The following is a 72,089-nucleotide window of genomic DNA, read 5'->3' on the forward strand; positions in this document are numbered from 1 at the left end:
AATGGTGTGAAGGCAGGGGAGGGGTAGCCTCCCCCAGCCTCTGGAAATGCTTTCTTGGGCACAGATGTGCCCAATTCTGCATAAGCCAGTCTACACCGGTTCAGGGACCCCTTAGCCCTGCTCTGGCGCGAAACTGGACAAAGGAAAGGGGAGTGACCACTCCCCTGTCCTGCACCTCCCCTGGGAGGTGTCCAGAGCTCCTCCACTGTGCTCCAGACCTCTGCCATCTTGGAAACAGAGGTGCTGCTGGCACACTGGACTGCTCTGAGTGGCCAGTGCCACCAGGTGACGTCAGAGACTCCTTGTGATAGGCTCCTTCAGGTGTTGCTAGCCTATCCTCTCTCCTAGGTAGCCAAACCCTCTTTTCTGGCTATTTAGGGTCTCTGTCTCTGGGGAAACTTTAGATAACGAATGCAAGAGCTCATCCGAGTTCCTCTGCATCTCTCTCTTCACCTTCTGCCAAGGAATCGACTGCTGACCGCGCTGGAAGCCTGCAAACCTGCAACATAGTAGCAAAGACGACTACTGCAACTCTGTAACGCTGATCCTGCCGCCTTCTCGACTGTTTTCCTGCTTGTGCATGCTGTGGGGGTAGTCTGCCTCCTCTCTGCACCAGAAGCTCCGAAGAAATCTCCTGTGGGTCGACGGAATCTTCCCCCTGCAACCGCAGGCACCAAAAAGCTGCATTACCGGTCCCTTGGGTCTCCTCTCAGCACGACGAGCGAGGTCCCTCGAATCCAGCGACTCTGTCCAAGTGACCCCCACAGTCCAGTGACTCTTCAGTCCAAGTTTGGTGGAGGTAAGTCCTTGCCTCACCTCGCTGGGCTGCATTGCTGGGAACCGCAACTTTTGCAGCTACTCCGGCCCCTGTGCACTTCCGGCGGAAATCCTTTGTGCACAGCCAAGCCTGGGTCCACGGCACTCTAACCTGCATTGCACGACTTTCTAAGTTGGTCTCCGGCGACGTGGGACTCCTTTGTGCGACTTCGGGTGAGCACCATTTCACGCATCCTTGTAGTGCCTGTTTCTGGCACTTCTTTGGGTGCGACCTGCTGCTGAGAGGGCTTTTTGTCTTGCTCGACGTCCCCTCTCTCTCCTGGTCCAATTTGCGACCTCCTGGTCCCTCCAGGGCCACAGCAGCGTCCAAAAACGCTAACCGCACAATTTGCAACTAGCAAGGCTTGTTGGCGTTCTTTCGGTGGGAAAACACTTCTGCACGACTCTACAAGGCAAGCAGGATCCGTCCTCCAAAGGGGAAGTCTCTAGCCCTTTGCGTTCCTGCAGAAACCGCAGCTTCTTCTGTCCAGTGGAAGCTTATTTGCACCCGCAGCTGGCATTTCCTGGGCATCTGCCCATCTCCGACTTGCTTGTGACTTTTGGACTTGGTCCCCTTGTTCCACAGGTACCCCAGATTGGAAATCCAGCGTTGTTGCATTGTTGGTTTGTGTCTTTCCTGCATTATTCCTCTAACACGACTTCTTTGTCTTTAGGGGAACTTTAGTGCACTTTGCACTCACTTTTCAGGGTCTTGGGGAGGGTTATTTTTCTAACTCTCACTATTTTCTAATAGTCCCAGCGACCCTCTACAAGGTCACATAGGTTTGGGGTCCATTCGTGGTTCGCATTCCACTTTTGGAGTATATGGTTTTTGTTGCCCCTATCCCTATGTTTCCCCATTGCATCCTATTGTAACTATACATTGTTTGCACAGTTTTCTAAGACTATACTGCATATTTTTGCTATTGTGTATATATATCTTGTGTATATTTCATATCCTCTCACTGAGGGTACACTCTAAGATACTTTGGCATATTGTCATAAAAATAAAGTACCTTTATTTTTAGTATAACTGTGTATTGTGTTTTCTTATGATATTGTGCATATGACACTAAGTGGTACTGTAGTAGCTTCACCCGTCTCCTAGTTCAGCCTAAGCTGCTCTGCTAAGCTACCATTATCTATCAGCCTAAGCTACTAGACACCCTATACACTAATAAGGGATAACTGGGCTTGGTGCAAGGTGCAAGTACCCCTTGGTACTCACTACAAGCCAGTCCAGCCTCCTACATTGGTTGTGCAGTGGTGGGATAAGTGCTTTGAGAATGCTTACCACTCTTGTCATTGTACTTTTCATAAGAGAAAAATATACAAAACAAGGTCAGTGTATATACACATAGCCAAAAAGTTTTGCATTTCCTCTTTTCACTCTTTTCTAAGTGCTGAAAAGTACTTCTAAACTTTCAAAAAGTTTAAAAAGTTTTTTTTCTGTCTTTCTAAAAAGTTCTGAAAACTTTTTTCTCTTTTTCTATCACTTTAACTCTCTCTAAAAATGTCTGGCACAGGCCAAAATGTTGATCTGTCCAAACTTGCATATGACCACCTTAGCTGGAAAGGAGCAAGGAGTCTCTGTGTAGAGAGAGGTTTGAGTGTAGGGAAGAATCCTTCCTTGGAATTGTTACTTAACATGCTTAGAGAACAAGATAAGGCTATAAGTGCCCCATCTGTTGAAAAAGTACCTAATAGTTCCCAATCTGATTCAGGGACTCCCCCAGGAAAAGATTCAGGAAAGAAACTTCCTAGCCTGCCCATTACTAGACAGTCTAGCATAGTTGGTAATGATGATGAGCCACACCATACAAATAGTGTTGTCTCACATCATAGCAAAAGCATTTATTCTCACCATACTGGTAGTAATGTTTCTGTTAGCCAAGCTGTTAGGGTGGCTTCTGTAAGGGACAGGTCTCCTTCTGTTCATTCCCATCACACCTCTGTATCTAGGAATGTCCCTCCCACCAACCCTGATGACAGAATGTTAGAGAGGGAACTCAATAAGTTGAGGGTGGAACAAACCAGACTGAAGCTTAAAAAGCAACAGCTGGATTTGGATAGACAGTCTTTTGAACTAGAGAAGGAAAGACAGAAGTTGGGTTTAGATACCCATGGTGGCAGCAGCAGTATTCCCCATAGTCATCCTGCAAAAGAGCATGATTCCAGGAATCTGCACAAGATAGTTCCCCCTTACAAGGAGGGGGATGACATTAACAAGTGGTTTGCTGCACTTGAGAGGGCCTGTGTTGTACAGGATGTCCCTCAAAGGCAGTGGGCTGCTATCCTATGGCTATCATTTAGTGGAAAAGGTAGGGATAGGCTCCTTACTTTGAAAGAAAATGATGCTAATAATTTCCTAGTTCTTAAGAATGCACTCCTGGATGGTTATGGCTTAACCACTGAACAATACAGGATAAAGTTCAGAGAGACCAAAAAGGAGTCTTCACAAGACTGGGTTGATTTCATTGACCATTCAGTGAAGGCCTTGGAGGGGTGGTTACATGGCAGTAAAGTTACTGATTATGACAGCCTGTATAACTTAATCCTGAGAGAGCATATTCTTAATAATTGTGTGTCTGATTTGTTGCACCAGTACTTGGTGGACTCTGATCTGACCTCTCCCCAAGAATTGGGAAAGAAGGCAGACAAATGGGTCAGAACAAGGGTGAACAGAAAAGTTCATACAGGTGGTGACAAAGAGAACAAGAAGAAAGATGGTGAAAAATCTCAAGATAAGCATGGGAATAAGGGTAAAACCAAAGATCCCACTTCAAATCTTAAACACTCTTCAGGGGGTGGGGATAAAACAAATTCTTCCTCTTCTTCTCAACCTACACAAGTTAAAAAGCCTTGGTGCTTTGTGTGTAAAAATAGAGGCCATAAGCCAGGGGATAAGTCCTGTCCAGGTAAACCCCCTGAGCCTACCACCACTAATACATCAAGCTCTAGTGCCCCTAGCAGTAGTGGTACTAGTGGTGGGACTGCTGGCAACAGTCAAGTTAAGGGTGTAGTTGGGTTCACTTATGGGTCCATAGTAGAAACTGGGATAGTCAGTCCCAAGACAGTTTCTGTCACACCTAGTGGCATTGGCCATGCCACACTGGCTGCTTGTCCCCTTACAATGGATAAGTACAGGCAGACAGTTTCAATAAATGGTGTTGAGGCCTTGGCCTACAGGGACACAGGTGCCAGTATCACTTTCGTGACTGAAAACCTAGTGGCTCCTGAACAACACATCATTGGACAACAGTATAAAATTATTGATGTCCATAACTCCACTAAGTTTCTTCCCTTAGCTATAATTCAGTTTAGTTGGGGTGGAATTACTGGCCCTAAGCAGGTGGTGGTATCACCTAGCTTACCTGTAGACTGTCTCTTAGGTAATGACCTAGAGGCCTCAGGTTGGGCTGATGTAGAGTTTTATGCCCATGCAGCCATGCTGGGCATCCCTGAGGAAGTGTTCCCTCTCATTTCTACTGAAATGAAAGAGCAAAGGAGAGAAGGCCTGAAACCTCAGGATCCCTCTCCATCAACAGGTAAAAAGGGTATCACAGTATCCCCTAACCACCCTACCATTCGGGATACCATTCCTGTGGTGGGAGAAACCTCTCCTGGGGTGGCACCTGTTCCAAGGGAATCATCAGCTGGCAAAGCTGGACTCCCTGAGGTAGAAGTACCTCTCTGTGGGATAACTAACATTGGTGAGAAAAAGAGCACCATTTTAGTTAACATGGAGCATCCCTCCAACCCTCCCAGAGAAACTTTAGTGCAGAAACTCTGCACTGCCTCACAACACTTAGGACAGCATCCCTGCCCTAGTGTGGAGCTCATAGGACAGTATCCCTGCCCTGCTCCAACTCAAGAGAAACAGCATCCCTGTTCTCTCTTCCAGCCATATGGACAAAGTTTTTGCCCAGCTATGGCTTTATTGAGACAGCATCCCTGTCTGGCATTTCCATCACTGCAAATAGGTTCAGTGGACAATTCCCACTGCTCTAAACTAAAACTTACTGTTAGAAACTCTGAAAATACATCTTCACATTGTTGCTTAGCTAAAAAACTTCAAACAGGGTGGTTTACATCCCCAAAGGGAAGGAACCATATAGTGGATGATAAAGGGAGTAACCAGTCTATTGCAGAGCTACTCTCTACTTATCACCACTTAGACAATAAAGTCTCAACTGGCCAAGGTTAGCCTTATTGTCCTTCGTTTGGGGGGGGGGGGGTTGTGTGAGAAAGTAACCTCTTTCTAGCCTTGTTACCCCCACATTTGGCCTGTTTGTGAGTGTATGTCAGGGTGTTTTCACTGTCTCACTGGGATCCTGCTAGCCAGGGCCCAGTGCTCATAGTGAAAAACCTATGTTTTCAGTATGTTTGTTATGTGTCACTGGGACCCTGCTAGTCAGGACCCCAGTGCTCATAAGTTTGTGGCCTATATGTATGTGTTCCCTGTGTAGTGCCTAACTGTCTCACTGAGGCTCTGCTAATCAGAACCTCAGTGGTTATGCTCTCTCATTTCTTTCAAATTGTCACTAACAGGCTAGTGACCAATTTTACCAATTTACATTGGCTTACTGGAACACCCTTATAATTCCCTAGTATATGGTACTGAGGTACCCAGGGTATTGGGTTCCAGGAGATCCCTATGGGCTGCAGCATTTCTTTTGCCACCCATAGGGAGCTCTGACAATTCTTACACAGGCCTGCCACTGCAGCCTGAGTGAAATAACGTCCACGTTATTTCACAGCCATTTTACACTGCACTTAAGTAACTTATAAGTCACTTATATGTCTAACCTTTACCTGGTAAAGGTTAGGTGCAAAGTTACTAAGTGTGAGGGCACCCTGGCACTAGCCAAGGTGCCCCCACATTGTTCAGAGCCAATTCCCTGAACTTTGTGAGTGCGGGGACACCATTACACGCGTGCACTACATATAGGTCACTACCTACATGTAGCTTCACAATGGTAACTCCGAATATGGCCATGTAACATGTCTAAGATCATGGAATTGCCCCCTCTATGCCATCCTGGCATTGTTGGCACAATTCCATGATCCCAGTGGTCTGTAGCACAGACCATGGTACTGCCAAACTGCCTTCCCTGGGGTTTCACTGCAGCTGCTGCTGCTGCCAACCCCTCAGACAGGTTTCTGCCCCCCTGGGGTCAAGCCAGGCTTGTCCCAGGATGGCAGAACAAAGGACTTCCTCTGAGAGAGGGTGTTACACCCTCTCCCTTTGGAAAATGGTGTGAAGGCAGGGGAGGGGTAGCCTCCCCCAGCCTCTGGAAATGCTTTCTTGGGCACAGATGTGCCCAGTTCTGCATAAGCCAGTCTACACCGGTTCAGGGACCCCTTAGCCCTGCTCTGGCGCGAAACTGGACAAAGGAAAGGGGAGTGACCACTCCCCTGACCTGCACCTCCCCTGGGAGGTGTCCAGACCTCCTCCAGTGTGCTCCAGACCTTTGCCATCTTGGAAACAGAGGTGCTGCTGGCACACTGGACTGCTCTGAGTGGCCAGTGCCACCAGGTGACGTCAGAGACTCCTTGTGATAGGCTCCTTCAGGTGTTGCTAGCCTATCCTCTCTCCTAGGTAGCCAAACCCTCTTTTCTGGCTATTTAGGGTCTCTGTCTCTGGGGAAACTTTAGATAACGAATGCAAGAGCTCATCCGAGTTCCTCTGCATCTCTCTCTTCACCTTCTGCCAAGGAATCGACTGCTGACCGCGCTGGAAGCCTGCAAACCTGCAACATAGTAGCAAAGACGACTACTGCAACTCTGTAACGCTGATCCTGCCGCCTTCTCGACTGTTTTCCTGCTTGTGCATGCTGTGGGGGTAGTCTGCCTCCTCTCTGCACCAGAAGCTCTGAAGAAATCTCCCGTGGGTCGACGGAATCTTCCCCCTGCAACCGCAGGCACCAAAAAGCTGCATTACCGGTCCCTTGGGTCTCCTCTCAGCACGACGAGCGAGGTCCCTCGAATCCAGCAACTCTGTCCAAGTGACCCCCACAGTCCAGTGACTCTTCAGTCCAAGTTTGGTGGAGGTAAGTCCTTGCCTCACCTCGCTGGGCTGCATTGCTGGGAACCACAACTTTTGCAGCTACTCCGGCCCCTGTGCACTTCCGGCGGAAATCCTTTGTGCACAGCCAAGCCTGGGTCCACGGCCCTCTAACCTGCATTGCACGACTTTCTAAGTTGGTCTCCGGCGACGTGGGACTCCTTTGTGCGACTTCGGGTGAGCACCGTTTCACGCATCCTCGTAGTGCCTGTTTCTGGCACTTCTTTGGGTGCTACCTGCTGCTGAGCGGGCTTCTTGTCTTGCTCGACGTCCCCTCTCTCTCCTGGTCCAATTTGCGACCTCCTGGTCCCTCCAGGGCCACAGCAGCCTCCAAAAACGCTAACCGCACGATTTGCAGCTAGCAAGGCTTGTTGGCATTCTTTCGGCGGGAAAACACTTCTGCAAGACTCTACAAGGCGAGTGGAATCCGTCCTCCAAAGGGAAAGTCTCTAGCCCTTTTCGTTCCTGCAGAAACCGCAGCTTCTTCTGTCCAGTGGAAGCTTCTTTGCACCCGCAGCTGGCATTTCCTGGGCATCTGCCCATCTCCGACTTGCTTGTGACTTTTGGACTTGGTCCCCTTGTTCCACAGGTACCCCAGATTGGAAATCCAGCATTGTTGCATTGTTGGTTTGTGTCTTTCCTGCATTATTCCTCTAACACGACTTCTTTGTCTTTAGGGGAACTTTAGTGCACTCACTTTTCAGGGTCTTGGGGAGGGTTATTTTTCTAACTCTTACTATTTTCTAATAGTCCCAGCGACCCTCTACAAGGTCACATAGGTTTGGGGTCCATTCGTGGTTCGCATTTCACTTTTGGAGTATATGGTTTGTGTTGCCCCTATCCCTATGTTTCCCCATTGCATCCAATTGTAACTATACATTGTTTGCACTGTTTTCTAAGACTATACTGCATATTTTTGCTATTTTGTATATATATCTTGTGTATATTTCCTATCCTCTCACTGAGGGTACACTCTAAGATACTTTGGCATATTGTCATAAAAAAAAAGTACCTTTATTTTTAGTATAACTGTGTATTGTGTTTTCTTATGATATTGTGCATATGACACTAAGTGGTACTGTAGTAGCTTCACCCGTCTCCTAGTTCAGCCTAAGCTGCTCTGCTAAGTTACCATTATCTATCAGCCTAAGCTGCTAGACACCCTATACACTAATAAGGGATAACTGGGCCTGGTGCAAGGTGCAAGTACCCCTTGGTACTCACTACAAGCCAGTCCAGCCTCCTACACCGCTCCGCTGGGCCCTTCCTGTCATGCACCGCTGGCCCATTGACAGTGCCGGTTCTGTGTCGAGCTAGTGTTCACGCTGCACTCGGGGCACCCTGCCTCCTCCATTACCTGTGGAGTCTGTAATCCACCTGATGGCCTGTGTCTCTGCACTCCCCAGGATGGCACAGTGGGCAGACCACCCACTGTAGAGACTTGTGAGACTGTGGCTTTGCACTCCCCAGGATGGCACAGTGGGCATTGTGGACCCTTCGTGGATCTGGCGTCGTGGACTCATGTGGCTGAGGTGCCCCCCCTTCCCTTCCCCCTGAGGTGCCTGTAGTTTTGTCATCTGATGCCCCAGCAGTGTTCTCTCCAACGGACTCAGGTCTCCTGTGTGGGCTTTGCCCATGTGTTGATACACTTTGGCCCACGGACAGTGGAAATTTAAGTGACTGTGCAGGACTTATTGCCTATGTTTATCGGTTTCGCAATGTTCTTACTTGATTTTTTACAATTCATATTGCTATTTTACCATGACTTCAAAGAACCTCTTTTATACATAAATTTTGTTTCTCACTTTAATTATGTCTTTGCATTATTCTGGGGGGTTTGGGTGGTGTCACTGTGACTTGGTGCTCTGCATTGGTGTGTAGATAGTTGGGGGGGGGAGTCGCATATGTGTGTGCCCGTAAGCTTTCCTCCTCCCCCCTCCCCTGTGTCGTAGGTGCAGTACTCACCGTTGTCGTCTGCGCCGGGGTTCGTACTCGTGGTAGATGAGCAGGTAAAAAATAGCTGGTAGGATGTTTAATTCGGGTTCCATGCTGTTCTCCGTCCTCGTGGAGTGTGTATAGGTGAGCGTTTTCCCGTTCGTAGTCTGTTTCCGCTGTGTTTTTATCGGCGGGGCTCCCGCCCCGGAAAAGGTGGCGGATTCGTGAGTTGTGATAGAGTGGGCGGTACATTGTCTGCCGCCTGCCTGTTGGCGGTGACCGCTGCGCTGTTTGTGTGTCCCGCCGTGGCGGTCGGAGTGTTAAGGTGGTGGGCTGGGTTGGCGGTTCCCGCCAGGGTCAGAATTCCCTTTTTTTGACCGCCAGCCTGTTGGCGGGTTGGCCGCCGCTTTAACACTGACCGCCAGGGTCAGAATGACCCCCTATGTCTGTGACTGCTTTAAAATAAAGCAGTTTTTTATTTTTTAAATGCAGCCCATTTTCCTTAAAGGAAAACTAAATGCATTTCAAAAATATAAATTGAAACGTTTTCGTTTCATTTTTTCAGCGCCATTCACAAATGGGAAAGGGTCCCATAGGGACCCCTTCCTGTTTGTAAATGGGTTTAACTGAGATTGTTTTGCAACCGCATTCGTGATCACAAAACAATCATACATGGGACTGTGACTCGCAGTTAGGAAGGGAACACCCCTTCCTAATTGTGACTTGCAAACCTTTTTTGCGATTCAGTAAATAGTGTACCGAATCGCAAAAATGGTTCTGTACATCCCAAATTGCATTTTGCATGTCACAAACGGCCTGATTTGCCATTTGCGACATGCAAAATGCTTCGTGCATGTGGCACCCAAGTCTCATAAAAAGAGAAATGTCAGAAAGATGGTTAGGAGTGAAATGTATTACTTATTTATGTATCTTTAGTGATTGAAAAAAGGAAAGCAAATTATTTATCCATTTTTAAATTCAAAATCAAGGGTCAAATGCCAATTTGCGGTATCTAAAAATAAAACTACTTTTTGTGAAGCAAATGACTGAGGACGATTTATATAATGGCAGAGGGCCCTTTGTTCTGCCAGGAAGATGGAGTAAACTACTCCTTCAACCTGGTGGAGGGACTCTCCACCTAATTTATAAATGATTGCCAAGCTGGCAGCATTTTGTGAAGCATTGTCTGGAACTGCTGTTACAGTGGTTCCCAACAATGCATTTTGCTGTTTGGTGCAGGGTTGCGTTGGCATGATACAACCCTGCACCAAAGTGTATTTTTTTATTTTGAAAAAGGAAATCCCAAAGCGGGATTTTCTTCTTCAAAATAATTAAATGATGCTTCACTCACCATGGGAGTTATTTCCCATGGCAGGGAAGCATAGTTTGCATTTTACCTAGTGGTGACCAACAGTAATAAAATGCGTAGATATACTCCTATCAATGACTGGGCAGTTGGACTTATAGCCATTTCTCTGAAGGCCCTTAATCTCACAGGCATAGGAGAGGATTGGCTATGGCACTGACGGAGTAGGCACCCCCATAGACACACCTAGGGTCCACCCACCATTAAATCGGGCAGGCAGGTCATTGTGCTGGCAGTTTGTATACTTAGTCACCGTTGCGATGGAGTATATTGGCCGCATGTAAATTGGCCCCTTATTGCCTTGCGATTTAACACTGAAACACCACAACCACATTCTTCTATGAAACATTTGAAAATACCTTAATACCTTTAGTAATTCTTTATATTTAATCAATTTCTGAGGTATTTTATACCTCCCGAGGGTAGGTCCTACAACTCCTTTCAATAGTCAAACTTTTATTACACACAGGGCCATATTTATACTCCGTTTGCGCCGAAATTGCGTCGTTTTTTTTGACGCAATTTCGACGCAAAACTAACGCCAACTAACGCCATATTTATACTATGGCGTTAGAGGCGAATAGCGCCAAAGTTCCCGGAATGTGCGTCATTTTTTAGCGTGAACCCCTTCCTTGCGTTAATGATATGCAAGGGAGGCGTTCCCGTCTAAAAAATGACTCCCAGGCCTTTACGTGGTATTTATACTCCCGGGCAAAAGAGACGCCCGGGAGTTGGCGTGGCTAAAAACGGCGCATTTGCGCCACTTTTTAACGCCTGCTCAGGGCAGGCGTTAAGGGGCCTGTGGGCTCAAAATGAGTCCACAGGTGCCCTCCCATGCCCCCAGGGACCCCCCCTGCCACCCTTGCCCACCCCAGGAGGACCCCCAAGGATGGAGGGACCCACCCCAGGGACATTCAGGTAAGTTCAGGTAAGTATAATTTTTTATTTTTTATATTTTTTTTGGGTGGCATAGGGGGGCCTTATTTGTGCCCCCCTACATGCCACTATGCCCAATGACCATGCCCAGGGGACAGAAGTCCCCTGGGCATGGCCATTGGGCAAGGGGGCATGACTCCTATCTTTACAATGATAGGAGTCATGTTGATGGGGGATGGGCGTCGTTAAAAAATGGCGCAAGTCGGGTTAAGACGATTTTTTCGACGTAACCTGACTTGCCCCATTTTAAGACGCCCATGCGCCATTTTCCCCCTACGCCGGCGCTGTCTGGTCTACGTGGTTTTTTCCCACGCAAACCAGGCAGCGCCGGTCTGATTGCGCCGTCTAACGCCATTCCATAAATACGGCGCCCGCTTGGCGCTTCAGAATGGCGTTAGACGGCGCAAAACTTTTTGACGCTAAACTGCGTTAGCGCAGTTTAGCGTCAAAAAGTATAAATATGGGCCACAGTATGTTATCCCCAATATATTTACAAATAACGCAAGGTAGTAAAACATTTTTTTCATTGAACTGTTTGTTTAAGAATTGTTTTATTTTCCTTGGTCAGTCATGCAGAGGTATTTGTGATGCTTCAAACTAATATTCAGGGTATCAGTTTATTCTCTGATATACATAATAGAGTTCCAATTGAATGTATTGATATGTATCTCTGTTGAATGATGCCAATTCAGTTTGGTAATTCTAGGATGTAGTGTTTTTGTAAAGATGTTGTTTATTTAATCCTGATAAAGCAACACCTGTTTTCCCCCATACTTTGGCATGCAAGCCTGGGGCTTTATCTAGGCTTTAACTGTTTCCTTTTTTTTGAAAATATGATTTCAGTTTAATTTTACTTTTAATTATAGGTCTTGGTATGCTCTTTATCAGTGATCCTACTGGTTCCTGATTTTATACTCTCTATTTGTGCTCTAGTATGGGCAATACTGTTTGCTTTGTTTCGGTCTCTGCAGTCCTGCAGTGTGCACACATATCACACATCACCAAGTAACATTATTGAATGTTGACGATAAAACATACTAAGGATCTTCTCTTTGAGGTTTTCCAAGCATTAAACATAATCCAGTTGGCCATCCAAAAACGATTTATTGTGAATCCTCCACTGGCCTTAAACACTAAGGTCCATATTTATCAGTCCCTAGCACCACTGGTGCAGCACTTTTTGTGACTTGGCGCACAAACCACTAGTTCATATTTATTATGTCATGCAAAGCCATTTTGCGTGGCTGCAAATGGCCTCATAAATATGAACTAGGGCAAGGAAGCACAAACATTTGCATTGCTTTACTCTGTGATAGGGGGGAGTTCCATGTGTGTTGCGGCGGGTGTTCCCACATAACAACCATGGAATTTGATGCATCCCTTGATTTACAAGAGCTTGTGAACCTGGTGATATGCCAAAACCTTACGCATCCCCAGAGGAGGCACAACAAGGAGAACTATCACTATTTCTCCTCTTTTTTTTTCCTCTTTCTATATGTGCTGCATTCTGCTGCACACTTAAAAAGATGAAAAAGCCTCCCCTTCCTGCACAAAAACGACCCTGCATTCAATGCAGGCACAATTGCACCATAATGAAAGGGTGCCTGGGTTGTCAGTAAGCTGCCAAAATAGTGCCACCTCACGGAGAAAGGGCAGGAATTCTCAAGATGCTATAGATACAGCACAATCCCCCCCTTTCCCTGTGATGCAGGGCAGCGCAACGAGGTGATTTGCTGTGCTGCTCTGTGCCATAAATCCGTAAGTATGCCCCTGATTATCCTCATTTTGGTATTAGAGCAAATGATCCCATTTCCTCACTCCAGCCCTTCCAGATTCAGCAGGTTGATACAATTTCTATTCTGATGCTCAAGTGCAGGACGTACTGTGATTAGCCAGTTAAGTGGTAATATCCCAACAGAGTAGGACACCTGACAAGTTTGCCTGTTATCCTCATTGTTTGTTCTCTTTAATGAATCGTTGTTGCGATGTGCTAGCATTGCATAATCAATCTAAGTGTCCACGGTGTGCCAGGAGCTTCAAAACGAATTCTCTGTACTGTGGATATGCTCTTATTTCAGTATCAGAAAGTAGAAAGTATTAGTTTAGTATTTGATGTTTTTAATAAGCTCTCAAGCATGTTGGGATAGAAGGTTAATTCTACAAATACTAACGCTCTGTTGATTTTTAAACACTCATTTCATCTTTCCACTCGGCTTCAAATATGGCAAATTCATGAGCACCCAAGTATGTAGTAATACAAGAATCAGCAGCAGTGAGTTGAGGGATATTGGTAGACCTGACAGCTTTAGCGTGGTCTTTCTTTAACTTCTTGCCTGCCTCCCTTCATTTTTCTGACTTAGTTTTTGCTGTTTTCAGTGCTAAAGTGCTTGTGCTCTCTCCGCTAAACATTGAAGCATTTGTCTTAACCCCATTTGTCATATTTAATTTACTTATAAGTCCCTAGTAAAGTGCACTACAAGTGCCAAGATCCTGTCAATTTAATGCTTGTAGTGGACCTGCAGCACCCATTTTGACACCCACTTAAGTATCCTCTAGCCATGACTTAGGCCTGCCATTGCGAAGCCTGCATGTGCAGTTTACCCTGCCACCTCGACCTGACAATATAAGTATCTTGCCAGACCTAAACCTTTATTTTTTATACACATATCACCTGATAGGTAGGCCCTCAACAATGCAGGTGGCAGTGTGCAATGTATGTAAAAGGTAGGGCATGTACTTTTATGTTTTACATGTTCTGTTTTCTGTTTGTGTTCCTTCCTGCAAGCCATCATTGGGATTGCCTTATCATAATTTATAAGTGTAATTCACAATCTGGAAGAGATGAAATTGTTGCGTTTGGTGTTACAGGGCTCACAATTTAAAATCACAAGTTGGACTTTAATTACAGTTTAGCAAATGACACTCTCAGAAAGTTGGCATTTATTGCTTTAGTCATCTTATGTCTTCTCCCTGTCTCTGGTCAGTGTGGGCAGGGCGACAGCTGCACTTTTTGTATTCCCTCTAGACAGCCACACACAAAGGGAACCAGGGTGTGACAGAATGCATCTCCTGGGAGGATTGAAGGAAGGGATGGGCCTGGTTCACACTTACACCTGAATAGGCTGTGCCTGCACACACACAAAAGGCTAATTGACCCCTGTAGTGAGTGTGAAGCAAGAGCAGTAAGTATGGGCATCTGAGCTTTTCAAAGCTTTCTTTGAAATCTCTCCCAAATCAAATGTACAACCGGGTATAAGTACTGGACCCATGACACCAGAACCTCAGCACACTTCTGAACCTGTGAAGACTTTACTTGGAAGAAGGACCACTGTGCTGCTTAAAGGACTACTACTCTGCTGGATGCCTGCCTTGCTGGACTCTTGCCTTGCTGAGCTGCCCTGCTGCCTGCCTGCGTCACTTGAACCCAGAGTGACTCTAAGGGCTAGCTGGCTTGCCTCCTGGTTTTTGAAGTCTCAGGGACACAAAAGACTTCCAATAACCCTGCCACAGCCTATGGATTTTGCCAACTGTGAGTCCTGCCCTACCCAGTGGTGCCGAACCAGTTTTGGGCTGTTAGAAATGTTTTTTTCTGGCTGCTCCTGCAACAAAACCGACATTGACCTTGTTGCGCTGATCGGAACTGATGACCCCTTTGTTGTCAAACATTTACTGCTGCATCGCTGCTGCTGCAAGATTCAAGGACACCACATTGTCATCAAAGACATTGCGCCATTGCTGCGAGAATCAGAACACTGTATTGCCGACTGCATGTGCGTCACCTCCTCTGTGTGGCCTGGAGTAGACGCATCATTTTCATCCTTCAGATCGATGAGGGTGCATATTTTCACTGCTTTCTTCAGTGTAGACCCAGAACCGACGCATCAATATCATTGTGACTATCAACCATCTCAAGGAGGAAGGTACTCTATCTCAACAGGCCCTGTGTGAGTCTTGTAGCCGGCATGCGCTTAATCGAGGCCAGCCTAAACGTTTGACTTTGGCTCGGTCCAGCGTAACAAGATAGCCCCGATCAGCAGTTTCTGCTTCTAAGGACTACCGTTTAATTTAGTCTTTAAAAATTCATGTCATGACTTCTTCTAATTGGATTTTTGTTGTTTTGGTCTTAAATTGTTCAAAAATATATTCTTTATTTTTCCTAGTGTGGAGTGCTTTTGTGGTGTCTTCACTGTTTGAGTGTTTTACAGGTACTTTATACATTGCCTCTTAAACTAGGCTTGATTACTCTGTGCCAAGCTACCAGAGGGCACGCACAGAATCATCTAGGGTGCATTGAGACTTACCCTGAATTGGTTTGTGGTTCCTACTTGGACAGGGTGCATACCTCTGCCAACTAGAGACTCCATTTCTAACAGAAATCCATAGTATTGCATTAGAGCAGGCTATTAGTTAAGATTTTGAGCCATGGTGACACTTGTTGGACATTGGATATCATTTGAAAAGTAACCCTGCTTCACTTGTTATTGTGACTCATTCATTTTAAGAACATAAATGATGTGATACTATTTATCATTTTGAGATAGAAATCATATCTAGTTGCAGTGAAGGATAGACACTTTCTGAATTTGTGCATTATTATCTAGCAACCCTGCCCCAAATAGTGCAACAAATGGATAGACGAGGGATTAAAATACGATACAATAAATAGAAGGTGATACTGGGGAATATAATCCTCATTATTTTAAGGGATCTGTGGAGGAGTTACTTTCTTTGGTTGAAGAAGTCTACAACATCCAGTCAGGAGTACTTTCCTTCACTTTGGAAATGACCTGCACTTCTCGCAGATCTGTCAACAACTATTCCAGAGTGTGAGAGAATGGGTGTGTGAATTAGTTCAGATGTGAGGAGAGGAAGGGCTCTTAACATTTTGGAAAGTACAACAAAAAATTCATGTGTCAATTGCTAGGTGTATGTCAGAATCTCCTTGGCAAACATATAGTCTGATGTAAACTTTGCTACAATCTATAAAAATGTTATATTATTAACTTCAGAGGGGAATATTTCTCTAAATGTTATTCTTCTAAACAAAATATTTTTTGCCAGGCACTATTTAGTCCACCATATTCTTGTGAGGCATACTATCGCCTATTGGAAACTAAAAGAACTCTGCCAACACGATTTATGATACCACCTCTCAGAAAAGAATGTGAACATTAAAACAGGGAAACTAATCTCTGATTTAGTTCTAATGTTTGCCAAATGCAACCATATTTTGTGTGCAGGATGCATCTAATCATTGATAGAATAAAACATTCTCCCATTTAATTTCACTATTTTACGTGAGATGGGTTTTGATTAAAGATGGATAGAAGCACATTGTATACATCTGTTCTGGAATCAGGCCATTAGTGGATTCAATGTGGAGCTGGTTAAGGGATAAGATTGAAGGAGTAATAGACTTGAACTCTGGCAGAGCTATGCTTAGGAGATGATAAGAACTTCAGAGTAGAGTTAACTTGGAGATGGGTCTTTATTTCGCTCTTTAGTGGATAGATTGCTCAAAGCATAGAAATGGGGTGTGATAAAAATATAGTTTACTAGAACATAGTGCTGGTGTACTTATAATTAAATAACAAAAACATGAAAAAAAAGTGTGAATAGTAACATCATCTAAAACATAGCCTTTCTAATATATATGTAGCTTAAATCAGTAAATGTAAATTTAATATTATAATACATATATAATTAGTATAATATAATTAAATAAAATCCACGAATTACTTAATACTACATATATATATATATAAAAATCTTCTTAATCTACTTAGCAAGGAAGAATAACACAGCATTCAAAATACGTGTGTAATAAATATATACAACTATAAAGCATATTAAAAGAAATAAAACTGTTCAACAATAAAACATAAATTAATAAATCAAGTAATATACATATTTGAGAGTCAAATAATATTTACTCAAAATAAAATTAGCATTAAATTAAAATACGTTTCTCTTCCCACGGTATTCTCCTCCAAACCCAGGAACCCACAACTAAAATCGGACTCAAACAAATCATCATAAAACTAATTACATAATTAACAATGAATGAAACAATTATTTAACAATTGAAAACTGATTACTCATTTTTATTTTTTTTATTTTCTAATTAACTTCTCACACTATACCCCTACAAACCCAACAGCCCACTTCTAAAATATAACTTACTATTACTGATAGTAAGACTGAAAGAAAAATTACTATGTAATATTCACACTCAAAATATAGCACCTAAAATACATAATCGATTAATAAATCAATTAACATTTGAAAACATAATAACATTAAGTTAAAAATAATTATGCCAACCACGTGAACACCCAAAATCAATATATTAACTAAATCATTAACAAATCAATATTTTTACAGTTATATTACTGAAAAAAAAGATATTTCAAACAACAATATTCTTGAAAAGAATATTATTTACCAGAAAAGTTACAACGATATTCTATACCACCATATTTTGAGTAACAATATTTTTTTCCAATATTTATGTTCTGTGATATTTTAAACTCCATATTTTGGCCAAACACCTAAAAATGGAGATCTATAGAGAACCTCACATGCTTGGAATGGATCGAAAAAGTAAAAAAACAATGATCCGGACACAACTATGTCACATCAGGAATTGCATGCAGAAGAGAATATATTTTAAAAAAGAGACAGTTGATTGAATAGGTACTTTTTTGAACTTATTGAACTTCCTGATTTCCTGTATTCACTTATTGTTCCTGTCCTTGATCACTTATGATAATATTTTTGTAATGCTTGAAGATTCTCTTTCCAAATAGGAAAAAGTGTCAAAAGAAAGAGTTGCACAGTATCCTAATAGAATACAAGACCGGTACATGTTGAGGAATTATGAAATATACTGAGGAGAAAGATATTGGATTGACTTCTTGGTATGTCCTGACATGTACAAATCTCATTTGTGATTACAGAAGAGAAAACAACTTGATATTTCTTTCATTCCATTAGCAATAATATAGCATGCTGACACCCATCCTGAACCTAACTAATGCGGGACTGCAGTGCTCCAAAACAGAAAACCATTTGACAGTTATTAGAGGAAAGAGAATTGGCTATTTAACATAGTAAATCAGATGGTTTCATAAAACAATTGGTGGCCAACTACATTATCCTGTACCTTTTTATAAGATTATTTGCAACATGCAAATGGCTGCAAAACATAGATGTGTTGTGTAATGTTGTCTTCATGACACATGGAAGATTCTGATGAAAATAGTAACCTCATTGCAGCTCATCACCATGAAGAGTGCAATATGGGAAACATCCGGATCAACGACTCCAGAACAACAATTACATTATTAACGCAAGCAGCACCACGCTTGCGTTAACAACAACTTCCTTTTTCTCTGCCCTTACCACGCATGTGCTGAACAACGGATAGGGGGATCGGATTAGTTTGAGTTTTTAGTGGTGGGGGATCGGGCAGTTCTGTTTTTAGGGTTGGGTTGGGGGGATCAGGATAGCTTTTTTTGGGGGGTGGGGGTTAGGGTACTTTTGTTTTCGGGTGGGGATTGGCATGGTTTGTTTTTTGGGGGTGGAGGTGGGAGGATGGGGATAGTTAGGTTTCAGGGGGTAGAGGGATCGTGTAGTTTGGTTTTTGGGGGTGGGGTGATCAGGGTAGTTAGGTTTTTGGGGTGGAGGGGTCGGGTACTTTTGTTTTTGGAGTGGGGGTTGGGTAGTTTGGTTTTTGGGGGTGGGGTGATCAGGGTAGTATGGTTTTTGGGGGTGGGAGATCGGGGTACTTTTGTTTTGGGGGTGGGGGTTGGGGTAGTTTGGTTTTTGGTGGTAGGGGATCGGGTAGTTTTGTTTTTCGGGTTGGGGTCGAGGTAGTTTTGCTTTTAGGGGCAGGGTGGAGGGGTCAGTTGTTTTTAGGGCAGGTGGGGGAGGTCAGGGAAGGGTTTAGGGCTCACGGTGGGTGGGAGGTATCCGGGTTAATTTTGTTTTAGGGGTGGGGGGTTGGGGTAGTTTTAATATTAGGGGTGGGGTACTTCTGGGCCTTCACACACATGCCTTTACTAGGCATGCTTTTGCAACGAAAAATCATTGTAAAGGCATGCGTGCTAACAACGCAGTCATTGTTCCGACCGCGTTGTTCAGGCATGTGTTGTTCCAGCATTCGATGTTCCAGCATACATTCGTGCTCAACTAATGATGTTAGTACCAGAAGGGATAAAGTGGATCAGGGTTATTTGTGTGGTAAGTGGTGGTGCAATCCGTAGTATAGAGCAGTGATAATTAGTTCTTGCTTCAAACAAGTTTGATTAAGATTGTTGGGAGGTTGCACAGATCTACATACCATACCTGACTGACAAACTCCTTGAGAATGCACTTAAACCTTGTATACTCAAGGGGCCAAATGTATTAAGGAGTTACTTTGTCTTTGCATCTTGTAAGATGACACAGGGAACCCAATTGCCTAATTCATATTTATAAAGCCATGCAAGGGGTGATTTGCATCAGGGCTGTAGCTATCGGGGCCCAGTGGGGCCAGGCCAGCCTATATTTCTGTGCCCCCCCCTAAAAAGTATAAGCTTTGTCTTTGTTTTTTGCCACATTATTATTGTAATTTGGGGCTGCTCTTGCATAGCAGGTTGCACTCTCATGCTTGACTAAAGAAGAGTGAGGGTCAGTGAAGTCACATACGTGATATTTCCCTCTGGGACCAAATCGAAAGTAAACCAACAAGAAAAGCAGAGGGCCCAGGGCTATGGGGCGTGCTCTTCCTGCCCTTGCTTGATTCTTCTGGCAGTTCCTGGGTGTCTGTGCATTGTGCTGCACAGGTCATAGCTTTTGTTGCTTTCACACGCAGTGCAGGACCCAGTTGTGTTGCTGTTTGTAATGCACCTCATTCCCCGGCCAACATTTTTCAGCGTGCACCAGCCTGCTAGTGCTAAAGCTGCCTATCTATGTAGTACGTGCCATAACAGGGCTGCCTTCTGCTGGCACAGACAGAGCTTCAGAGCTGCCCATTTCAGGGCCTGAGGCCCCTTGTTTCTACAGCAGGTGGCATCGTATATTGGCAGCAAGCTGCTATTCACCTGCATGGTACTGTTTTCAACACCAGTGACCAGGATCGTTATGGGTACTCTAATCGGACAAGGAATAAGCGGAGAAATAACATGTTTCCTAGGACCACACAATTCGTCAACCAGGGAAGTTGTGATTAGTCTCATAATTTATAGTTTCTTATTGTGCAATTTAAATTAGCGACAAGGTGGGAACCTCTTGCTCTCAAGTTTCACATTAAATATAAATGGTTGGACTTAAATTCTTACAAATTCCAGAAAGTTGAAGTGTTTCCCTTGTACCTTAAAATGTCATATTTAAATCAGTGCATTGAGAAGCACTTTTCAAAACTGATGTTTTTTTCAACGTTAAATTAAAGAAATTCCCGACTCATTCAAGACAACAATTCAATTAATCAATAGTAAGTGACAAGTCAGTTATCATGCATGCCCTATAATATTATACGAAGAGCGACTTTATAGCTTCTTACATTAAACGCAAGATCTTTTTGTACTGTGCACATCCTCACCTCAGATATTTGAAGGTTTTCTGATATATAATAACGAAGAAAAATGAATCAAGTGGAAATCAAACATTTGCCTAGAACCAAAAAAATTGCACAAACGGGGAAAGCATGGATTGATCCCATGTTTTATAGTTTCACAATGTGCAATTCCCCTGCTGCGTAGGAATTTCTTTCTCTTATATTTCTGTTTTACACCAATGGTTAATGCTTTGGGGTTAATTCCTAATTCTGGAAACCAGAAGAGCATCCCCTTTAAATATCACATTAAATACCTACATTGAGGGGCATTTATTAATAGTGATCATTTTTAAGCGTCAGTTTATAAACTTTCCTGTCCCTTTCAAAGACGACAGTGCCATTAGTTAACAATAAGAGGCAAGCCAGTCAGGATGCGTGCCTTGTGTTCTTATTGTAGTTAGAGCAACATTATAGCCCATTACTCAGGCTTTTGCACTGCGCTCACTTATTTTAAGGTGTTCTAATATGTGATGATACAAATGAAGGTGGCACGCTGAAACAAATTTTTGCCTAGGATCACACAATTTGGTCAAGAAAGGGAGCTGGGATTTACCCGTATTATGTAGTTTCACATTCTGCAATTTAGGCCCGTATTTATACTTTTTTAGCGCTGCATTTGCATCATTTTTTGACGCAAAAGCGGCGCAAACTTACAAAATACAATTGTATTTTGTAAGTTTGTGCCGCTTTTGCGTCAAAAAGCGGTGCAAACGTGGCGCTAAAAAAGTATAAATATGGGCCTTAGTCTCTAGATATGGATTTCTTTATCTCCTGTTTTACAGCAAAGGTTAATACTTTGACTTTAATTATTTGTACCTGGGCTTAGAACGTGGGAGTCGGGCAGAAGCCACATTAAAAGTTGTCTTGCTTTGAGCCCAAGGGTCCGAACTCGAACTGAGCTACTGCACACATCTGGCTTGAACTTTCAGTGGCTCGCCCACACTTACATTCTCACCACTACATCCTGCACTGGCAGGTATCATTACTAAGCGGGTTAGACAAGTTCAGTCCTACCATGGCCTACTCTGCTTTTTGTTAAATTAGCACCATCTTCAAAGTTCTTAGAAGCTATTATGTAGAGCTATACATGTGTAGCAACTCAAATATGAGATATCTGCTGGATTCAGTGCTGAATTTGGAAAAGAATAAGTGCCAGAAATTTTCCCCTGAAGCCCACAAGTATGAGGAGTTCACCTGGCGTAATCTTGCTTTAGACTACCTCAGTGGGACTTAGACCACATTTTATTTCTGGTAATTGTAAGGTGGCCAGGTTTTCAAAACTAAAAACTAAGACAATCAGTAAGTGCTAGCATAGAAATACAAAGAAGAGTCACTGCTGGAGCACTATGGGATCACATATCTCCAGAGATATTCCTATTGCTGTTGTTTTTGTGGTGATCAAACACTAAAATGAATTGGAAATGTTGGGGTCCACTTCAAACATGCTCATTTCTTTACAGACATATACGCCCTCATTATGACATTGGCAGTCTTTTCCGAAGACCACCGTGGTGACGTCTACCAACAGACAATCTGCTTGCCACAGTATGGCACACAAGCACAAAACCGACAAAAAGCAGCCACAACAACAAGTCCACCAGACCCAATGGAGGCAAAAAACTGTTGGGTCCCCACCCTCCCTACTACGCCTTCAACACACCTCCCTCCAAATTATGAATGACAAATCACCGCAGCGGACACACAACGGTGGTCAGCCATTGGCGGCGCGGACCACCGCGGTCAAATTGGTCACTCTACAGCAACAGAAGGCAACATTGGCCAGATTGAAAAAGCTACACCTGACACATATACACACACCGTACATACCCACCAGAAGCACTATAAAACACTCCCCACACAAACCATAATTATTTGCAAACTCGAAAAGACTGCTAGACGTTGCCAGCCCACAGATCTCTAGAACTGCACACACAAACCACAGCCACCTATACACCCGTCACGCATCACACACCACACACCATACATCAACACATAATATCCATGCACACTACACAATAGGCACATTCCCACATAAGAACCTCTGTTTCACTGATGAGGAGTTGAGGGAGATGGTGGAAGAAATCATCAGGGTAGAGCCGCAGCTGTTCGGTGAACAGGTCCAACAGATATCCATTGCCAGGAAGATGGAGCTATGGCGAAGGATCGTGGACAAGGTAAACTCCATGGGAACCTATCCACGCACAAGGGAGGACATTCGCAAGAGGTGGAACAACCTACGGGAAAGATGCGTGCAGTGGCCCCCAGGCCCCACATTTACATCATAAAGGCTGGCGGTGGACCCCCACCTCCATCCCCATAGTCGACAGCATGGAAGGAGAAAGTCTTGGCTATCCTGCATCCAGAGGGCCTCACTGGAATCACTGGAGGGCTGAACACTGGTAAGTCACCATTACTACCCCACCACAACTGATAGCTGCATGGCATGTCACACCCTCACCCTGACTCCCTTCACTCCACTCTATCCCATACAGAGAACCACTCCATTACCACCCTCAACTGTGTACCACTGCATGCCCTACCCACTGCAAACACACCCCTCCAAGCTCAGCACACACACACAACAGTAATGAAAGGGCAGCATGTAGCACTACCAATCCCACAATCCATCACCATACACTAACCAAAGGTAGAAGGACAACACACATCTCATAGTGAAAGTCAGAGATGCTGAATATGTAACTGAGAATGACTGCAGAAATTGTTTACATGCCCACAGTGTACCCCAGCCAATGTCAGCAGCAACTGTGTGCCACGGCAACCCAGTCCTCCACCAGAAGAAGCCCTCAGTGATGACAGCAAATCTGGAAGTCTTGATCCGGACGATCTCCCTGGCCCATCTGTGACCACTGGTCAGTTGGGTATCACAGCCAACACCCAATCAACCACTGTCCCCCCATACAACTCCAATACCACATCAGCCACCCAAGGTCCCTAGACCTCTGTCCCCAGGACATGTCGATCAATAGTGTGCCCACCTGTACATGGAACCTAGTCGACACCACACAGGCAAGACGATGAAGGTCTTGGTGTAAATGGGAGTGGGCACACAGCTCAGGGGACACAGGCACAGGGGGCCATGGCCAGTGGGAGGATAGCTGTTCACAAAGAGGAGGACCAACCCATGGAACCAACTGCCCAGGAGACACTCACACATGTCCTGGGAGCCTACCAGAAATCCCAGGACAGGATGGGCCGGGTACTTACCATCTTGCAGGAGAACCAGCGGCTGCAGGGAGAACACCAACAGGACGTCATGCAAAGGGTGCAGGGCTTAAATACCACCCTGGCCTCCATTGCAGGGGTGCTGGGTGACATGGCGAACATCATGCGTAAGTACACAACACACCAGCGGGCCCCTTCCACTAGTCAGTGTATTCACCAGCCTTCCACATCTGCTGCAGCTAGTGGACAGGAGGACCTGCCACAAGACTCACAGGCCAACAGCACCCCTCCCTCTGCAGCAGAAGAATCACCCCGCAATTTTTCCCTGTGACCCAGGCAGAAACCAGAGACTGTAGCCAAGACCCAAACTACCACCAGGAAATGGCCCCAATGTCTCTCTTATGTGCCACTTAGACACCTTGTTCACTTTGGACTGCCATTGCTCCTTTTCCTATGGCCCCATGGATACTGGACCTGTGCTACTACCAGGCCACTACACTGAATATTTCTACCACCATCACCCCACTGTATTGCACTATCCCTTCCTATTTGTCCCTTCAATAAACCCCTTTGATCACAACTGAATTCTATGTGCTTTATGTACAACAAAATGCAATGTCTTGACCTGTCAAATCCTGTCCAAATGTCAGGTAAAGTGTGAATTAATCCACTAAATGTGTAAAAGCAGTCTGTGATCATCATATTAGTTCTCAGTTGTGACCACACCAACATCTGCAAAAAGGGAAAGCATTAGTGACAGTCAATTGAGAAGTAAAGGAATTAGAGCAACATGAGGCCCTGTAACAAAACAGCCTACATTCAGCTGGTCACTTCTACACAGTAATTTGCACAGCAATTGACTCCAAACACCATCAGTGAGGAGAAACAACCCATTTCAGGGCCTCACACAAGATGCCACAGTATTAGCTATGCCATGTTGTCAGCTTGCCAATCCCTCCTCTGGACCACATAGTCTGGGCAACACTATCAGGAAAATAGAAGTCATAGATCGGTTGTTTAAGCACATTGTAAGTCACATGACATTCCTAGTAACATATGCTAATTACTGGATGTGATGAGGACACAGTTTGCAGTGGCTATGTCTTTGAAAATGCTAAACTACTTACACATTGCATGGGCAGAATAGGCTTGTACAACATCACCATCGCACTGGCACGACTGACCACAGATGGAACAGTGTCAGCTCACATAATGCACACATTTGTCCTTGACACAATAGAGGAGCCACATAGCACATAACTGTAGTGGAGGTATGTACAGAAGCTCTGTCTTACCTGAGTGTTTTTGGAAGTACTGCTGTATCAGATGTGTCCTGTTGTCCACATCCTCCTCCTCCTTATCCTCATCACTGTCTTCATTGTCCTCTGCTGCCACAGGTGCATTGTCTTCTCCCACCTCCTGCAGGAATGGCACATGGCACCTGAGGGCCAAATTGTGCAGCATGCAGCACGCCACTACTATCTGGCAGACCTTCCCAGGGGGTGTAGAAAAGGGATCCACCAGTTAAATGAAGGAACAGGAGCCTGGCTTTTGGTAGCCCAAAAGTCTATTTAATGATCCTTCTGGTACAACCATGTGCTTCATTGTACCTATTTTCTGCCCCTGTCCTCGGATTCCTCACTGGTGTCAACAGCCAGGATAGGTTTGGGTAGCTGGAGCCAGCTGGAAGTAGTGAGAGACATATTACCCATGTACAGTGGCACAGAGGACAACTTCAGGTGGCATACAGTGGCATACATTGTGTGAAAACTCAAGCTCACCTATGAGCCACACTCTGTCCCTCTGTAGTTGTGCGATCACCTGTGGAACACTGCTATTCCTCAATACATAGGCATCATGCACAGATCTAGGAAACTTGGAAGCAACGTGAGAGATGTATTGATCTGCAAGGCACCATCTGGACATTTATTGAGTGTTAACTATTCCTATTCCTGTAGACCTGCTCATTTGTCCTGTGAGGGACCAAGACAATATGTGGTATGTGTCCCATGGTTCACAGTGGACAGATCTTCACTCTGGGAGAAAGCGATATAGCTGTTCATGTGTTTCATCAAGGCAGCCAAAACTCTTTTAAGCAAAATTTTAAACATTGGATGTGAGATTCCTACAGCCAAACCCACAGTCACCTGGAAAGAAACACTTGCCAGGATATGGAACATTGTCAGGACCTGTACTGCAGGGGGTATTGCTGTAGTGCTACGAACTGCAGGAATCAGATCTGGCTCCAATTGTTGACACAATTCAGTGATTGTGTCCCTATCCAGACGATAGATCATTATAATGTGCCGTTCCTCAAGTGTAGCCAATTAGACTAGGGGTCTATTGGGTGTTTGCCTCCTCCTCTGCAGTGGTTGATATCTAAATAAACCAAACATCAGAAGTGTGTGACTACAGGAAGGTTGGACACACAATATCACAGTACACAGAGTAGTCACATCCAACATACTCCAACAATGATTGTAATTTGCACTGGGGTCCTCTACATGCAAACGGACTTCCTCAAAAATACCAGTACTGTTTATTAGCCATCATGTCACACAGATGTAGTCGGAGTCGTGTGTCATGATTAGGATCATCCCATTTGATATGTACTGTCAACTACTCATCTCCAAGCAGTGCACTGGTATGAGATCCAATTTGAGTGCCAGAGTCTACAAGCAAATCAAAGTAAGTAGCAGACTGGAATTGCCTTGGGGTCTACCATTAGTACCTATGAAGCACATTAAATTGACAGCCATAAGTACCATCATTAGAAATTGGCAACCGCCTGTCCTGTATGCAGGGACAGGTGGAAGCGACCTCACTCCGCCGGCATTGGCGTCATGTTGGAAGGCGGTCTGCAACCGCCGTGCGACTCCTCATTGGTTAACATAGAAGCCTGTGGAGCACAGGAACCAATGATGATTACAGCCAGCTGTGAGGGCGTTAACCGGCGCGGACGTGACCGCCATTTTCTCTATCTCACTTAACTTGATTCCTGACTCTCAACACATGAACACCTCCACTGCCTGTGCTGCTGTGTTCTGTGCCTGGAAGTCGCAATGGCCTGTGCTACCAGGGATGGGCCCCAGCCTTCAAATCGGAGGAACTTGAGAAGCTTGTGGATGGGGTCCTACCCTTGTGTGGACAGTTGTATGGGCCTCCAGATCAACAGGCGAGACCCTTTTGGGTACTTTGGATGTGACATGGCTGTCTGTAGAAGAATATGTGTGCTGGCAGTGTGTCATTTGGGGAGTGTATTTTTCTTGGATGCAATGTGTAGGCAGAGGTACGAATAATGTGTGAGGTCAATGTGGGATCTATGCAGTATGTAAGCCATTGCTGTAACAGAATGTAGTGTGGAGTTAATGGTGTCCTTTCATCTGTGTTCCCTATGCAGGTCAGCGCCCATCAGAAAAAAAGTTATGGCATGCCATCTCCAAGGATGTGCAGACCCTGGGGGTCCATATCCGGAGGAGCACCCACTGCAAAAAGAGGTAGAAGGACTTGTGACGCTGGGCCCGGAAGACCGTGTAGGCCCAGATAAGGACATCTTCCCAACATGGGAGGGGTGCCTGTCAGACCTTGACCCCCCCTTAATGGCCTGCAAACTGGTGGTGGCCAATCTGGAGTTGGATGGGTGCTTGAGGGCATCACAGCAGCCACAAGGGGTTCAGTACACACTGTGTGGAATTCTTTCTTAATGCCTGCCATGTTGTAGTGGTGCAAGGTTCAAGTCAGTGAATGGTCCAATATGCCTGTTTGGCTAATCTTGTATAGTCCTGCTTAGCCATGGGGAGTGGTATGCACATTTGGTATTGACAAGTAGCTGGCATACCATGGCAGACAAGGCTTGGTGAGTCCCAGTAGGTTTGCAGATGTTAGTGTCTGTGTTCATTTCTGCTGTACTTCCCAGGCAGTGGTTTGGTAGTGTGGTTCACACTGCACAGTGTTAGTACCAGTGAGTTCTGTGATGTGTATGCCATGTGTACTGTTGTTGCTGAAATTGACCTTGTGCTCCCTTTCTTTCTCCTGCACCCTCTCTCCTTTTGTCATCCTGTCCTCGTGTGCATCAGCATCATCTGGTGAAGGAGCAGGGGCACTGGCAAGTGGGGGAGCTGCAGCGCACGGGACCCAGGAGGTGGAGAGCACAGATGCTGAGGGGACCTGCTGGTTGGAGGGCGAGGGGAGCACCACGGGGGAAACAGGAGCTGATACTACTGACTCTGATTCCTCCTCCGATAGAAGCTCCCTGGTGGAGGCAGGCCCCTCTGGGACCACTCTGGCTTCCGCCACCCCCCATACCAGCACCACCCTCACAGTAGCCACCCACCCAGTTGCTGATGCCCACTCACCCAGGAGGGTGGGCGTCTCCTTCACCCCAGGCACCTCAGGCCCTGCCCTAGTCAGCCCTGCTGCCCTCACTGAGGAGGCTATTGACCTCCTGAGATCCATCTCTGTAGGGCAGTCAACCATAGTGGATTCCATCCAGGGGCTGGCATCCCAGATGCAGCAATGCAATGCTTACTTGGAGCGCATGCACAGTGGCTTGGCTGCCCTACAGAGATAATTTCAGGCTCTGGCCTCCTCTTTGACGGCAGCCAGTGTCCCTGGTTCTTCCGTCCCCCCTCCACCTACCTGTTCCCAGTCCCAAAACCCTCTTCCCCCACTGATTCCAAGCACACAATCAGAACAGCGTGCACCCAAGTCAACAGACAGGACTCCCACAAACAAGATCACACCAAAAGCATACGCACAGCCAACACACAGAAGCACACACAACAACAGCCACTACCTCTACTGTTTCGCACTCCTCCTACTACCCCTCCCTCACAGTCACATCAGCACTCACACCTGCAAGCACTGCATCATCAGTCCCAGAACCTACCACCTGTACAGCCTTGCCCACAGTCACCACAACAGCAGACACGCAGACTAGCACCCCATTCACCACAGGTGTAGTCACCACCATCACAACCACACGCAACACACCCACCTCACTTGCAGACACCACCACAACATACATGCACACTACCTGTTTATCCTCTCCCACCCTGTCTGCCCATCCCCCACCCAAAACACATAACACTCCCACTCAGACACTCAACAGCATTCCACCTCACAAATGCACACTGTACTTGCACCTGCAACCTAGTCCAACACACTTACTCCTCCTACAACCACTCCCTCTACCTCCTATCCCAAACCTGATCCCACAGCCCACCCCATTGTACCCAAAAAACTGTTCCTTGTCCACCTTGAATTCTTCCCTCCTCCTCCCCCACCCCATCCTGTGTGGAAAAAATTGTCCGGCTCCCCCAGCCCAGTGCCTCCAGCTCCCACTCCTCTCATGTCCCTACCCTTGCAGCAAAAGCTCCCACTAAGGGGCGCAAGACTGGCACTCCGACCCCCCACTCCAAGCCCACTCCTTGATCCCCTAAACAAAAGAGCAAGGGCCTGTTCCCTCCCAAACCCAAGGACCCCTCTCCCAAGAACCGCCCACTCCCCACCCTGCCTTCCATCATGATGTCCCTGCCCAGTAGAGTGACTTGGGCTGTCAGGAGTCAAGTTGGGCCTTGTAATTTGCCCTGTTGGTTCTTCTGAACATTGGACTGGCCAATGGCTCTTTGTATATGGTTGCCTCAATTGTTGTGGGCGCATGTCCACCAGAATACAGTGGTTGGACCAAAGGTATGTTTCCTGGCTTTCTTTACTTCTGGCATGTGTTTTTGTTGGATTTCTCCACAGAATGTACTCGGTTGTGGTAAGTGTGTATGGTGTGTGTTGTGCGTGTGGGTGTGTTATTCCCCCGTTGCTCCCTTGTGTGCGAGGCGGCTGTACTCACCGTCGTTGCCGGCATTGCTGCTCCTGGGCTGCTATTGCGTGGTACAGCATCAGCAGGACTTCTAGTTCGGGTTCCATGGCAGCCACGGACTCCTCTGTGTCCCTGGAGGTGAGTTTCCCTTTTTATATAATTCATTTCCATCAGGATTTTCATGGCGTTGGTCCCACCCTGGAAATCCTGGCAGTCTGCTACGTCATTATATGGTGGGCGGGAAATAGTGTTCCTCCAGCCTGAAGGTGTCAACCGCCACGGTCGGTTTGCGGACTCCACAGGCAGCTCAGGTGGTACTTTGCCTGTCTATGGCAGGTACCACCGCCATGGTCATAATTTGGCAGTCTTCACCTCCGGCCTGGTAACGGAACAACCACCATTGCTGGTGTGGCGGTCAGCTGACTGCCAATTTCATAATGAGGGCCATAGCATTGTAAGTGAATCAGAACTGTGGCGATCTGCTGAGCCTGGAATAGTATGTGCCTGATCTGGCTTGGTATGTACTCACATAACACCATTTTCACCATTAGTCTCTCACTTGGTAAGCATGGCATGAAACAAAAAGCATTGTTGCAATTGGATTGCCTAAAAAGACAAATGCTCAGTTTTTACCTCTTCTTTTGCAGCAATGGTAAGAAAAGACAGCAGCTTTGCTTGTAGCAAAGCTGCTGTATTTACCTGGTCCTCCCATGACTACAGTAGGTGGTCCACATAGGTGGTTTTCTTTTCACTGTGGGACTTGTTCTCCTTGTTTTAACTTTGGGATAAGCAAGAATAGAAGCCACAGAATGCAAAGAAAAAACTGAGATAGGAGCAGCTGGTCACAGATAAACTTAGGAAACTTGGAAGGACTCTTTAAGAGGTATACCCATATTCGTATCATGCCGAATATGCAGTTGGGTTTGATGCAAGACATGTCATTCTTTTGCTCATTTAACTTAACCAAACAAGAAGTATTTCATTTAGTAAAATGTCAGGACTCTAGGACTAATGTAATAAAAACACAGCACTATCAAGCAAATCCCCAGCATCTGTACACTCTAGATGGCATCTCCATCTGCCTTAGTGTACGATGAGAGCTGCTTTTAACAGTCCTCTGATAGTTCACAGGGCATAAATCATTTCTTTTGACTAGTTGTTTTACATAGCTGTAATATGTCACCTTGCAGTCACTTCAGAGCACTAGAAGATATAGTAAGCCAACATAAATGGCAAAAAAAGTGGGGTCCACACAGTAACAGTGAGCAGAGGGAGCAATGTGCATTCAGAAGTATGCTTTGACAAGCAATGCTATCTCACTAGCGATCCATAGTCCATTCCATGTGGCTGTCCAAAGTCCATTCAATCACGATGTACAATCATTTATCCATTGATTTAACTTTCATTCACCAGGCAGAATGAATTCTAATAACTTTCTGACCATTCATCTCTTCAGATACCATTTCAAGGTCTTGAAACAATACTCCAGATGATCCCCCAGACAAAAGACAGTAGAGGTAATTTCCAGAAATGTACAAAAACTCCATATTTGTGCACCACAACTTGAAACAACCCTCCAGATGAGAACCGCAAAAACGAAAATGTGGTCTGATCTCCATACTGAATATGGTAGAGTTAGCACTAAGACACAGGACAGATAACCTCATGATTGGGCTTTAAGCATTGAGTAATCAATTCAGACCATGCGGTGCATGCTTTGGATGAGCTTGGAAAAACATTATTTGAAACATGGGAGTCAGTCAACTTCTCTCTGTATCTTTTCTCCCTAGCTATATTAATAGACCAACATTGTTGTCCCTGCAGGTCTTTGGTCAGAGGGCAAACTAAGCCTAGAACATAGTTGCTGGGGCAGATGGTGATTTATATACTTAGGGGCACATTTACTGAACTTTCAAACAACACAGGGCAGCAAGCAAAGTTCTTGCACTGCGTTGCATGAAAGGAAGAGAGCAGAAATGCTCCATATTTACAAAAATATTGCCTTACGCTGAGCACTGCGTGCAGTCTATGGTTACATGTGTAAAATGGTCCAATATTGGGACTGAGGTTGAGTGGCTTGTAAATGTCACCGGAACCATGCATCCGCAATAAAGGACTATATTACACAATAAAAGCTGTATGTATATTGAGTAGTTAATTTGAGAAACCTGTTTGAAAACGGTCACTGATTTGAATTAAAATGTTTGGGTTTACCGTTTATTAAATGTTTTTAGTAAAACAGTGGGGAATGGAAAGGGGCAGTTGATGTTTGTAAGTATATGGCTGCAGATTTGATCACATAATTATAGATTTACCATGTTTGCCACATCATTTGCTACATAATTTTGCATGATTTTCAAATTCCACAAAAATTATTTCTAGCTCAAATGGATGAAAATAATACTGCCAAAACGTGCAGCATAATATGCCTCTTTTCGTTATACAATTTGGATAGCATTGCCTTCAAATTCTAGTGGCCCTGACAGAGATAAAGCTCTGGACAGTTGTTTGGGGTCTGTCATGACTATGAAACTGTATGCCACAAGGAACTGTGAAATATTTCTCACATTTCATGGTTCCCTGTGTGACATATGGCTTTTTATGCCACTGCATTTTCTGAAATAAAAACACCCAAGCATGTGGTATGTATGTATGTATGTATGCATGTATGCATGCATGCATGTATGTATGTTTAGATAGATAGGTAGAAAGATGAAGACATGTTAATATACAGTGATATACAGTGATGGTTAGCGATGGATAAACAGACATTTAGCTAGATATAGCTACAGGAACCAACACAGAAACATATATAGACAAAAACAGATATACAGACACATAGTAACACATGGAGATAGGTAGATGGATTGTGGAAAACTAGCTAAAAATAGAAAAAGATACTGACACTCCTTCGTGCTTCTTCCTTGGTCGTTCTCTGGTTGTTAGCTCTTCTTCACAATTCTTTATGTATATCTTTCTGTCTCTCCCTCTCTCACTTTCTGTTTCTGCCACTATCATATTCTCTCCCTTCCTCTATCACATTATGTCTCTCTATGGCTCTCTCCTCTGTCTCTCCCTGTCTTTCCCTGCACTGCATTTATTTTATTTTCCTTTGTCTCTCTCCTTGTCTTTCTCATCTGTCTTACTTTTTCTTGCCATCGCTGTGTAAACTTCTCTGTCTTTCTAACATTTAGGTCTCCTGTATTTCTCTTCTGCTCTTTCACCACTTTTCTGTGTCCTGGCCTTTTATCATCTCTGTCTTCTTGTCTTTCTCTACCTCTACTATTAACTCTCTCACCATCTTTCTCTCATTTCATCTATTTATTTGCCTCTCCGCCGTTGCATCTCTCCTGATTTGTCTTTCCACCTCATCTTCTTTCTGCCTTTCCGTGCATTCTCCCTGTCCCTTATTTTTTCCTTGCCCCTTCTTCTTTCTGCCTCTCCCTGTCTTTATATCCTTGTTTTCTCGTTCCCTCCTGTCTATCTCATCTGTATTTATCTAACTTCTTCCCTCCCTATCGTTCTCTTTCCTTTTCTTGTTTTTTTTGTCCCTGCCCAACTCTCGTCCTCTCAATTCATCTCACTATGTCTTCTTCTCTATCTTTGTTTCTTTCTCTCTATCCCCATTTTTCTTCTTTTTCTCTGTCTCCTTACCCTTCGTCATTCTTACTATCAATGGAGGGGTCTCTTTTGCAGTTTCTTCTATGTTTCCTTGTCCATCGCCATTCTTAATGTCAATGGGTGGGTGTCTTTTGCACTCTCATATCTAACTGGGCCACATGGGAGGACATGAGGGCCCTATTAAATGTCATTCCCGGCTCCCTGGCAGGTTTAATAAAGCTCTGATATGCACAAGACAAAGAAAATATTTGTTTAGGCACAGCGTTGTCAAGGTTCTGTTTTTTTATACTTGTCTTTCGAATTTGTGCATCATTATATATTATTGAAGAATGAAAGTAAAATTAAAAATAGAACTCTAGTCATACGATTGCCCTTTATACTGTAAATATTTAATGGGTGGAGCAAATTCATACCCTCCGTCATCATTGTAATCTTTTGTACTTACATTTTCATGCACTGATTTGTATTCATCAGCTTTTAGACATCTCATTTTAAAGTAGCTGAATTCAGTTTCCTGGTCATCTTCATGTGCTTGCCTAGATTGATTCAGTCTATGTATTTGATTATGGTCTTTTTTAAGTCCTTCTTATAACTTAAAATAAGACTTTAATCCCTGGATGATCTTCCTGGCCTTCACTCAGTATTACTCATCTTGAAGGTTGTGAGCTATGGAAGTAGAGCCTCAGCCATGTGAGAGGTGTTGGAAGACTGCTGTGCTAAAGTTTAGACATTAACGGCCACCATGATATAATACATTCAGCAAGGCAGGCACACATCTGAGTGACCCTGATTTTCCTGATGCAATTTTAGGAGTGAAATCTAAGAGTTCATCTGCTTTGAGCTGAACAGGTTTAATGTCACCACTGAAAACATAAATAACAACAGTATGTACCATAAGGTAGCAGAACATCCCCCCTAAGGCAGCTAGTCCCATGGCTTTAATCTTCTTTCTGTAAACATGTATTTATTGAGACCCTTTGAGACTGCTGCAACATATGGGTCATTAGTTTGAGTCCCTGAAAACGCCAACCCAGTCTTTCATCCTTCTGAGGAAGATTATTCAAGTATGGTTAAACTGGGTAATAGCAACACCAGATGTTTACAACAGTTTGGATCAGAAACAGGAAAATGGGAGCATACATGCAAATATGCAAACAGTTCAAAATATCAGGCACACTCAAAATAAAACATGCAGTTTTACCAAAAACATGAAATAATAATAAAGATGTCTCAAAGTGTTCAATAGCATGAAATCAACACACAGAAGCATTTCTCAACATTTTATAATTGTATTCTTTTATTATGACTGTAAGAGGAACGTTGAAAATTATATCCCTGTATTATGGCTGAAAGAGGCACTATGAACATTTATGTTCTTGGTAATTGGTCTGGTTGGTATTGCCTGCATCAATGAAGATGCCTTGCTGTCTGCAGTGGGCCCATCTCTATCAGGCAGAAGTGATGGATTCTGAAAGATCTGGGAATGACAGTGGAAATCGGACCTAACAATGTATAGCTGTGTCAAAAATCCCACAAATAGATCTTTTCCGCCCATGAGCATGTCGTCTTCATGCAAACCCACAGGGTTCTTGTCAGAGAGAGTACTGCATTGCCCAAGCACTGCACTGAGAATGTAATACCCCTAGTCATCTCCTGCTTTTGTGCTGATGCTTTCTTGGTTCTCTGTTATCTGCAATGCACACTATGGCCTGGGGCATTGTTTTTGCTGAATGGGATGTTCTTAGTACACTCTCCTCATTGTACCTCAAGCATATGCAATATATTTCGCTGCGTCATACAGTATGTGCCGAGTATGCAGGTGGAATGTAGGCTGAGGTTTGGTGTGAAACAAAGAAACATCAAAGTGAGAGTGTGTGCTCTTGCAGGTGGCTGATGTGAAAGAGCATAGTTTGCTGTCATCTCGCTGGTGATAATCCAGTTCTGGGTATTTTTAGTTGTTGTTGGCTGCCTCCTCTTCTGTACGAAATGCATGCGCAAAGCACACAAAGCTGCTTAATCTGTCTTCACTCAACCTGCAATAACCCCTCCCGCAGGTTTGTATGTACAGGTTATAGATGTTGGTGCCCCAATCCACCTCCTGGGTGCCTAAATCTTCCAAGCATGTATGTACCTGACAAGTGCACTTCACAAATGTCTCACCAAGTATGGTGGCATTTTCTGACTTGGCCCTCTTCCTCGGCCTCAGTCATTTTTAGGGTCCAGCGCGCAAGCGCTCTGGCCCTTTTTGAAATCTCTCTGTAGGCTCTTAACCACACCCATGTCCTGCCCATCAGTTTGGTTGGTTTGTGGGCTTGCCTTTTAAAATTTGCTTGATTTCTTTACTGAAAGGCATGCAAAACTCATGCCTTTCTGGTGTTTAGCCCTCCTCGAGAGCACCGATAAACTACTGAAAACATCCCATGCTCCATGTTTTCTGTACGGTTTCTGGACTACTTTTTCTTTTTATTTCCTACACAGTGCGATCTTGCTGGGCAGTAGTCAAGCGCTTTGCATGACATCGACCCTGTACCCTGGATAATTGTACTTTTGTAGATACGTTTGACTGCGAGCGAACTTCTGTTCCCTTTTGTGTCTTCCCGCTCATTGCTGCCATAGGCTCGGTTACGTGAAACAGTTTTACTTTTACTTTTCAGTTTATGTGGCAGGAAAAGTCCTGATAGGAGTTTACAACGTTAATGGCTCTAACTCGAGCAAATGCAAGACCCATTGCATTGCAAATGCTTGTTGTTATTTGTTATGTTCTTTGCTGCCTTCTACAAGGAAAGGACTAGTATATCATGTTACTTCCAATCACGCCAGTGGTATTCTGTGTGATTGCACCTGCCATGATTCTGTGCTTTATTCTGCCGATCTCATTGATTCAATCCAGTGATTTCACAAAGGCCCATAATTTACAAGATTTCCAAAATAATTACTGCCGTTCATTAGAAAATGAGTAACTGGAATGGTCTGCTTTGTTTTGAACCTAAACTACTAAGCTGTAATGCCAATGTATTTTTTTTCTACAACTCAAATCGTCATTGTTCCGAATGTTGAATGTGATATTTAAGTTTTATTGAATAATGTGATGTTTTTAGGAGTTTAATGCAATTTGCGAGTTGGCGAAAACGTTGGCAATTAGCACCGTATACTAAAATGATGATACTTGTTTGTATGTGCCAACCTTTGGAATATTTTAAAAAGTGAAACATTGTTCTTATGCACTTCCGTATTCCACACATTTCCCTGATAACCACTAAATTGCTTACATCTGGTGCAATCTGCAGTTTGAATTCTGCCCACTCTTTTATCCTTTCGTGATCTTCAGGTGCGAATAAATTAGGTGATATTAAACTCCTTTACTTACAGGACTCCCGAACGGTCGCACCCGTCACATTAAGTGCTATGTGTCAAAGGTATTATCACTCATGATAAATAGAGATTTCCCCAGTTTTCCGGCACACAAAAAACAGATACACAACACTGCTGAACAGGTTTCTGTTAGAAATGGGGTTTTTGGTTGGCAGATAGGTTGCCCTCTGTCCAAGCAAGAACCCTCACTCTAGTCAGGGTAAGTCACACACAATCCAAAATCAGCCTGTGGTCACCCTCCGGTAGCTTGGCACGAGCAGTCAGGCTTAACTTAGAAGGCAATGTGTAAAGCATTTGTGCAATAAATCATACAACACCATAGTATAACACCACAAAAATACACCACACAGTGTTTAGAAAAATATAGAATATTTATCTGGATAATTGTAGGTCAAAACGATCAAAGTTGCAATACGAATTTGTAAAGATATCACTGAAAAGTGATATTAAGAGTCTTTAAGTCTTTAAAAAGCAATAAAGTGTCTTTCAAGCACAGAGTACCTGGTTTCTGGTGGGAAATCTCCTCAGAGGGCCACCGGAGAAGAGATGCGTGGAAAAAGGGGTGTGTGCGTCGTTTTCCGCTCAGCACACACAGACTTGCGTCGTTCTTTTCCACGCGGGGAAGTCGGGCGTCGTTTTCCGGCGCGCAGACAGTCTCTTTTTGTGGATCGCGAGGATTACCAGATGTCCCGGGTCTGTGCGTGGATTCTCCTGCTTATTTTCCGGCTGCGCGTCGTTCTGCGGGGCTGCGCGTCGAAGTTTCGATCTCACGGTAGGCGTCGCGTCGATTTCTCCTTGGAAGTCGGGCGGCGTTGTCCTTGCGAGGCCGTGCGTCGAAATTTTGGTCTCACGGCAGGCGTCGCGTCGATTTCTCCTTGGAAGTCGGGCGGCGTTGTCCTTGCGAGGCCGTGCGTCAAAGTTTCGCACTCACGGTAGGCGTCGCGTCGATTTCTCCTTGGAAGTCGGGCGGCTTTGTCCTTGCGAGGTTGTGCGTCGAAGTCTTGATCGTCCCGAGGGCGTCGCGTTGATCAGCGTCGGTGTGCGGCGTTTTTCTCGCCGCGAAACAAGCTGTGCGTCGAAATTTTCGGCGCACGGAGCGTCCACTAGAAAGGAAGAAGTCTTTTTGGCCCTGAGACTTCAAGGAACAGGAGGCAAGCTCTATCCAAGCCCTTGGAGAGCACTTTCACAGCCAGACAAGAGTTCAGCAAGGCAGCAGGGCAACAGCAAGACAGCAGTCCTTTGGAGAAAGCAGACAGGTGAGTCCTTTGAGCAGCCAGGCAGTTCTTCTTGGCAGGATGTAGTTTCTGGTTCAGGTTTCTTCTCCAGCAAGTGTCTTATGAGGTAGGGCAGAGGCCCTGTTTTATACTAAGTTGTGCCTTTGAAGTGGGGGTGACTTCAAAGAGTCTATAAGAAATGCACCCAGTTCCCTTTCAGCTCAATCCTGTCTGCCAGAGTCCCAGTAGGGGGTGTGGCAGTCCTTTGTGTGAGGGCAGGCCCTCCACCCTCCCAGCCCAGGAAGACCCATTCAAAATGCAGATGTATGCAAGTGAGGCTGAGTACCCTGTGTTTGGGGTGTGTCTGAGTGAATGCACAAGGAGCTGTCAACTAAACCTAGCCAGACGTGGATTGAAGGGCACAACAAGATTTTAGTGCAAAGAAATGCTCACTTTCTAAAAGTGGCATTTCTAGAATAGTAATATTAAATCCGACTTCACCAGTCAGCAGGATTTTGTATTACCATTCTGGCCATACTAAATATGACCTTCCTGCTCCTTTCAGATCAGCAGCTGCCGCTTCAACAGTGTATGAGGGCAGCCCCAATGTTAGCCTATGAAGGGAGCAGGCCTCACAGTAGTGTAAAAACGAATTTAGGAGTTTTACACTACCAGGACACATAACTACACAGGTACATGTCCTGCCTTTTACCTACACAGCACCCTGCTCTAGGGGATACCTAGGGCACACATTAGGGATGACTTATATGTAGAAAAAGGGGAGTTCTAGGCTTGGCAAGTACTTTTAAATGCCAAGTCGAAGTGGCAGTGAAACTGCACACACAGGCCTTGCAATGGCAGGCCTGAGACAAGGTTAAGGGGCTACTGAGGTGGGTGGCACAACCAGTGCTGCAGGCCCACTAGTAGCATTTAATCTACAGGCCCTAGGCACATGTAGTGCACTCTAATAGGGACTTACAGGTAGATTAAATAGTCAATCATGGATAAACCAATCAATAGTACAATTTACACAGAGAGCATATGCACTTTAGCACTGGTTAGCAGTGGTAAAGTGCTCAGAGGTCAAAAGCCAACAACAGCAGGTCAGAAAAAATAGGAGGAAGGAGGCAAAAAGTTTGGGGATGTCCCTGTCAAAAAGCCAGGTCCAACAGTTTCCTTTACGAACACAAATATCGCATATGCAATAGTTTCAAAGGCTATCCAAATATCAGAATAAATTACTACAGTTACTAAAATCTACCAATTTGTATGCTTTTGCTGAAAAAAAGGCAGTTTCTGTGCGAATTTCGCTCTGTAACATTTAATTTACAGATTATATATTCAAAGAAAAAAAAACATTTCTCAAAGCTTTTTCTAAACTTTCATGAATCTTCTTCAGATGGGACGTGACCACGGTACTGAGCAAGTGCAACAGACCCAGCAGAAATTGTTATAGCAGTTGTCTTTTTTAGAAGCACTTTAATTTCAAAATGATAGAGTCTCTAGCCAAGAAAAGGAGAATGATTTAAAATTACCGGAGTGATTCACGTGCTTCCGAGAGCTGTAGTCATTCAAATTGAAAGTCTACTTCGAAAGAATGAAGTGCTTCTAAATACCTGGAAGCACTCCAGCAATTTCAAATGACTCTGCACTTGGTTTCACAGGATAGGGGCCCAGACCTCGCCATGCTGAGGCGCTTAAGCGATAAAATGGAGAACTGATTTAGTGCCTTACTCACTGCTCATGTATTTTAAGTGATAACGTTTTTTCTGTATATGTACTCTTTTTCCCCATTTTAAACCCTTACGTCACAGAGAAAGGAAAACATAACATCCACTCTTTTGAAGATGTATCAGTTTAATCTGAGTGAAGTCGAAGTTTGGACATTTTTAGAGTAGTATAGAAAATTACGTGATCCTGATGAGGAGTACAGCAGGGTAGGTGTAATAGGGCTGACATACACTGGCGTGTTTAGAATGTGCAATGACTATAGATGCCTGAGACACAGATTGAATTCCACCTTTGTTTTTACACTACACACCATGCAAGCCCGCATGCCATGCCAGTGACCAGATTGGTCAGTACCCTCACGGGGGGCAGGTATCATTTATATTGCCTGATTCACCAAGGTAATGGTAAATCTGCACTCTTAGAATTACTATTCCTCATTGGTGTAGATTTACATTTTCCCGTTAATTCCAAAAACTTATCAGCATCTCACATGGAAAGCTGCACCAGGTGCTGCTTTTCAGGTGCTCTGCTGAGTGAGTCGCATTATATTTAAAAGTTTAATTTTACATGCGATACTGTACAATGGTGTTTATGGTTGTAAATGGAGGTGTAGGGCTGTAAATGGCTTTGTGGATTATGTCCTTAGTGACAGATGCTGCTGCAACTGGAGGCGTCTCCTGCATCTACCTGGTGACTTTCTTTGTTATGGACAGGGATTCCCACACTGCTGGGTTAGTACAAGAGCTGAATATTCATATTATTATTTTTCTTGTATGCTGAATGTGCACTAATGAAGCTAAAGCTATCACTTTTACTAGGTTGAATTTAGATAACCCTCCTAAGCAGCAGGGAGTACGTTTTTCTGTCTACTTGGGCTAAATGGTTACACTGCCAGCTCATGAATAACTCATAGGGTTGCTACTCCCTTACTCTAATATATGTATGGCTGTACGGCGAAATTAATGACAGCTATGAAAGAACTGTACAGTAAGAATGCTTTGTCAGTTATGTATGGTGAAAAAGAAGTCACGAAGGGATTTGGCATTAACATTGGAGTTAGACAAGGTTGTGTGTTGGCCCCAGCCTTGTTGAACATCTTCATTAATGAAGTTACTGTTTTTTTGGGAGCCTTAAATGTTGATGTCTCAGACAGTGGGGACGACAAAATCATAATTTTACTCTATGTGGGCAATGCTGTTCTTTTGTCCTGCACTGAGCTGGCCACACACAAGCTTTTGTATGCATTTGAGACCTGCTGAACAAGGAAGTATCTGAAAAACAGCACATCCAAAACAAAGTATATGATCATCAAAGGAAGTGTCAAGCTGAGGAGTACTCTTAAATACTATGGTACACATCCAGATCATCTTGATCACTATGGCTTTCTAGCAGTGAGATTTGACTCCAAGTTGTATTTTTCTTCCCAATTAATCAGAGGCGAGGCGGCATTGGGTCAGTATGCTGGTAGGGTGCTTAACTTTGCTAGGAGCCAAGAAAGAAGGCTGATTGCTCATTCCCTCAAAGCCTAGACAGCCTAGGCTCTTGCTGTGGGCTTTTATAGTTCAAAAGTCTGGGGGTACAGCCTAGCTAAAGGAGAAAATTGCTTTTGCATCATCTCCTCACACTTGGCCCAGGAACACCGATGGATGCTCTACGGCATGAGCTGGGTATGAGATCAATTGAGCTGCAAGCTACACTTCACCCAGTTTTATACTGGGTAAATGTATGGACTAAACCTGAGCTGGAATCCTACCTGATAATTGTAAGAGAGGTCTGATCTTTGGCCAAACAAACTAAACTACCCTGGTATGGCCATGTGGCCCGCGTCTTGCAGACCATAGATTATTCTGCATGTTGGACTCTCTCCTGAGACAGTGACAAAAGGAACTGTTCGAATTGTGAGGGAAGCATATTGGAACTACATGTTTACCAATCAGTCAGGTCAGAAGTTGGAGCAGCTCTGGGCTTTTAAGCCTCTTTCTTCTTTTGAACCATACATGGACAAACTTTACCTCTCTTTCAAATGATCTCTGTTTATTAATTTTAGACTATGCACTCTGCCAGATAAGCATTATACCAGATTGTGGCATAAAGATGGGCTTAGCTCATTAAATTGTGGTTGTTCTCAGGGAACGGAGGAGACTGTAATGCACTTTATGCTGCTATGTACGTTTACCATTGGCATTAGAAGAGAATATCTCTGTCCGCTCCTTTTAGCTTACTCGAAAAGAAGTTGGAAGGATGCTTTGTCCCTGTGTGTGCGTACAGATCTGGAGCAAGTTGTTATCAAGTATCCTCATATATATACACTGCATGGACAATAACTAGGCAGTGTTATCAGTAAGGTTTTAACAGTGTTCTGAGGCCAATGGGAAATATTTGGATCACTGGGTCTATACCCAAAATATTTTTAAAAATTAGGAGATAATGGAGGCCTTGGGGACACTATAGTTAATACTGTCTTGCTAGTTTTTACCCATATATATATTTATGTAACAAGTTATTAAGTTTAAGCTAGCAGGACAATGGGGCATCATGAGGAAAAAATAAGGGTTGTGTTGAATGAGTGTTATGGGGGCCGCCCAAAAATTATGCACTAGTACCTGTGTTTGAGAATGGTATGTGGCAATGTAAACATGGATGAGTTTTGTTTTTACCATCATATGCAATGGGTTGCCCGTGGTACATGAATGATCTCATTAGGCCATAAAGGGCAGGTTTGCACAAAGCACTTTAATGTTGCATTACTTTTTAATTGATTTTACTGTATCATAGTCAGGTTTGATTTGGGATATTGCAATATAATGTATGTATGTTCCTTGAACTCCATATAAGAAGTTCATGGGGTTGCTCCATGAAAAATGGTTTTGATGTTGTAATGCTTTGGAATTAATCAAAGCAATCAAGCACTTGCACCATTTCTGGCAATAAGCTTCTCTGTTAACTCCTGTAGGTGCATACATTTGACTCAATTCTAATATGAGGACATTATGGGGGTCATTACAACCCTGGCGGTACAAGACTGACAGGGCAGTTATGACAGAAGCACCGCCAACAGGCTGGCGGTGCTTCCCAGGTTTCCAGCCACAATGGCCCCGGCGGTAGTAATCCGCCAGGGCAGCGCTGCTAGCCGTGCTGCCCAGGGGATTAGGAGTCCCCCTACCGCCAGCCTTTTCATGGCGGTTTGAACTGCCAGGAAAAGGCTGGCAGTATGGGGAGTTGCGGGGCCCCTGGGGGCCCCTACACTGCCCATGCCACTTGCAGGGGCAGTGCAGGGGCCCCCTGACAGGGCCCCGTGCAGCTTTTCACTGTCTGCATGGCAGACAGTGAAAAGCGCGACGGGTGCAACTGCGCCCATTTGGAGCCGGCTCCTGTGTTGCGGCCGAGATCGCCGCTGGGCCGGCGGGCGGAAACTAGGTTTCCGCCTTCCGGCCCAGCGGCGATCTCCAAATGGCCGCAGTGGGGGGTCTTAATGAGGGCCTTTATGTGTTTATGTTTTGCGGAAGTATTTTATGTAAGGTATGGTGTTTTTATATTGTATGGCCTAGATATGCTAGGCTGACACAATAAATAAACTTTAACTTAATCTAATTGCCCTGGTGATGACACCGTGAACTAACAATAGTGGTATTGAAACATCAACAACTCTTTCAGATTTAGTCTGTATACGCAATACCTCTAAAGAGATGAACACAGGAATGAGGTGGGTAGTGTCAACCCACCTGCTACTTGCCCTGGAATATGAGCAGTCATTGAATTGATTTTGCCATGTTCCTTTTATTTTCCCTTACTTGAAAATGACTACCATCTGAGCATTGCACTGTCACTTCTTTAATATGGTAGCACCCTTTTTCCCCAGCTTCAAAAACGTACGTATTACATTCCAATTATGCTGTGATGATTTTTTGATGGTGCATGGGTGGTATATCACTGTAAGTGAATAATTACAATGGACTAGAATGCAATATGCTCTCAAATAGTTGAGTCGCTAAAGAAATTACCCCAAAGGAGTTACAGTTTTTTAGACTGTAACTGTAGGACATGCCAGTGGGGCAATAACAGATAACAAACATAATGGCTAACCACTTACACTGCAGAAAGGAACATGCTACACTCCAGGTCAATATATAAGCCCATTGTTGTCAGTAATGTCAGCAATGATTATAAAGGCTATGTCACAGTTAAAAGCTGGAGGTAGCTGCACTGCTGTAAACCTGCGGCCTATGAAAAAGAGATGACGGAAGGGCCACCCATCTAATAATAATCACTATTGATATGGCAGACAGTCAAGACGCTTACATTTTAAGTATCATTTGGATCCAAGTCAATTGTCCTCTTTCTGTCATCTGGTTAAGGGTCTGTCATGGCTTGGGCTCGTGGATCTCGTATTGACGCTTTGATAAAACAATTAACAGTACTTTTTAGTGATCATTTCTAAGTGAATGCTCGCTTTTATTGTTCAGAAGTTCCATACAATTGCATTAATTACACCTCCTACAACCACCAATCCCTACAGTTTAGTTTGTTTTGCATTTTATTACATTAATGGCACTTTACCATAATGGGTCCTATGGTGGCCGCGTTGTTGAACTACCTTAGATTTTTTTATATTACAGCAGGGGAAGGAAAGGAACACAACTGGAACAAACAGCAGGAGTCCTGGAATACGTCTGCAAATGCTAGATTGAGGAATTTCTCTCACTTTCAGTGTGATAAATCCTGCTATTGTGAATGAGTAAATTCATTTTGCCAGCCTATTTTATTGTAACATGATGGATTTTACACAGAACTCTTTCACAAATGTGAGATTAATAGTCTGATATTTTTGATGAGCGTATAGATACTGAATGTGTTGTGGATCCTATTTAGTTTTAATGGGAATCAGGAGGTTATCTCAGCTTTCTGGCTTGCATGCCTGTGCCCCCGCTACCTAGTGACTTAGCCACCTTTGTTTTAGCACATTTATTTAATTATTTCTTCCAAAACCGCTGCTATTTTTATAGTTAGGAAGATGCCTTGCATTTACATTATCAGTGCCGCTCTGTGAAGGCGTCACTATCAATGTCAAAGACAAATGAGATACATAGATATTCACATCATGTACTTTCCCACTTATATGTGACAGTAACATAATGTACCTTTCCAGGGAATTGTTTACATAATTGCTGCCCCAAGCATGCCTTCTTATCTATTGTTTGGGAACATAACTGCGTCAGGGGTCCTACAAGATCTGTATAAATACATTTCACGCAGACAGGGTTATCAGACGGATTCCTACCAGATGTCATCAATGCTATCTATGCTACACATAGCCTTTATGCAGACCCAGCCTTTGTGTCCCCATGGAGTCTAATCTAGAGACCTCAATCCAAGGTAACAAGGGTTGGGGGGCTCTTCTAATGCACGTGGTACTGGCAGATTAAGTTTAACAACCCTAGCTCTCGTTAGGTTAGAGATTAGGTTTATCATGCTAGGGTATTAGGGCCTATTTCACATCTATTTCACATCTCATGTCATTGCAAGATGGTGGGGGTCTTTGTATCCATGACTCTCACTTTTGCAATTCTGTTTCTTGCATCGTTCATTATCCTAATCATTGCATCCCATGCAGTTTATAGTAGATTGCAGTCTTGTTAATAAAACTTATTGAAAACTTCACTGCATCTCCTTCATTGCCTGAGTGCGACTGAGACTTGTTGCTCATGTGAGAAAAGGGTAATCTTTCTGTAACCACGACTCCCCTGAGATGTCGCACTCTTGAGTCCATGTGTAAAGGCTACCACAAAACACCTTTTACTGTTTGTTTTTTCAGTGAGGTATTGCTAGTGAGCTGGGAGAGTTGGTCTGACAGTTGCAACTTGTTGTAGGATTGGCCTAGTCACCTACAAACGAAAGTTCTGTCATCCCTAAACTAGCAGTCTTGCCTAGAGCAAGGGTCCAACTACGACAAATGCACTTTTGTCATTTCGTTGTTTTCATCTTGAATCCTTGAGGTAAGGTAACTGCAATTTACCCAAAAGTCCAGAGCCACATCTGGTGCAAAGCACTCCTATAACCCTCAACATAAATCTGTTCATGCATACGAAATGTTCATGTTATAAATGATAATGTACGAGCTGGTCGTGCAAGTATCACTGCAGTCCTCCAATCAAAAAACCTTGAAACGAGAATTCTGAATTTATGCCGTAGGTAATAACTTCGGTAAAAACCTATAATTTATGTATATCTCATTTTCATATTGTAGTTTATCTAAATGTTTAGAAAGTTTGTGTTAAGTATTTAATGAAAACAGTATTGCTTTCGATAGTGTTCTTAGACCTGCACAGGGTAGTAGCCCTTCAAAACAATTATCGCAGGTTAACGTGAGAAGAGAAAACATTCTTGTTCTTGTAATACTATCTGAATGGTTTAAAAACAAAAAAACAAAAACGTGCATATACATACTGGGCTTAACCTTGTGTGAAACCTTTGTTTAATGTATTCCTCATATGGCGTACCCTAGGCTATTCAATTCCTGGTCCTTAAATCGTCCTTAAGCAGAAACACATCTCGGGCACAAGGCAAAGTGAAAGGCAGTTATTGGATTGACCTGTGCACAGTCTCTGACTCCACAAGTAAGAGTAACTCACCCTGCAAAAAGTTATTTGCCAGGATAATATTCTTCAAAAGAGCCTCTGAGACTGCCGTGGTTGAGCCTCCCCCCCAGATTTGGGTATGGGTTTGCCCTATGCAGTGACCCAAAGCCAGGATGTGGTGCTCCAGCTACTATGCCGATCTAATGGGCTCTAAAACACTGGGTGTGATTGGACTCGTCAACTAGCCCTCATAGTGCCTGAGAGGGCCAGATTTCCCATGTGAACACCCATTTTTGCCTCAAACTAAACTAATCCTTCTCTCTATCAACGCAGCCTAGCACCCAATGTCTTGTATATCCAAAATAATGAAAAACAGACAGACTTTCAGTATGCATATTTATGCACTTGATCAATAGCACACTAAGGGGGTGATTCTGATTCTGGCGGGCGGCCCCCATTATACCGCTCCGCGGTCAGAAGACCGCGGAGGGTATCATGAGTTTTTCCCTGGGCTGGCGGGCGGTCTCCAAAAGACCGCCCGCCAGCCCAGGGAAAAACTCCCTTCCCACGAGGATGCCAGCTCGTAATCGAGCCGGCGGAGTGGGAAGGTGCGACGGGTGCAGTGGCACCCGTCGCGTATTTCAGTGTCTGCAAGGCAGACACTGAAATACTTTGCGGGGCCCTCTTACGGGGGCCCCGCGACCCCCCCTACCGCCATCCTGTTCATGGCGGCTTTCCCGCCATGAACAGGATGGCGGTAGGGGGGGTCAGAATCCTCATGGCGGCGGAGCGCGCTCCGCCGCCATGAAGGATTCCCCCGAGCAGCGGTAAGTCGGCGGGAGCCCGCCGACTTGCCGCTTCTGACCGCGGCTGAACCGCCGCGGTCAGAATGCTCGTGGGAGCACCGCCAGCCTGTTGGCGGTGCTCCCGTGGTCGGTGGCCCTGGCGGCCACCGGCCGCCAGGGTCAGAATGACCCCCTAATTCTCTGTGCACCCTGGCAGCAAAGCCCTGTCAATGCAGAACACTGAACTAAACTGCTGAACTGCTTCTAGTAAGGGAAAAATTGAATGTCTAAATAATTCAGTCTAGCATCACAAAATATCAGGAGCTAATTTATTGAAAGTAAACCTGCACACACAAAACGAGAAACTAGTGGTCCAAGAGTTTTTTCCCCAGAAAGTTCTGTTGCAATATCAGAAACTACCCAGTTTGAACAGTGTTTACTACATCACTCACATATATGCTAATTCAATGAAACTGGTCTCACTAAACTGTACTGTCGCAGTGTGATCAGAACTCATGTTTCAAAAGACATACATACCCGCAAATAGTGAGAGAGCAAATATGTAACACCATGGGGTAGCTTAATATATGAAGGGATAACATTTGAATTCAAATTACATTTAAAGTCTTTACTGCACAATTAATTAAAATCTTTGCAACCATGACTTAAAAATGAAATAAGGATAAACAAATGTTCAATAAATAAAAGTAAATAAAAGCCAATGAACAAAGAAGCATAAAGGATCATATGATTCAAGTTGCACACAGTCAGCTTAAATTCAGTGGCAGCATTTTGTAATATTACTTTCAACCTGAGTATAGATGTTGGAAATAGGTACTTGGGGTACTGCAGCACCATCTAAATACCATGTTGGAGTTCAAAAGGTGAATGAGCAATAAAGAGGCATTTACATTTTATTTTAATCTTGTTACAGTTGCTGTGTGTTCAGAGTCAGAGTTCATGTCATGCCTTTTGATAAAATGGTGCTTTATCACATATATATATAAATATATATACACATATATATATATATATATATATATATATATATATATATATGTGCAACCAAATCAACCAAGAGTGCGGAGGCATTGATGTGGCAGTCCAGGCAGGGAGTATTTGCAGCACACCGAAGGTGTACGGGTCTTCCTTGTACGAGACGAGCTTTGTTTGATATATACATATATATATATATATATATATATATATATATATATATATATATTTTTTTTTTTTTTTTTTTGATTTTCGTTCAGTGAAAAAACAAAGGTTACTGGGCCGTTATAGTTGACCTCACTTTTTAAACGTGCAAAACCATAGAAATTCAGCTGTTACAGCTAGAGGAATTTTAAGTAACTACAAGCCGTGCCCTATGGTAACTATAACTTGCACCCCACCATCCACAGTTTTCTCCTCAATAGTTTTGCTGCTAATATATATATACCTTAGGGCATAAGGTATAGTTTCTTGAAATAATAACATTTGCATTTCTATGGTTTTGTACATTTAAAATTTGAGGCCAACTATAATGTCCCAGCAACCTTTGTTTTTAAGTAAATTTCTATGTTTTTCTTAAATTCTATTCTATAACTAGAATGTCCCTGTAACCTTTGTTTTTTTCAAGTGAGTTTCAATTTTTTTGAACATACAGTAATTTTCATTACTATACGTTAACCCAACCAATAGGGCCCCGGGCACCTCCACCTCCCTGGGGCAATAATTTAAAAATACTATGGAGAGGCCCCACTAAACCCCCTGGGTTCCAGGGACCACCACCTCCCCAGGGTGGCATCATAAAAAATATTAGGGGGGGCCATATGGGATGCTTACTAAAATAATTTGGAGATCACAAAGACCTCTCCCCAGCCCCAAGGACCACCATCTGCCCTGGCCCATTTTACAGATTTAAAATGGGATGGGGGCCACTTGCCCTTTCCTCCGTAGGCCGATGTTGGCCCCGGGGACCCCCTCAGTGCCACTGATTCCTGTCTCCTGCAGGAGTCAGCATTGCTCCAGCATGCAGGGAGCTGCTGCAAATAGCAGTTCCCTGCGGGGGAGAGCAATAATTTAATCTTTTTCCATGCTGGCATGACAGCATGCAGTAAAAGAGATGAAATCACTACTTTCAACAACTCCGATAACTGGGAGCACTTTTAAAGCTCCAGCTTGCTGGAAGTGGAGTGTTTGCCTTTGCTTGGTGGGAGCTGACATAGCTCCCACAAAGCAAAAGCAAACTGTTATCTCCCAAAGGAGGCAGGAGCTGGACCTAGGGTTTGTTGTTCCCAAGGGCCCTATGTAGCTCTGGGATGGGGCCTCCCTCCTTCTTCTTAATTCTAATTGCCCCTGGGTAAGTGGTGGTCTCCGGTGCCGGGGGTCCACACAGACCCCCTTGTTACTTGATATTGTGAGCCTTGAGAGATGGTGATCCCCTGGGCTTGGGGTGTTTAAAACTTTTTTACATTTATTCCAGGGGAGGTGGTGGACCACATGTCCCGGGGTAGGCAACAGCCCCCGCATATTACAATATTGTGGCCATTGGATGAATCGGTTCCCGGGGCCTGGGGTAGTCTGCAAGGCCCAACCTATTCATTTTCTTTTCTTTCATGGGGAGATTGTGATTTCTGGGGTCTGGGGGCCATCCATGTGGTCCCGCCAATACTATAATATTCATCTCTGAGGAGATGGTGGTCCTGAGGACTTGAATCAGCCCTAGGGGGAGGACCCAATCCATCCACTCCCTTATCTTGGGAATACCCCTGGGACCTGGCCCACATGGGGGCAAAAGCACTAAGAACCATGGGGCCCTCACTCTTTTTTAGAAAAAAAGCTCTGTGAAATGTACAGATCCAGCTGCAGATTTCTCTGTGATTTTTTTTTTTAATAGTGCTTGTTAGTCTCGGCGTGGTGCCAGGGAATCCCTGGATAAAGGCCAGGGAGCTAGGGCATACATACCCTGACCCTTTTTCTTTTTGTTTACATTTATTTTGAGACTCAGCTGAAACTGATCTCAGGATCTGAGACCTTAACTCCTAAGACACAGGGGACTTCTTACTATGCATTAGCCAGACATATCTATAACATTCAAACCAAAGATTAGTGATGGGAAAACAATATAAATATTTCATCATTAGCAATGTTTAACTGTTGGAAAACGGATTATTGGTAAGGGCAGGTAAGAACCTACAATTAGTAATAGGCCACTAACCTGCACATAGGTCCAGTTAGGTCTCAATAAATTAAACCCAGTTCAACCCTTGGTAGCTTGGCAATGGCGACAAGGCTTAACTTAGGAGTCTATGTGTAAAGCATTTAAAAATCACAAAACAGTAAATAAGCAAAACACAAAACACAATAAAAACCCAACACCAATTTATACAAATAGACTATGGCCCTCATTCCGACCCTGGCGGTCCAAGACCGCCAGGGCCGCGGGCAACGGAAGCACCGCCAACAGGCTGGCGGTGCTTCATTGCCCATTCTGACCGCGGCCGTAAAGCCGCGGTCAGAGGATTTCCCCTTGCTGGGCTGAACCTCCATGGCGGCGCTGCAAGCAGCGCCGCCATGGGGATTCTGACCCCCTTCCTGCCAGCCTGTTTCTGGTGGTTTTTACCGCCAGGAACAGGATGGCAGGAACGGGTGTCGTGGGGCCCCTGCACTGCCCATGCCACTGGCATGGGCAGTGCAGGGGCACCCTAACAGGGCCCCAGCATGATTTTCACTATCTGCATAGCAGACAGTGAAAAGCGCGACGGGTGCAACTGCACCCGTCGCACACCTGCAACACCGCCGGCTCCATTCGGAGCCGGCTTCTGTGTTGCAGGCCCTTTCCCGCTGGGCCGGCGGGCGCTCCCTTGGCAGGCGCCCGCCGGCACAGCAGGAAAGTCACAATGGCCCCCGCCGTCTTTTGACCGCAGGGCGGCCATTTGGCTGTTCCCGCCAGGCGGGCGGCGACCGCTGCCCGCCCGGGTCAGAATGACACCCTATATTTTTATCTTTAAAATTACACCAATTAAAATCGGATAAGGAGAACCGGAGATGTGAATTTTTAAAGAAGTACTGTTTTCTAGGGCACAGAAATGAAAAGCACCAATCTAGTCATCTGGTCGCAACTCGACCAGGTCAAATTCAAAGTTTAAGGCCAACCGCGATGGAGCCCTGCTTGGCTACAGCAAGCAGGGAGCCTTGGTCAAAAGTTTACCTTCGGACTTAATTATTATCTTGAAGATTTTCTTTAGCAAGACCAAGTCGCCAGTTCAGTCGGACCTCCTGGAACTCTTCCTTGGATACATGTCGCGGGAGCCCTCTGTGGAGATTTTAACGTTCAGACTTAGATGATTTTTTTAGATGAAAATTCTTCCACAGGGGACAAACCTAAATCTTTATCCGATGTCCTTGGAGACCTCTTCGGATACACTGCCTGGGAGATCCCGGTCAACTTTCTATGTGCGGACTTAGTTACTTTGTCAGAGATTTTCTTCACTGGGACAAACATGCAAATCAGGCTGGGTTGCGGTTGAGGCAAGCTGACTAGATTTGCCACAGTGGGTTGGTCCCTTTATGGAGCTTCTTTACAAAATTTCTCCAAACTTCTAGATCTTCTTCCAGGTGTTCTTTTAAGGTTCTTTTGGTGTCTACAGCTCACCACAAGGTTCCAGAAGCTCTGAGTTTCTCCTTGAGGGTGCGGACTAAAACTCCCAGAATGCACCTGGCGAAAACTACAAATTGGCACTGGACAGTGGTCAGCTAGTCAGTTTCTTCAGGAGTTAGGGCAGGGGACTCTGGCAGCAATTTTTCACCTGTAGCTAACAGGGATTCCCTCCATGAACCAGTTGGAGTCAGGCAAAGTCCTTCTTGTGGTGAAGCCCAAGTGTGCAGCTTGTGCAGTCCTCCAGAGTGCAGTGTCCAGGTACAGGTCAGGGGTCCAGCAGGGCAGTCCTCCTTCTCCTGTAGATCTTCCTTGTAGGGATCTGGGGGGGGGAACTGGTGTGGTGGTGCAGGTCTGCCAGTTTTATCCTTGCTACTGGGTGAAAAACAGGGGCTCCTGGTTCTCCAATCAGGTACAGGGTCCTTCCCCTTGTGATGACCACTTCCTGGGAAGTGTGGCAAAAATCAATTCCAGGGAGCAACATTCCTCAAAAATCCATCATGGCTGAAACTGATTTTTGGAGGTTACATCTGGATGAGCCCACCCACTGGTGTGGCTAAAAATCTAAAACACATCCCTCTTCCACCCTCTCCTAATCTCATCAAGATGGCACCTAATTGTCAGGTTGCAGGATGTGAGAGAGTTGCTGGGCTACTCCAAATGTCCTCCTCTGACTTTGAAGACCAGTTTGGAAGCCCTCCCCCCTTCCTGCTTCTCCTTCTTCTTAGGGGAGTTCTCCTCCCATAGGCACATTCTTGGGTGTTCAGCCCAGGATACTTCACACCTCATCAAGGCAGCCTGGCCAGGCTGCCAGAGGCTGGCTAATCAGAGCAGAGCACCACAGGGCTGAAGTTGGCAACGTCTTAGGTAAAGTTTAAAACTCTTTACCTGAACGAGTTATACTAAATCCAACAATTGTAAGGTGTGGAATTTATTATAACAATTAATTTGAAAACAAACTTGTGGTATCTGACATTTAAGGGAACTTTATAAATTAAAATAAGGTCTCCCAATTCTAGCCTATGAAGGCAATTCACTACAATGAGGGAACACGAATTTGGCTGTTTTACCTCACCAGGGCTTATAAAACTATTTTTATAAGGTCCCTGCTTATAGTTACATGGCACCCAACCCTAGGGGCACATAGGGCACACTTTAGGGGTCACTTATGTGTAAAAATAACATAGTTTAAGACTTTGGAAGTACTTTTAATTCCAAAGTGGAATTTGCATATATCTTTAATTTAAAAGCAGCCAGGCAGGCCTGCCTTTAAAATTACACTGGGCACCTCAGCAGTGCACCTATGGCTACACTACCTATGCTGGGGTCCCTAAACCTACATGCCCTACCATATACTAGGGATTTATAGGTAGGTTGACATAGACAATTATAATTAGCCTAATTTGCATACTTATTTTATACAGAGCACAGATCCTGGGACTGGTTAGCAGTACCCAGGGCACCATCAGAGTCAGGAAAACACCAGCAAAAAGTGAAAACTGGGGGCAAAACGTTAGGTGGCCTCTACAATCAGCCCTGTTTTCTCACATTTACATTCACAGCACAAGTAAATAGACAGACGCAATGCCATAAGATACCAAGATTTGAACTTTGCACTGTCGGAGTGACAGTCCAAGAGCTTTACCAGTAGGCCAGAAGAGACTTGTTTCTGCTGTGCATCAAAACGTAACTTAAAACATTTGTACCAAAAATCATGCTAGTGTGCTGCTTTCAAGTCGTTTTATGGAGAGACCAGTGCAATAACAATCTCTCTCTCTCTCTTCCATCCTATTATGGAATGGAGGAGAGAGAGAGAAAGACAGAGAAAGACAGAGAGATAGAAAGTGGCAAGACTGCTGGGGGAGCCTCAAGAGTCCTAGTCGGCTCCCACATCCTGAGGGGGCTGGAACTGCTCCTGCATGCAGGGAGCTGCTAGAAATGTTGCTCCCAGCCTGTGAGAGCAATGTTTTAATCTATTTCCCTTCCTGCATGACCGTGGGCAGGGAGAGTGATGAAAACTCTGCTCCCAGCAAGCGGAAGCAGTTTTAACTCTCCCTCTTTCTAAGAGCAGAGTTATGGTTGCAGACAGCTACCTAAAGAGGGTGGGCACCTTGGGAGGTAGCAGGAGCCAATCCTATGGGGTGGCAGTCCCCAGGGCCATGTATGGCTTCAAGAGGGGGGCCACAAGGCCCCCTCCATTATTTTCAATATGTTTATGGCCCTGGGTAGGAGATGTTTTCCTAAGCCATGGGGTTCACATGAGCCCCTCTTTAATGTTTATTGTGTCCTGGGTGAGGAGGTGGTCCTCAGAGCCCAGGGTTCCATGAATCCCCCCATTTTTTTTTAAATGTAGCCCAAGGGAGGTGATGGTCCCCGGGGCCCAGAGGGTCCATGTGCACACCTTGCGTAATTTGTTTTTGTCCTGTGGATGTGGTGGTCCCCAGGGCCTGGGGAGATCAGCACGACCCTCGCATCACTATTATGTTGTTCCTCCAGGGAAGTGGTGGCCCCCGGGGCTTTGGGGAGTCTGTGCACCCCCTTAGCAAGCCTTTTTTAACCCGTTGGAGGTGGTGGTCCCCAAGCGATGGGGAGAGGTCCAGGCAGCCAACCAACATCATCAAACAATTCATGTAGTGGGGGAGTGGGGTGTGCGGTCCCCGATATTAGATTCTTCAGCCTGAGGAGGTGGCAGTCCATGGGACTTTAGCAAGCCCATAGAGGGTGACCCCATGCACCACTCCTTTATATTTTGCGAATGTCCCTGGTACCTCGCCTTCCTGGAGGCAATATTAAAAGGAAGCAAAAAGACCATGCTTGCTTTTTTTTTTATAAATTCACTGCAAAATTCATGAAAGTTGGCAAAGTTCACTGTGTTTTTTTTTAAAAAAATGCTTTTTTCCCTGACTGGATCCAAGGGGGGCCTTGGACTAAGGCTAGGAGGTTAAGGTAAAGGTAACCTGCCACCTTTCTTTTTCAATTTCTTTCAATATAGCTGCCAACACTTCCTGGTTGAAGTGTTGACAGTCAATCAAGTCTCAACACAGGATCTAGACTATTCACAATATAATCGCACTTCTAGATACATTTGGATTTCCTTTAATATCTTGAAAACTACTGAATAGATTTACACCAAATAACAGGAAGCATGACCTGCAGACCAAAAGCTCACTTTCCACCAAATTTGGTGCAATTCTGTCCAGCTGTTCGCTTTGCAGGCATGTCTAAACAAGCCCTAGGAGGGGGCCTCCTCCACCCCCTCCTTTATATTTTGTAAATGTCCCTGGGACTGGGCCCACCCGGGGACAATATTAAAAGTAAGGGTGACACTTGCTTTTTTTCATTCACAGCAAAATTCACAAACGTTTGCAAATTTTGCGATGAGTTTTAAAAAAAATGCTTTTTTGCCCTGGTCGAATCCAAGGTGAACCCCTGGCCTCTGGGCTATGGTAACTGTAATCTGCCCTCTTTTTCAGTTTTTTTTTGGGACTTGGCTGAAGCTACTGGCTGAAGTGTTGACAGCCAATCAAGTCTCAGCACGAGATGGGGACTATTCGTGAAGTAGATATATACAAATGTGGATTTCCTTTAATATCTTGAAAACTACTGAATGGATTTACACCAAATAACAGGAAGCATGATCTGCAGACCAAAAACTCACTTTCTGCCAAATTTTGTGCAATTCCGTCCAGCGGTTCGCTCTGCAGGCATGTCTAAACAGTCTCTGGGAATTGGTGGGAAACACATTTTTTTTTACCCCCACCTTTTTCTCATTCCCCACTTGACAGATCACCCTGAAATCGTCCATGCACAACAAGATGCTCAAAGGCACTTTCTTGGGGAAACTTTTGTGAAGATTCATCATACTGTGGAAAAGATATGGGCAAGTGAAAACATTTGTTTTCTATGGAATCTAGGTCCCAACTATAACTACCTATAGTAGTATTACTATATATATATATATATATATATATATATATATATATATATATATATATATATATATGTAATTCAGAAATGTGATGGAAACTAATATTTTAATTTGATCGAACCAAGTCAAGACAATTTTCTTGGTGGTTCACAAATGTTCCTTAAAGTGTTCCTCAAACCCAATTTCCACACAATATTGTTTGTGCCCTCAGAAAAGCTGCATGTCACTGCAAATTCAGTGGCCATTTCAATAGACAAAGTGGTGTCTGTAAATAGTAGTACAATGCTGCAGAATGTTTTTGTAATATATTAGTGACAGTGAGCTCCAAAATCCACCAGTATCTATGCACTATACCACTACCACTTTCCTACTAGACCAATGTTGTTCATTTGCTACACTTGTTCTTTGTGTGATGCTTGACAGTTTCACAATCATTATTAGTTTAGTGATGTAACATTGATGGCTGAATCACTACTCTGAAAATGTATCTGGCAACACTGAACCTAAGTCAATGAATTTAGCAAAGTTTCCAGATAGCTGATGATCAGCTCCATCCAACTAAGTTACAACCGAGTTTGAGCAATTCGTTATCGTCAAACATAGAAAGAATGGCCTTAGTGAGCTTCTCAATGTCCTAACAGATTCTGAGGAATACACAATGTATTTAAGTGTCTCATTACCAGAAAACGAGAGGTAGCATCATGTGTTTAATTCACCATGGGCTGTATTATGTTTTGTGCCACCCGTGGGAGCAACGGCATGTGTGTCTACAGTGTTAGAAATGGTCCTTTCTGCAGAGTCACTACCAAACCTTTTGTCTTCCTTCTTCCATTTTTGCTGATTTTATTTGTTGGCTTTAGGACTCTGGGTGTTTTATTACTGCTAAACAGTGCTAAAGTACATGTGCTCTTTTCCAAAAACATGGAAACATTGGCTTATTCACAATTGGCATCTTTAGTTTACTTATAAGTCCCTGACAAAGTGCACTACATGTGCCCATGGTCTGTAAATTAAATGCGATTAGTGGGCCTGCAGCACTGTTTGAGCCACCCTCTTATGTACCCCTTTAAACATGTCTCAAGCCTGCCACTGCAAAGCTTGTATGTGTGGCTTCACTGCCATGTCAACTTGAAATTTAAAACTCCTTGCCAAGCCTTAAATACCCCTTTTATTACACAGAAGACATCCCTAAGGTAGGCCATAGGTAGAAAATTGGGCAGGGTGCTATGCAAGTAAAAGGGCGTACATATACTTCTTAGTTTTAAATGTTCTGGTAGTGAAAAACTCTCAGATTATTTTTTCAGTAGTGTGAGGTCTACCCCTCTCATAGAATAACATTTAGTAATTCTTAATACATTTATTAAGTGTAATTCCTGATTGGAAGGAGGCAGAGCTTACATGTATTGTACCTGTAGAATTGTACTGATAAATCCTCTTACATGGTAACATCCATTTAATCATTACAATTTTAAAAATGCCACGTTTAGAAAACTGGCATTTTTCTTCTCTTCGCTCTGTGTGCCTGCTGCCTGTCTATAATACACATCTTGGGTGGTTGACAGCTGGGCCTTGTACATTCTGGCTAGACAGTTACACACAATGGGAGATTAAGTGTGGCCGATGGGCCTTAATGGGCCATTACCTGGCTTGATGGGAGCTTAGCACTGCCTGATTTTTACTTGAATAGGCTTGTCCTGGCCACCATTTACAGGGCTTATGGCTCTGCATTGTCACTTCAGCCAGCTTGGAGCCAGGGCAGGGGAGGCAAGCCATATGTGCACTTCCAAGGCAAGCCTCTATAAGCCGATCCCACTTTCCAGAACCAGGGCACCAAAGTATAAGTTCTGGACCTCAGACACTACCACTTCGGTACACTTCTGGACTATTGGATACTCGGCTAGGAAGGACTGCTGTACTGCTGAAAGGACTGTCACTCTGCTGGACTACTACTTTGCTGGATGCCTACTTTGCTGTTCTGACCTGTGTCTGCTGCTCTCGTTTCTCTGAGGGAGAAGGATTAAACTTGCCTCTCTACAACCCAGAACCCAGAGTGACTCCAAGAACCAGCTAATTGTCCTCTTGTTTTCTGAAGTCTCACGGACACAAAATATTTCCAACCAACCTACTCCTGCACTTGGACTCTGTCATCTGTGAGTCCGCCCTGCCAAGTAGTTCCAGTCCTGGACCCTTGGAGGTGGGTCTAAGGGGATCTGCCTTCTGTAGTCTTCATCAGAAAAGGCATGAAGCCTTGCAAAGCACTGCTGCACACACTACGCTCCAGGATTTAAGTTACTCTGTTCAGTGGGCCTAAGTGGGACCCTGTATCCAGCCCACACTCCATCATGGTCAGCCTGAACTTTTGACTTTGTCCACGTCTCGTGAGACCGTATAACCATAGTTGGTGCCTTGCGATTTTATGCACTATTTTCACCTAAATCTTTAAAATTGCATATCTCAAGATCTGCTTATTGGATTTTTGTCTTTGTGGTCTTGTTTTACTCAGATACTGTACTCAGGTGTTACTGTAATTTAAGTGTTGCACAAATACTTCACACATTGCCTCCTATGTTAAGCCTCACTGTTTTGTGCCAAGCTACCAGAGGTTGAGTGCAAGTTAATTTAAGGTGTGTATCTGACTTAGCCTGCCTAGGGATGTGGTCCATACTTGGCCGGGGTGCATACCTTTGTCAATTAGAGACTCAATTTCTAGCACACAATATTACAGAAAGGGCTGTAGATGCTTGTGCCGCCACTTCTCTAATGCAGATTCTGCTGGCAAACATGTAGTGCCAGCGCTATCATGAGAAAGCATTCCCTCATTTGCAAGAGGGTACGGCCCCATGCAAATGAGGGAATCACTTTGCACCCGTGTCTGTGCTGTATTACCTACAGGAGGGCAGAGGCAAACATGTTTTTAAGGGGCACGCTGAAAGTTCACCACAAGACGGTTGAGCACTTTCAGTGTACCTTGTGGGGGGGAGAAATTGGGGGGTTCTATGGACTCCCCCAAACTTGCCCCTGCAGGCTGGTGCAGTCTCTCACTGCACCACACTCCAAGGGATTCTCTAATCCCCCTGAAAAGAGCGGACCGGTTGCTGCCTACACAAATAAACATGGTGCAGCTTTTAAACAGATCCCTATTTCACTTGAATGTTTGTGGATACCCTTGGGGTATTGCATTGCTTCCAATATGGGACTCTTTCCTTGTCTGCATATAGGGCACCTTATAAAGGTGTACCATAGCGCAACCAAGAAAAGAGAAAAGTGTGTTGCATTAATAATGCCCCATGTTGTAGACTGTAACTAAGAGCCAGATGAAGGTAGGAAAAAAAGAGTGAGTCGGAAATTGCAATTCAATGCGAATCGCAATTTCCGACTCGCAAAATGGGATCCAAGAAAAAAAAGCAACACCAATTTGCGACTCGCGAATGATGTTGCACCGCATTTTGCGAGTTTGCTTCTAGCGAGGTCGCTTTTTGCGACCTCACTAAAAGCGAGATCGCAATTTGCGAGTCGGGTGTCGCAAATTGCGACTGGCCCGCAAATTGCCTCAAATACACCTGGGAGGAGGGAGGACCACACCCTTTCCAAACTGCAGTGCAACACCCAGGAGAGAGGACCTGCTGCTACTATGGAGGACACAGGCAGTGCTGGGAGAAGAAGGACAGTTACGTTTTCTGATAAAGAACTGGGGGTGCTCACTGAGGAATGCTGCCAGTACCATGACAAACTGTTTGGCAAGGCAGCCCTGAGTGTCCCAGACACAGAGAAAAAGAAGATCTGGCTGCAAATCCAGAACCAGATTAATGCCACAGTGGTGAGCCACCGCACCCTAGAGGAAATAAAAAAAAGGTAGTAGGACCTGCGTTCCAGGACAAAGGAAAGGGTGGCAGAGTGGCTCAGAGGAATGAGGGGCACCAGAGGAGGCCCATCCACCCTCCAACCACCCACAGCCATGGAAGCAATGGTGGAGCAGACCCTGGAGCCTGAGGCCGTTTCTGGAATGGGAGAATTGGACAGTTCTGCGCCAGGGACATCCAAATGTGAGTACCATGAGCAATGCATTCACACCTGCAAATGCAGTATCCACACTCTCCCAGTGCACAGGAGCAGACACAATCAGACTAGCTCCATTCCAGTCTAGCAACCACTTGAATGGTGCATTATGGGCAATGTAGTACAGTAGTCAGCATATAGGCAAATGTTTATTATGAGGCATACAACAGATGTGAGAGAATGACAGTGTATTCCCTATGTCCCACAGCTCTCCAACATGACACCCCAGCCATGACAACATCCAGGGAGGAGACAACAGGCAAGAGACAGTGCAGGAGGTTGCAGCAGAAATTCCTGGGCCCAGCAGGACACCACCACAGTCCCTCAGAAACAAGAGCAGGAAATGGGGGAAGCTCACACGACCCCTGGCCCCAGCCCCACAGCAAGTCGTCCAGAGCCAGCAGCACGACAAAGGTGCAGTCACAGACGCCGAGTTCTGGCGGTGCCCCAGGAGGAGATAGGGGAGGCAGCAATGTCAGGATTAGAGGCATCCCTCCTTAACGTTCAACGCCTGCAAATGCGGTCAATATCAAGTGCTTTGCACAGAATGGAGAACAACATGACCCATGGCCTGGCTGAAGTGAACTCGCAGTTCACTAGATTTAATGATAATGTGGGCGATCTCACCCAGGTCATCCGCCAACTAGTGACGGAACTGGTGGCAGACAGACGCAGTGCAATGCGCAGGGAGCGCCACCTAGTGGCACTCTTTGACCGCATGGCAACGTTAATTGGGCGTCTTGCTGCGAACACTACTGGCCTGTCTAGATGGACGAGTCTACAGGTAAAACTTGGCCACTTTGCTGTGGATGTGGCACGCGGACTTGGCCGCATCAGCCACGCAGTGGACTTTTTGGAAGCCAGGCAGGTGGCAAGGGGGACAGGTGAGACCCCTCAGGACAGTGAGGAGGGGTCCACAATAAGCAGTGTGTCTGCAAGTGATTCACGTGTGCTGAGGAGTGCAAGTGCACGGCAGGGGTCAGCAGACCCACCTGGGATGAGCCATGTTGGGCGCACAAGGAGGAGGGTGTAGGCCACCAGACAGCATGACTCATGATGCACATGATGTCAATGTGTCCTCATAACGTTTGGACATGTACAGCCCCTTACAGACAGCACTTTTCTTTCAACATTTAGTTCACAAATAGAAAGGTTTTGTTTGTTCCACTACACAACTGGGCTCTGTTTGTGTGACATCAGTGAGTGTGGTGACAGTTGCCACGTACCTGCCAAAGTATTGGGTTTCAATGTGGTCCCGTCTCTGTCTGCCTTGATTTGCAATGCTTCTATCCCCAGGCTGGCGATGTGGTAGCTCTTGCTCCTCATCCTTGGAATCTGTGTCTTCAGGGGTGAGATGTAGCCCACGTCTGGTGGCAATGTTGTGTAGGATTGCGCATGCACCAACGATCTTGAATGCTGTTACTATGGCATACTGGAGCGCACCTCCACTTTTGTGGCGGCATCTGAATCTTGCCTTTAACAGTCCAAAGGTCTTCTCAATGACAGTTCTGGTCCGCCAATGTGCACTGTTATATCGCCTTTCATTCTCATTGACAGGTGTTAGGTACGGGGTAAGTATCCATGGTCTTAGCGCATATGCACAGTCACCTGTTTGGCAAAAATAAGCAATGTTAGCAGGGCATGGATGGTTTCTACAGTGACCTGTATGTCTGGCTTCAGAGTGTAGTCAGTAAAACCTAATAGATATCAGTCTCCAAACTCCCCACATTCTAGGTGTTGGTGTATCCCACTGTGCCTGAATATGTATGAGTCATGTGTACTCCCTGGGAATTTGGCTACAATGTCAGTGATGACATCATGAGCGTCACATACCACCTAGATGTTTAGTGAGTGGGTACATTTCCTATTGCGGAACAGATTTGCAGGAAGGCAGATTTGTATATGTGTCCCATCCACGCACCCTATTACATGTGGGAAGGTGGCAATTCTGTAGAAGTCCAACTTGGTGCTGTTAATTTCTGCCTCATTCCTGGGTAGGTATATGTATCTGGACATGTGTGTGAGTATGGCATCTAGGAAACATCTGAAGAATCGTGAGAGGGCACTTTGGGATACCCCACCTTCCACTGCAATAACCCCCTGATAGTTACCTGAGGCCAAGAGGTACAGTGAACATAGCACTTGCACATGTGTGGGGATGGCGCTGCCACACATTGTCTGTCGTTGAAGCTGCGGATTGAGTAGTTCAATTAATTCTTATACTGCTGCACTGCTCAGTCTATATTTGTCATAAATATCCTCCTCAGTTTGTTAGAAAAGTGTCTGCCTGGTTTGGTATATTCTCTCCTGTCTCTGGCTCCTCCTCCTCCTCTGCTGGGCGGCGTGGACTCTCCTCCTCCATGCTATCACATACAGTTAAGCCATTTTGAGTAGCCCAGATGCCTTCTGGGTCTCCTTTTATACTTTGGTTCTGGTTACCACCTACTCTGACTTAGTGGTAATTTCGGTGTGCAAAATGGGCTTTTTGCAACTAGTCACAATTTGCGAGTGGCTTTTTCATATGGTTTGCGACTCGCAAATTGCGACTTTCTCTTTGCAGGTCACACAATGAGGTCGCTATTTTTGCGAGTCGGTAATGGCTGCATTGCAATTTGCACTTTGGAAATGGGATTTTTGCATTCCATTTCAGATTTTGCGAAGTCGCAAATTGCGAATCGGGCCATTTGCGACTCGCATAACTTTGATACATCTGGCCCTAAATCTCACTACAGGGGTTAAACCAAATGTGGTTAACTACTCAGTGCTTTTATTTGAAGCTTATGGGAAAGTCTAACTACTTCTAGTAGACTTTGTAAACACCTACTAAGATTCATGCACAGATGTTTCTGCTTTTCTGCCAGTTGTCATTCTTCATGTTGTCATAGCAGCATTGCTTGATTTATGATCAGACTTTTAAAATGCCAGTGTGGCAGTGATTTTTCTTATTTCAACAAAGTTTAGACCTTGAAGTGATAACATCTAATGCATGAACCAAGGATTAACATAGCTCACTGAGGTCTTGTTAAATTCCAGCCACACTGCAAGTTTCATCATGATTTCAGGGACAAATCAATGTTTTGCTTAGTATGAGACAAAGCAAGTCTCACAGACAGGGCTGTAACACAAGCTCCTGCAGCTCCTGTGGGGCAGTAGTGCCCCACTATTTCAAGGACCCCTAACCCCTATTCAGCCCTAATCCCTCAGCCAAAGTATATCTGTGTTAAATTGGATGCTCAGGAGGCCCTCTTCAAATTCTGGAGGGGGCATTTTTTTTTGCATTACCCCAGTCTACAAATTAAGGGGCTTATTTACAAGAAGTTTGCACTGCTGTTGCATTATAGGTTTGATGCAGTGGTGCCGCTGTGCTAGCTCCATATTTAAAAATGTGTCTCTTTTCCTGTCCCTGCCTCAAAAATATCTGTAAAGGATCTGGCTGCGTCACATACATTTTAATCTGTGCAGAGTGGGTGTTCAGTTGGAAAAAGTCACTTACAACTGACGCAGTAATATTTACAAGAATCCTCTCATTTGATGTTTCTTCAAGATGCGCCACGCACAGCAGCAATGTGTCTGAATTCCTACGCCACTAAAATCCAGGCATAAGGAATGATGCAGTGGCTTTAAAACAGGAATCTCCCCATTGGGAACTGTAAAAACTGATTTCCATATGGTTGGGTCCAAACTGGGGTGGGATGGTGAGCAAAAGAATGATGGATTTAACCCAGATCTGTGACTTGGGGTGAATGTTTGAAAAGTTTCAGCACTCTGCCCATCATCCTTGTGTGTTGCTAAAGTTGCCCTAATTGTTAAGGGTATGCCTCAATGTGAGTTCTGTGCTCACTGTGCCACTGGATTCAAGCTAGCATGGCTGATGAGGGGTGATACCCTAAATAGGTCCCAGGATGCTTGTTTCCAGTCCAGGGAGGACCTAGACTGGCAGTTCAGACTGGACTGTTCCCATGGGAAGCAGGGTCAAGACTGATTACCATATGTCTGAGTCTAAACTGGGTTGGCATGGTGAGCAAAAGCACAATGGATTTAACCCAGATCTGTAACTAGGGGTGAGTGTTTAAAAAGTTTCAACACTCTGTCAATCATCCTTTTGTGTTTAAAACATTAATCAGGCCATTTGAAGTCACTTCATAGCCTGAAAACTGCCTTTTTTGCAGATCCACACTGGGTATAATAGGTCTACACATGTACCACTCATGTTGTAGGATCCCTTGTTCTACCTGGGACCATAGCACCTTTGATACCATTTTTCACTGCCGCAAGGCTATGTGACATTGTGTACTTTTTGCAGGGGGTGGGCCAGGATTGTCACTTCTCCATGGACACAGGGGTCCCCAAGAACAGGTCTGCCAACTCCAAAGGACAACAGGTAAGTACACACATAAAGAGTGTAATACATGTATTTCCACTTCACATTCCAAATATACGTGTATTCACTTACATTACACTGTCACTCATTATATCACATATATTCAGGTCTCTACATACACACCAGTAGACTGTGCCTGCTGTAATGTGACACATAGCCATAGTGCTTACATTACCTCTTACATCCAAGACCAATGCAAAAGTGCAGAAGGTGATATTCCACTGTTTTTACGGTCTTTTAGATTGGTCTTCACACATTAGACTCCTTCTGTCAATCTGAACTGGTGCATCGCCTCAGATTGCTGACACACTGTTGAAGTTGCGTCAGTTCTGACACCAACTTCAGCAAAGCGTCAGTTCGTGAGTGGATGCCTTGCAGCATCCTTCCCTCAGATGCGTCAGTTTTTCTGACACATTCTGGGACCCTAGGCCATGAAGTGTGGTATTGTAAATATGATGCATCCAGGGCATCGTAAACGTTTTCCTGGCATCACAAGTATTTCTGACGCATTGCTGCTGCAGTGCAGTGATGTGTCAGTTCTTGTAAATGAGGCCCTAAATTCTAATCACTCTTGAACCAGCAACGCACTATCCGAAAATGGCTCCAATTACAATACTGCTCCACGTTTGCGCATTTGGAAAGGTTAGCATGAAATGTAATGTGACCAAACTGCAATTTAAAGAGGCTTGAGATCACATGTTAGATTGGAGTGAAAAGGGACTTTGGCCCTCATTATGACTTTATCAGTCTTTTAGGTCTTTTGTGCTTGCTGGGCGGGGAAGGAGTCGTCTGCCAGTGACAGGGAAGAAATTTCCTGTCACCTGTAGCCTTTCCGCCAGGGTTTTCATGGTGGATCTACCACCACGGAAACACTGGTGGAAAGGTGGCTTCAAATACCACCGGCGGTCTTCTGTGGACAGCTGGGTCAGAGAAGCTCACCTCCAGCCCGCGGGTCTGACCGCCCTGGTAGTCTGAGCAGAGATGCAACTCGCCACACTCATAATTTGGCGGTCTTCACCACCAGCCTGTTGGCGGTGATACCGACACCATGGCCCTGGTGGTCAGTAGACCGCAAGGGTCATAATGAGGATCTTGATATCTTATTACTTGATGGTAATATAGAAGCATTAAAAGCATGTGTAGTTGAGAGCAATTATGCTTCATGTAATTTAATACTGCTGTGATCTTCAAGCCGGAAATACAGCTACTTATAACTCTTTACAAATTCAATGTTATTTTTCAATGGATACCAGTGGCCCATCTTATGAATTTTCTTGGCCAAAGATACCTATTCTTAAGGCTTAAGTGAGAACAAAAAGTGGCCCTGGCAAAAACCAACCCTGCTTCCTTCCTTGTTTCTCATCTCTCATTCCCTTTCCAAATCTGTTGTCCAAACCCCTCCTGTGACTGCTGTATTTATCTGGCGAAGCTAGATTAAATCACAGGGGTGCTAGAAGTAGACCCCTGCCTCCATTGGCTCCAGACCAGCAAGTAAATGCCTGGTGGATAAAAATGTTTTTCAATCTGAGCCTGTCTTTTGTTTTCTTGATAGTAAATTTGCTGTTAATGCAGTTTATACCCAGCTCGTTTCACACTCTTCGCAATCCAGTTGCTGGTGAGTCCAATATTACAGTGTCAGCTGCTTATTGTAGTATATTTAATGGGCAGTCACATAGATAAATAAGAATACATTTAATTGCACATTGCTGACTCAGTGGTGTAGCGCAAAATCATGTGGCTCCCCTGCAGAATGCGATGAAGGGCCACTGAGTCTCTAATATCTCACAGATATTCATTGTCCTTGGCCTGAATGAGGGTCCTTCGAAAGGGCTGCAGGGACTCCAGGGGCTTGTGATATGCTCTTGTGCTGACTCTAAGGGGTCTCTTTACCAAATTCTCATGCAGCACAGTGCAGCAGCCAGAAATGCTGCACTGCCCTGCCCTGCCCTGCCTTAGAAGGGGAGAAAGAAGGAGAACACCATCTCTAAACAGAGATGACACTCTCCTCCCTCTTTCTAGCTCTGGCACACAATCAGGCAGCTGTGCACCATGTATACACCTTTGCACCATAGCGCAAGGGTGTCTGGATGACTCTAGCATAGGTTTTGCATTGTAAGGATATCCTTGAAGTACAAATACTATGCTTAGTCTAACTTAAGATATTTTTTCACTTTGTATGTGTGCTGTATAGTGCAGAACATATTCAAAGTCAGAAATGAATGGAAAAATAAAAGTATTGTTCCTTGATAGCCTCTATTTGAAATGGCTGTTTTATTTTACTTTTTTTTTTGGTAGATAGGTGAGAGAGCGTAGTTTAAATATTATATACTTTAGATGTGAAATGCTTATACTTAACAATGCTGCATTAATAATCATAAAATATTATTCATTTGAAATGTATTCTAAAACGTACTTATAAAAGAAGAGAATTATTGTACACATATACTAATGTCGTCTATAAGAAATAATTGTTTGCATTAATTGAATATGTTAACACCTACGAAGATTGCATTTATTAGAATCCATAAGTCTTAACTTAGCATGAGCCGCAAACTTAGTTGTGTAGCTCGCATATTAAAGCTTATTTTTCTGTTTCTCCAGTGTGCTGACTCGCAAAAGGCCATGACCCAGCATGTGTTCTTTTCTTTGTTTTATGTTGCAAGTGAGAATTTTTCTCACTCGCATGCTAGCTGTTTTAGTATAAGTTTTATACGTTTTTGCAACATCTTCTGAAACATCCAAGGACATTCGACCATGCAAAAGAGAACTTTTGACCTGAAGAACGTGCCAAAGAATGAAGTAACCCTGGATGTGCCACCTACGAAAAACGTCAATTATGAAGACCAATCAAAGTGTTATAAATTATCATAGGGTGACAAGTGCATTACTTAATGTATAATTTGATAGGTTAAAGATAGTGGGGTGAAGCGACTATCCAATCGAATTTTGGGGGAAGGTATTGTGAAAAAGGGATAAAAACCCATGACACAGAAGACTCGGAGAACTAGGTAGGGAATGATATTGATTACATCAAGAAACTCTGTCACACTGTTTGGTGACTTGAGACTTGAAATAAATTATCCATAGACTGCCCTCTACACTTCTCTTCCTTATGAGGGAAGTGCCCCCTGTTCATTAGACGAGATAGACTGACGGCGATCTAACTGATGTCCTGAAGACGAAGACTGATCCTGAATGCTGACTCATTCCGAGGACGGTAATTATGACAATGGCTATTGTGATTTGTCTGAATGCTTTTCCTTTCTAGGTACCAACTGCTGTATTTTTGGATAGAGACCCTAGTCAGAAGTTTTCTAAATTAGTGTTTTAAATTGTTTTGCATGAAGTCCAACATGCTAATGCTAATTCGTGGCTAGATTAGGTATTCACCTTGACTGACGCAACGAACATGACTGACATTGTGCTATGCTGAACTGAGACGTATATGATGTTCTATGCATTCTGATCTGTGTATCTCTTACATAAGTGTTTTCATGTTTGTGATCTTTGCATTGTCAAAATCTTATCACAGTTGCCATATCGTGACTATGCTCTTTTGCTTCATGGTTCTGAGATTAATACTCTTGCTATTAGATTGTAATCAATAGGGAATAAAATTCACAAAACTCCAATAAAGGTGTGGTTATTCGTGACTGAAAGGTCATGGTTGCACCGACTGTTTAACCAATGTCTAAAGTAAAGTATATTGTGGTGTTATACGTTGATAATATTATTGATATATTGCTTGATATATTGATCAGTTATCTCGTTCTACGGTGTCTCACCACTGGGTCAAAAGATTCATCGGCCTAAAACGAGTCCTAATGTGTATAAAATTGACATAGAAGGACGCGTTATCAGTTCTGGTAGCAGAGCGACGGTTTGGCCCTTGGGACCCTAGGACGAAGATTCATTGTTTAATTTGTTTTTCTGTGATAATGCAATTTGGAAGTATGATGGGTTTCTAAGTTGTAAAGTGCAGAACATATTCAAAGTCGGAAATGAATGGAGAAATAAAAGTATTGTTCCTTAATAGCCACTATTTGAAATGGCTGTTTTATTTTACCTTTTTTTTGGTAGATAGGTATTGCATCAAAACCCATGAGTGTTTGAATGGAAACTCCCCTGCACCATTCATGGTAAGCCCCTGTGGGGCTAAGTAATGGAAAGCAGAGTTTTGCACTGCTTTGCATTGCATTAAAGTGATTTCCAGTGCAAAACAACTGATGCGCTGGAAAGTAAATTGAGGAAAAAAGATTTTGCATCACTTTGCGTCACTTTTGTGATGCAAATACGGCACAAAATCTTAGTAAATGTACTCTTGGGTCTGATAGGTATAGACTGAACTGTAATTGGCAGAATACATCCTTGTTTAAAGCATCTGAATGTGTATGTCGTATCACTGTTAACAGGGTTCAAATCAAGTTTAATTTTTTACCATTGAATAAGAGTAAAGGGAATGATGGCTCTAAAAAGGAATGGGGTATGCCCCAACCCTGTATTGTAGACCATGAGCTACCTCGAAAAGCGCTGTCACTATCCATTTTAAAATTTATAAATGTGTAAAGCAGTCTCACTGTAATGTGGGTTATAGCGATATTAAAATTCTTTATGGCTTGCCTGTAAGTGAAATGCTGGGTATAGCATGAGGGACTGTTCTTTGGCAAGAGGATATTTCATTCCATACACCTAAGCTGTGCAGTCATTTTATCAAGACTACTCCCAGTTTGTCTCTTCACGGGTTCTGGAAAAACATAAATTGGAACACCCCAAAAATCATTGTCTTGGTAAAGCCATGCTGCATTCTTGTCACTAAAAACATTCAGCTTAAAATCATCCTAGAATACCTTGGGAGTATGACCATGACCGCCTTTTAGCCTACCAGTTTGGTAGAGTGTGGACTAGATATTTTTTTGTGATCTGTGATACATTTATATAGCTGTTCCATAACAGGTAATTCTACTGTCATGATCATCTACCAAAAAAGGGATAGCTTTACCATGAAAAAGAAATTGGCATCCAAATGCAATTCACAGTATTATATTTTACAATAACAGATAATGCAAAACTCCAAAGAAGTATTACCCACTTTTATGTTTGCTGGTGTTGCTACTGCACCAGCTGGTGGAGCCGGTTGAATGTCCTGGTCACCTGCAAAAAAGTAATGCCATAATAAATAAAGTAATTCAAAACACAGTGTCCGGTTGTATTTTTTGGGCCCACTGATTTTCCAGGAACATATTTTTTTATCAATTTGCTACCAGTGAGTAAACCTTTTCTATGTTCAAATGTTTTAGGGACACTTTACTGGCATTGAAGCCAACCAAGACTAATCTTAACTATGCCCCTGCTTGTGGTTACAGACACTCCTTTGACCTTCTCCTATGTGAGAAAGTCATCCTTTGTGCCCTTATAACCCCCATTTTTTACTGATACTGGTGGTGTCTGACCCTGCCTGTGCCCTGGGCTCTGCCAACCAGACCCAGGGATTGTGCTCTGTATAAAAAATATATGCAAAAAATACATAATTATAATTGGTATGAAACCTACCTATGAGTCCCTTAGTATATGGTAGGGCATGTAGGTTTAGAGGCCCAGCAGATTGGATGCTCTTAAGCCAGCAGATTTAACGCCCTTAAGTGTGCACTGCTGTCACTTTAAAGTCCAGCCCTGCTTTGCAAATTTGAAAGTGGATTTCAGGTTACTTCAAAAGTCTTAAACTACCTTATTTCTACATATATGAGTCACCCCAATGTCCCCCCTAGATGCCCTGGAGTTAGGGTACCCTGTAACTATAAGCAGGGACATTATAAAATATATTTTATGTGCCCTGGTGTTGGAAACGCTTCCCGTTTTCATTCCCTCTTTGTAGTGCATTAGCTCCATAGGCTAACAAGGGAATACTTTATTAAAGTATAACTATTGCTATGAAATAGCTATAAACGTCATTTTTAGAACTAAAATGATAGAATAAATCCAACAACTTACCACTATTAGATTTATTATGACTATACAAGAAAAGATGGTATAGAACTTGCTCTCCTGATGTGCCAAAATCATGCTTTTCAGTAGCTCTTCTCTGATTGACCAGCCTCTACCAGGCTGAACCAAGCTGCCTTAATGACATGTGAAATGGCCTCCATTGAGACAATGGGACATCTGGTGGGTGGAGATCTAAGAGCTGCAGAGCAAAAGGCAGGAAGGTGGCTATGTAACCAAACTGGTCTTCAAAGAGGGAATGACATTTAGGACAGGACACAGGGTCACTCCTACTTCCTGCCACTCCAGCCAGATGGGAGCCCCGTAAGTAGAGTAACAAAGGGGCTGGATGAGGAGTGGTAAGTACATTTAGCCACACCAGTCGGATGGCTTCGCCAGATCTTAACCTCCAGGACAGAGTTTCTTAATTTTGTGTCTTGAAAGAATAGTGCTTTCCGGGATAGGTTTTTGTCACACTTTGCAGGAAAAGGTCACCCCAGAGGGTGGTACCCTGCACCCCATTTGTCAGGGGTACCCCCCTGCTTGCTAGCCCAGGAACACTGAATAAATATGGGAGAGTTGCCCAGCAACTCATATCCTTGCCTGAAACTACAAGAAGAAGGAGTACCATGTTTGAATACTGTATCCCACAGGATTGTACTCTGGATGACTGCACCTGCCGCACACTGTGGACATATATCCTTAAGGACTTTTAAGGATTTGGCCAGGTGCATGCTATGAAACATAGCCCCAACATCCCAAGGACCATCTCAGAGCTTCTAGAACCTTGACCTGGTTTATGGACCGTCAAAGACTCAAAATAATTTTCTGGTGAAAAAGGACTGCCTTTTGGACCCTTGGACTGCACAAGCGAGGGCTGCACTCATAAAGACTGCACCTGCTGCACTCGTAAGACTTCACAACAAAAGGCCTTTGCCTCTCTGAAAGGATAAGGAGTGGACACCCTGATCAGCAACAGGTAGAAAACGCTGGAAGAACTAAGTACAACATCAACAATGAGGACAAATTTAGCTGGCATCCTTCACTTGGCTTTTACTTGGATTGACCAGGTGCATTATGGGAGTTGTAGTCCCAGATCCCAAGGGTAAACCAGAGCTTCGGAACCTTGGCTGGTGCTGTGGGCCAATTTCCTGCATCAAGAAACACTTCTGGAAATAAGTGTAAAAAATGTTTCATTGCAGAGCGCTGGATCTCTTGACTTTGCCCCAGTCCAGACTACCCTTTTTTAACCATGTGAGCCCTAATGGCTTCTAAGCAATAGTTTTAATTTTAATTTTTTTAAATGAATATCTCAGGTTCCCTATATTGAACTTTTATCATTTTAGTTTCATTTTAAAGATAAAAACATTTCCTACTTTTCTACTTTTAGAAATTGGTGTTACATTTTTATTGTGAGTTCAGTCTTATCAATTGAATGTATTGGTGTTTTAAAATGCTTTACACACCTGCCTCATAAGTTAAGCATGCCTGCTTGTTGCCAGCTACCAAGGGTTGAGCAAGGGAATAATTTTCCAAGACCTTGTCTAGACCTTATGTTGTGTTTGTGGCCTTATTAATAGTGTTGGGTACATCCCTACACCTACTAATGAACCACACTCCAACACCTTGCATTATACTTGATTACAGGCTTTGATTACTCTGGGTTAGTGAATGCCTTGACCATTTTCTCCTTAGAGTATTAAGGGGATAGTGAAGTGGCCCTCAATCGATTTGAGTCTGTTCAGGGTAAAGGTGATAACACTAAGTACATGGGGATACAGTTCAATCTGAACTTTCATTATTTGAAAACCCTAATTTCGCAAAGTGAGTACTGTTTTCTAAGATTAAATCAGATAAATTATTGTTAACCAGACTTAATTCTGTTGGCTCTCTCACTTCCCCATTTCTTGGAGACTCGAAAGCTAAAAAAAAAGAAAAAAAGATTTGTATACCTTGACAGCTGCGATAAAGGGGTGTCTTGGCATTCTCTATAAAACAAAGACTTAATAACATGATGTAGATTCTAATTTTGCCTGAGTCTGGAAGTCCCATCAGTGTGCCATTTGGAACTAAGCAGTCATTTACT

This window comes from Pleurodeles waltl, chromosome 12, assembly GCF_031143425.1.
Source record: "Pleurodeles waltl isolate 20211129_DDA chromosome 12, aPleWal1.hap1.20221129, whole genome shotgun sequence".
NCBI lineage: Eukaryota > Metazoa > Chordata > Amphibia > Caudata > Salamandridae > Pleurodeles > Pleurodeles waltl.